The 72,089-nt window shown below is 35.5% G+C and overlaps 3 protein-coding genes and 2 non-coding genes across 5 annotated transcripts; 1 reads left to right on the top strand and 4 right to left on the bottom strand.

The window, feature by feature from the left end:
* Positions 1-9,211: 9,211 nt before the first annotated feature.
* Positions 9,212-10,314, top strand: LOC149536720 (uncharacterized). Its single transcript, XM_089804715.1, has 2 exons — positions 9,212-9,347; positions 9,576-10,314. Exon 2 carries the CDS (start codon positions 9,588-9,590, stop codon positions 9,909-9,911), a length of 324 nt encoding a protein of 107 aa, XP_089660841.1. The 5' UTR covers positions 9,212-9,347; positions 9,576-9,587; the 3' UTR covers positions 9,912-10,314.
* A 27,820-nt stretch (positions 10,315-38,134) lies between these two features.
* LOC149536717 (uncharacterized) lies at positions 38,135-47,221 on the bottom strand. Its single transcript, XM_089804337.1, has 2 exons — positions 47,020-47,221; positions 38,135-42,040 (listed from the first exon to the last, which is right to left on the bottom strand). Exon 2 carries the CDS (start codon positions 42,028-42,030, stop codon positions 41,674-41,676), a length of 357 nt encoding a protein of 118 aa, XP_089660463.1. The 5' UTR covers positions 42,031-42,040; positions 47,020-47,221; the 3' UTR covers positions 38,135-41,673.
* On the bottom strand, positions 46,541-46,621 carry LOC149536719 (small nucleolar RNA Z102/R77). The gene has a single exon (XR_016358240.1). It is a non-coding gene; the product is annotated as a small nucleolar RNA Z102/R77 (small nucleolar RNA).
* On the bottom strand, positions 46,702-46,786 carry LOC149536718 (small nucleolar RNA Z101). The gene has a single exon (XR_016358237.1). It is a non-coding gene; the product is annotated as a small nucleolar RNA Z101 (small nucleolar RNA).
* Positions 47,222-61,546: 14,325 nt separating the features above from the next.
* Positions 61,547-62,371, bottom strand: LOC149536716 (uncharacterized). The gene has a single exon (XM_089806332.1). It carries the CDS (start codon positions 62,369-62,371, stop codon positions 61,547-61,549), a length of 825 nt encoding a protein of 274 aa, XP_089662458.1.
* Between the last annotated feature and the right edge of the window lie 9,718 nt (positions 62,372-72,089).

Genomic DNA, 72,089 nt, shown 5'->3' with positions numbered 1-72,089 from the left:
GATTTAGTGTTCAAACTCCTTCAAAAATCACTCTCCAAACCTGCAAGATAACAATAGCATAATAATGGATGTCCAAAATGAGGAGAGGGCTCTCCCCTATAAAGAAAAATGTGGAGGTGGGAAGTTTCTCACAACAAATATGGGATAATAGAGTTTTATCATGTGAGACAAAATTCCACCAATAAGAAAAGAGGAGGAAAATTAAATGAGGGAAGGAAAAAGAAATTTATTTAATTTTTATTTATTTCATCTCTTTTTTCACATGGGATTTATTTAATAAAAAGAGAGCAAGTTCTTTTAATTAAATAGGAAGTATTTAACTAAATTAAAAGAGGGGTTTTTCTCTTAATTAATTAAATGTGGATGAATTTAATTAAAAGAGAGGTTTTCTTTTAATTAAATGGGGACTTATTTTATTTAATTAAAAGGGAGATTTTCTTTTAATTAAACAAGACTTAGGATAAAATGACCAACCTTAGAAAAATAAATAATCAAATTTGATCAAGGAAATTGATTTAATAAAATATTACAAACCACTGATTCAAGAAATTAATAAATTGAATAATGGGGGCTCATAGTCTAAGCGACCATTTTAGGGTGCATACACATTCTTCATAGTGACATGTTATCTTTACAAACAGGTAATCTTCATGAAGTTGGATCAACAACTTCTACATGACCTATCAAAGTGTTGACCTACTATAGCTTGATCTAGTTTTTGAAGTTTTTGGACAATCACAATTTGCTCAGACAAATCATAGTTTTTATTGAAATAGGGGGTCATCTATTTTTTTAGTAGTTTGAGCCCAAATGGACCTCACAATTGGGTTCATAGCGTCCAACAACCCGTATTTCCATACAAGACTTGGCATATTTAGACATAATTGATTGGTGAGGCAAAAAACAAATTCCCCTGGGTTGTATGGCCTAGGCATAACTCTCGAGGAGCGCCCAATTTTTAAAACAATAAAAAATCACTTTATTAAAAAATGTTGCAAAGTTTTAAAAAAATTTAAGTGCATGGATTGCACTTTTTAAAAAGTGCATGTAATTATGCAGACACTTAAGGGATAGCGAACCCCATATGATACTTCCTATGTTAGCATCATGTAAACCACAAATTGCCACAACACCAGCACCCACCTGTATCAACACAACCTAGTTAGTGACATAGACACATAAGCTAGGACCCATCTTGTGCCATCCTAATGCCACATCTTTGTTAGAAATAGGGAATACTAAGAGTGGGATTGAATCAATAGTTCACAAACTTTTTCTCAACTATGGATATCATTAACAATTTTTTAAATTACATATAAGATCAAGCTAAAAAGTAATATATAACCATAACACAATATAACTCATAACACCATTATTTGTTAACTAGGGAAACTATGGCCAAGGGAAACCATGGCCAAGGGAAAACCCTGGTGGGGATGGTGTCCATAAAATGATCCACTAATAAAAAGTATCTTGTGAAAGATATTGACCCCTTTTAGGAGTCTATTACATCTATCTAGTGCATATGTCCTTGTTAGAAGACTAGGCCTTGTTAGAAGCCTCAACCATGGTAACAGATGGTATTACAATACAAAAGTATACAAGAAGAACCTTGCTCAAACACAAAATAATATCTTTATGATGCTATTAAGAATATTGATACAAAAACCTTTTACATAGTGTTGATATCTTCAATATCTAATATGTCCTTGTAGCTCTATCTTCAAAACTGATCATGCAACTATATTGCTTTGTACTAGTGTCAAATTTGCATCAATACAAATAATAGATAGTTCACATTCAAACATTATAACCTTACATTACAATTGCACACTTTGCTAAATAAAAAGTCTTCCCTTATATAAAAATGTTTCATCCTGTCGGCCTTGTTGCTTGATACTTTGTTGAATCTCTTGAATTATATTTTTCCATGTGTACGTTAACATCTAGAATTTCATCCCAATATTGTCAAGTCATTGTTTTGGTAAACCAAAAAAATTCCTTAACCAAAATGGCTTTACTCTTCCTTTACCTCTATTATGTTTGTTTAGTCCTATGATTTGTAAAATTCTTATAAATATGTTCGTACATATCCAAAATGTAAGCGTTGTTACCCACATGTTCTTCAATATTTGTACTATTTTCATCTAAGAGCACACATGCTCAATTGCCTTTAGTGAACTGCACTGAACAAACTAAGATGATTGTGCACTATTTAATTGATATGGGGCGAGTGCACCAAGTTGTGGTGTCAAAAAGATGACATCTTTTTTCTTTTTTCAAAATATCCAACAGTGCACACATGCTATGGCCTCGGATTAGGCTTGTGCAGAGCAGGCCATAGTGTGTGTGTGTGCTATAGTGCATAGAGCTATTGGAAATCATATTTAAAAAAACCTACTCTCTCTCCCTCTCTCTCTCCCCCTCCCTCCTTCCCTCTCTCTCCCCCTCCCTCCTTATCTCTCTCTATACATCTTATCATGTACTCTTTCCCCCATCCCCTCTCTCTCCCTCTCTCTCTCTGTGGATCCCATCCAATGCACTCTTTGAACCCCCATCCCCTACTCCCTATCAATCTCTCTCTCTCTCTCTCTCTCTCTCTCTCTCTCTCTCTCTCTCGGCCATCCCCTAATTTATGTCCCTCTCTCTCTTTCTATATATCTTATCCCATGTACTCTTTGAACCCCCATCCCCTACTCCCTATCAATCTCACCCTCTCTCTTTCTCCTATACCCTTCTCTCTCATCCAGTACTCTCTCTTCCTCCCTTCCTCCCTCTCCCTTCTCTCTCTCATCCCCTACTCTCTCTATTCCTTCCTCCCCCCTCTCTCTCTCCCACACTCGTCCATCCCCTACTTTATGTCCCTCTCTCTCTCTCTTTCTATGCATCCTATCCCATGTACTCTTTGAACCCCCACTCCCTCTCTCTCTCATCCCCTTCTCTCTCTCATCCCCTACTCTCTCTTCCTCCCTCCCTCCCTCTCCCTTCTCTCTCTCTCTCTCACATCCCATACTCTCTCTCTCTCTCTCTCTCTCTCTCTCTCTCTCTCTCTCTCTCTCTCTCTCTCTTCCATCCCCTACTTTATGTCCCTCTCTTTCTTTCTATGCATCCTATCCCATGTACTCTTTGAACCCCCATCCCCTACTCCTTGTGTCTCTCTCTCTCCCTCTCTCCCCATCCCCTACTTTATGTCCCTCTCTCTCTTTCTATGCATCCTATCCCACATACTCTTTGAACCCCCATCCCCTACTCCCTATATAAATCTCTCTCTCTCTCTCTCTCTCTCTCTCTCTCTCTCTCTCTCTCTCTCTCTCTCTCTCTCTCTCTCTCTCTCGCCCATCCCTTACTTTATGTCCCTCTCTCTCTTTCTATGCATCATATCCCATGTACTCTTTGAACCCCCATCCTCTACTCCCTATTAATCTCTCCCTCTCTCTCTTATCCCCTTCTCTTTCTCTCACATCTCTCATCCCCTACTCTCTCTACTCTCTCTCTCTCTCTCTCTCTCTCTCTCTCTCTCTCTGTGCATCCCATCCCATCTACTCTTTGAACCCCCATCCCCTACTCCCTATCAATCTCACCCTCTCTCTTATATCCCCTACTCTCTCTCTCTCTCTCTCTCTCTCTCTCTCTCTCTCTCTCTCTATTCCTCTCTCCCTCTCTCCCAACCCCCCTCTCTCCCTCTCCCTCTCCCTCTCCCTCCCTCCCTTCCCCACTCCCTTGAGCTCTCTCTCACTCTCTACCCTCTCTCCCTCTCTACCTCTCTCCTTCCCTCTCTCCCTATCCAATCTCTCTTTAAAATACAAGGCTTATAAAGCGCATGCGCACTATAGCGCATATGCGATATTTAAGCCATGAATTAAAAAAAAGCTTTAAATAGCGCTTATGCACTATAACGCATACATGCTATTGCATGCACACACTATATAAAGCATTGGATACCACCAAGCCTAAGGCTTGGATTTTCCTTGGGGATCCAACCCAAAGGTTTGGAGGCTCTAAACTGGTCCGAGACGTGTTTTGCTACAAGCATTCAAAAAATGCGTGATTTTTCTTCTGTGCTCTCCTTCAAATTTCCTCGTGGTTGAGCATCAATAAAATCAGGTTACATGATATTGTAGATCTCTTTGTTAGCTATATAACCATATAATTTATTTTGAATTCATACTATTTCATGCCTTTCAACTATAATTTTTTTTGAGTGTATGTCTATTTTCTCTCAAAAACCAACATGTACTAATTGGGGTGTAGATTTTAGCTTATTCATCATATTTTGAAATTAGTTAGTTTTTTAGAAACTAGACTCCATTCTACACACTTTGAAAAAAAAAAGTTTTGATTTTGGATTAGTTTTCAATCATTTATAGGGGGAGCACATAGATATTTCACATTTTTGGGATGTGTCCCCTTACAAAATTCATTTTTAAAAAATACACTTTATAAAATTACTCAAAAAATCTGGGATAAACTACATGATTTTAGGTAACTTTTGACCAAAGCGATTAAAGAATTTCAACAAAATAATTGCAATTTTATTGGGGCCACACTTTGTAGCATGTTATGTTTTTTTTGAAAAAATAATACCACTTTCTATGGCCCCCTTTTTTGAGGGCGTAAAACTAAACCATTTGGAGAAAAAAAATTAGTAGTTTAGAAACTAGATTCAAAGAACTACTACTTTTGTTTTTGTCATATCTTAAAATTTTGAGTGTAACTATCTTCAAATTCTCGTCGAAGTTCAAAAATTGCTGATTTTAGAAAAAAAGTGGCCACTTATACATCCCTTTTGGCACCACAACTTTATGCACTTGCCCTATGTGCTTAAACAATTTTCTAAGTCTTAGTATGCAAAACTTCATATTATCTTTTTCCCTCTTTATACGAGTTATATGTTGCCATAAATGACAACCCTAACAAATCTCCTTAGCCAAATTGCCAACAATCATCACCTGGTCACCACCACATGTCAAAGTGCTTGTTTTCTTGAGGTGGCCATATAGTTGTCAAATTTAGGCTAATAAGCTTCTAACATCATCATTACATCATCACTTTATAGCTCTTCTAAGCCTTAAAGAGCACCTCTCAATTGTTTGGACGTATCTTGCTCATGTGAATTGCATTTTTCACAAACAAGATATAATTGGAAAGCTAATTCTGAGCCCATCAAAATGGTGTAGGTATTTTTGAATTTTGTTTCTATTTGGTTTCCCTTTATTAAAGTCAAATTTAGATGAATTTTTTTCACTTTGGGGGCTTATCTTGAGCAATTTTGCTCTAATTTTTGAACTCGAATGAGTGTTAGAAAGCTCTTCTTGTGCTCTTTTTAGTTCTACTACTATTTATCACATTTTTTTTAGATACACAAGATTCTATCTGAAGCTATTTAGTGTTTTTCTCAGTTTTCAATGTAGGAATCACTATTGCGGTTTGGCTTATTATTTTTGTGGGGGGAATTTTTTCTTGCTTTCTATCATTTACTTTAGACAACCAGAACTTCACACATTCAAAACACTCCAAAATGGCTGATACCACTTCTTCTCATGAACTTCTTACACCACACAATTACCACATATGGAAAACCTTCATGACTCAACTTCTTAGATCCAAGGGGTTGCGGTCTTGTTTAGATGTCTTTAAGCCAATTTTGGAGGGACCATTTGAGGTGAGACCAAATAGATGCCTAGTCAACATGTCATGCAAACACCAAGAGAAGAGACTGATTTGTTTGACATTTCAAAGAGATGAACTTGTTGTTTCATTGACATCTCACTTTGAAGTTCATTGCTCCTCCTGGATTTAGTTACACTCTCACCAAAGTTACCCACACATTAGTTGGAATAAAAGGAAGTCTCACCGATATTGGTATTATTTTAGGCCTTTTATCTGATTTTTAGCCCCCTAGATATTTTTACAATTAAATCTCTATAGTAGAAATTGACAGAGGGAAATGGTAGTAGAAAGTTGACAAATACTTTTGACAATAATGGACATGACCATGGATCTTAGATATGAAAATGAGGAGAGATAGGGTGTTTATATACATCTAACAACATTTTGAGGGTTAGAGCTCAAATAGGCCAACCACAAGACTTCATCTCCCACCAAAACCTTGACATAGATCTCTAAGCCAAACTTTGGCCTCAACATGTGGGGACAAAATGACAAAATGATTTTTACCTAAGGAATTATTCCCAAATTTAGGCTGGGTGCTGGGAAAATAAGGTAGGTGTAGTATCTTCTGATACAATGCATTTTGAGGTCAAGATAGGTCATAAACTCCACAAAAAGGATATAAGACCCATGTGATGAAATAAATGATCTAATTGGAGGAAAAATAGCTTAAAAATAAGGGGTAACCTCATTTTTTTATAAGATTAAAAGGAGGAAGGACCAATACATGAATTAAGGTATGTATTAAGTGCCATATGAGGTCCTACTATAGGGAACACACCAAGGCAAGCACAAAATAATCCTTAAATTATACACCAATTAGGTGTTAATAATTTAGGACAATATATTTAGCCCCATTTCAGCATGAGTACTAGAAAATCTCATGATCATGATAATAGAAAAAGAGAGAAATGAGGGAAAAAAGAGAGATGATCGTGGGTGGACTACAAAGAGATGAGACATCACTAAGTTCAAGGGCACAAGTTGCCAAACAAAGGATCTGAGCTCAAACACCCATATGAAAAGGTAGGAAAACAAACTAAACTAAACTAAAATCGAAGAAAATGGTTCAAAATAAAAGGAGGGTTTTAGAACTAAAAATAAAAATTCCAAATCAACTAGTAGACGAGACCTCAATAAAAAAACATCTCAACCATTAATATCATGTTCAAAAAGTTATTGCAAGAGCATAAGTGACCATAGAGAGAAGGCAAGAGCATCACCAAAGACAAGACACCACTCTATGATATGACCCACTAGCATAGCTATGGGGGTGTGGAAAGAAGAGAAAGCCCATAACATCAACAACCTAGCAAGTCGTGTTATGCTAGGTGATCCATGGGAGAAGAAGAGGAGGAGAAGAGTAGAAATGCTAGCTAGTTGTGTTATGTTGGTTCCATTCATCCCAAAGAAAAAGTGGAAGGAGAATTAATGGTCTACCAAGTTGTGTCATGCTAGTCAATTCTACCTTGATTTTTTTTGCACACAGAAGCATGTTTGAAATTTTACATTTAGGGGCAGGTTAATTTTTTCGTGCGCAAAAAGGCATCTTAAGGGATTAATCTTATGCAAAGCATTATCTTCGTATAGATCCATAAAAATGACTAGTCCTCAAGAAAACATTATCTCCAAAGGGATTAAAAACATGTTAGTCTTAGGAAAGAACTATCTCCAAAAGAATAAAAAATATGATTATTCAACAAATAGATACTAATACATTTTTTAATAGATTTCAATTACAATAGAGTATATTCTTTTGTACAATGTTTGAAATCACATTCAACAATAAGGACTACTCCCACATAATAATGTGATACTCACAAGACAAATCCTATTTTCTTAATTAAAATCTAAGGACTAATCCCCACTTCAATATTTAATCATCCTTATTATATACATTTTTCCAATTTAAAAAAAAAAAGATTTATTTATCTATCTAACTATCTATTTAATTTAAAAAATAAAAAAAAATTCAATTAAAATTAAAAATATATTTATTTTTGACAACATATTGAACAATGAATTCAAATACTTTGTATTTACGTGAAATAAAAGTCGTGGCCGCCCTAACCAAGCAACTACTCTGGACGATTAAAGCGGGGCCCACGGTAGGTTAAAATATTTTATTCAAAAGATGCATTTGCCTGACCGGAAAGAAGCCAGCAAACTACCCGTGAATACGGTCCACACACGGTGGTAAACTGGTAACCATCACCTCAATATTTTATTAGAAAAAATCACATTATTTATGTAATAAAACACCTAAATCAGGGGAGCTACGAGATTGACCTAAATTACGGTGGGAAATCCCATGTACTAGCAGCACATTTATGGAATATTTTGTAAAGACAATTAAGATGTGTGAGGATAATTTGGTCAGAAGTATTGATATTTTTTAGAGCAAATATTGAGGTATTTTGAAAAAAGATATCTCTATATTTAGATTGTCATTTTGAAAATATTGAGGTATTTTGGAAAAAGATATTTCTATATTTAGATTGTCATTTTGAAAAGATCTTTCTCATTTCTTATACTTAGACCTTCTAAATAAGTCGAGTTATGCTATTTTTTTTTGGTGTACCTCTCTAGGTAACTAACTGAAGAGCTTAAAGCGGAGGCATTTATGGATCTCTATAAAAGCTATGGTGTGGAGTGGTCCAAAAAAGTACCATTAAAAATATTCCTCCATACTGTTATGTTAACCCCCTAATAGTCACTCAATAAAGAAAATACTGTAAAATAACAATACTTTGTTTAAATATCCTAATAGTCTATTATGAATTATTGGAGTAGTAGTGCACAAATTAATCAATCATCAACCTTTTTTCTATTTTTTGGTATTGCATAGTTTTACGAGCTTCCCCCTTATCTTCTTATAATTCTTGAGAAAGGTCCAGTCTGCATATCTTACTACCCTGCACTTTCTTATCCTGATGATGGATCATGTAGTGTGATCCGAAACATTGATGAAATAAACAAACACAATCAAATCCAGAAAACTTAGTATTTTACAAATGGATTGTGGAAATCTGTTACTGTTAACTATTATGAATTATTGGAGTAGTAGTGCACAAATTAATCAATCATCAACCTTAAAAAATTGATATTAATACATGTATAATAGACTACTCCCAATAAATCTATGACAAAACTCTAATATTACCCTAATTCACATACAAACATATACCGCAAAAAAAAAATCAAAATCCGACCGATGACTTAATATTTGTAGGTGCACAAGTCCCCTAATCATTTACCGTCAGCATTGCCGTCGCCATCGTCATCGTATTCCTTTTTCCGGCTGTCACATTCAACCATTTTCTCGATAAAACAAACAAAATTACCCAGCTCCCATTCCCTCCCAAAACGCCATTAAAGTTTTCACCTACTTTGACTCGATTGATTCAAGGAAAGCAAAAGACGGCAGCCGAAGTTTCCCGCGAAGTTCCCGCCGGGACCTCAAGGGTGCCGTGAAAGTTATGCCGGCAGGGTCCGAACCCCGCCCCTGGCCTATATATTGGAAGAGGTTCTCTTGTAATGCAGTTTGCCGCTTTGGTGGTTGAATAGCAGTAAGAAGGGTTTCATTTCTCCTTCTTTGTTGCTTATTTTGGCCTTTTGGTTCGTTTGCCTTCTGAGCGTTAGTTGACCGTTGGGCTAAGCGCTTTTTTATTTGCACGGTTTGTTCTTCTTCTCCTTTTAATAGGCTCTTTAGGCTCTTAATCTGCTTTTTTTTGCCACAAATTATAGGGATTTTTTAATGTTCTGATCTGCTGTTTATTTACAAATAATGGAGTTTTTTATGTTCTGATCTGATGCCGTGAGTCTTGTTTCCTTTTGTTTATCGGTTCTTTGACGTGTTTTCAGGGGTTTTATGTGTTCTTTGGCTTGTATTTGCGTTATTGCAGGTTGCTGAGAGAATGAGCGCTTCAGATCTAATGGTTGAGGAGCTGAAGCATCATAATGGCTGTCGCCATGAGCATGGCGGCTCGCCGCCGGCTGAGGGCTGTCAGCAGAAGGATTTTGCAGCGGCGATGAGGCGCTCGACGTCCGTGGATTCGCTGACAAATATTTCCGGCGTTAAGACGTGTGTTTGCGCTCCGACTACTCACGCTGGCTCGTTTCGCTGCAGGCTTCATCGGAATCTGTCGAGCGTTTCTCACGCAGCGGCAGTGCCGCTCCCTCCCTCGGTGACCGCCGCGCCGAGATCCTCCGCTCCGAGCACGAGCATCGAAGCGCGATAATATTTTTTAAAAAAATGGTTACACGAAGTTATAGAGATTTTAACAGCCTGATATTTCCTAGTTGTATGTCTGGTCTTTCTTCCCTGTAAGCGTACAGGGTTAATTTTATTTTTTTTGTATTTAGGGTTTGTGTATTAGGCTTACGGCTTAGTAATGTCTTTTCAATACCCTGGCGGCCTGTAGATATTCCTAATATTCACATTTTATTATATTTCCTTAGGATGAGTCTATATCCATGTCTGACTTTGTTTTCTAGAATTGAGATTAGCTCTGTCGATCTAGATTCACACTGTCATTATTAAAGAGCGTTTCAAGAAAAAAAAATGTAATAGAAATTAATGAATGTTTCGATCATAATTGCAAAGACAAGTAGTTAATGTTGAAATTCCATTTTCACTCCAAATCCTCCTGTTTCGATTAAGAGAAATTAAACATTGCAAAACAAAAATAACACCTAAGAAATTTAATATTGTTGGTTAATATTGCGACTCCTCAAAATCTGACTTGGTAATCTTATCGAAAGTCTTTTGTAATCCCAAACCCGCCCTATATTTCAATAGACAGCGGGGCAAATTTCCATTGATAATTTCATTGTAAATTAAAAAATTAATCGCAATATAACCCTTTCGAAATCTGTTGTTCAGAAATGTTGTAGCTGCATATTTTAAACATTAAATTGAAAGGTTCAGAGGAAAGTTTATTATAGATATAATAGTCGCTGAATGGTAAAGTTGTCAGTCTTCCAGTTTTGGCTTTGGTGATGAAGTCAATTAATTTACAGGGAAGCGGAGGCTGTTAAAGGATTTGGTCAAATGACGGAATATGTTTGAAGTTATTTATCCTCGTTAAAAAGTTTTTATCTATACTCCTGAATTGAATCTCCCTCCACTTCCTCGTTGAAAAGTCTGGCCGAACAAATATACTGAAGTCATATGTAATTTATTAAATCCAATGCAATTTTTTTTCAATTGAAGCAAAACTTCTATAGAAGCAAAATTTTCGGTTCTCGTACTTGAAAAACGTTAATATCTTGTGAAATATTTCAGAGCATCTGTCAGAACGGTTTCTTTTCAACGTTTTCATTCTACTGACCCACCAATGGTTCAGGCAAAATCTGCACTGTTTTTTCAGGTTCCGAAGAGGCAATAATTTTGAGAGAGTTCTGGGGCACGTTTTCCAGAGAGGCTTTTTTGGGATAAAGTCGGAGTCCTCTGTTACGCGTAAATTGATAGTCATGATTGTTGACTTGGTGAGAAATGTAATGCGTTGTCGATGGAGCTTTCCGAGCAGTGGGCGGGGACCATCCATCCATCCATTGGAGAGGTGTGTATCGGGTGTTGGGGTTAACGTTGTAGAAAGCATTGTTCAGTCAGGTCATTATATTATGATAGCATGTACCGTTTCTAAAGTATATGTGTTAATAGTTTGTCTGTGGTAGAGGATAACTAGGTGACATCTTAAGTTGGAACGTGAAATGTAAAAATATTAACAAATCATATAATAAATATGACTGATTATAATAAGATAAAATTTAATATTATAAGAGAATAAATGAAATTGAAATATTATATTAAATGAAATTTAAAGGTGTAGTACGAATGATCTTATTAAAAAATTAAAAATGAATAAGAAGATTAATATTTAAACTATGAATTTTTAATTTAATATATTTTGAAATTCATACATTATAGGTAAAATTATCTCTATATCTAAAGAGAAGTACAAGTTAATTTACTATATTAAAAAATAATTACATTTCATTCTAAATCTTCTCTATCGGATGTGGGGTTAATTTTGTTGAAAGTATTATTCAGTTGAGTCATTATATTAGGGCAGTTTGTACCTTTGTTTCTGGATTCTCTATGTTAATAGTTTGTTGGATAACTAGGTAACATCTTAAGTTGGAATGTGTATTGTAAAAAATTAACAAATTGTAATACAATATGACTGATATTATAATAAAGATAAAATTTAATACTATAGGAAAATAAATGAAATTGAAATATTAGATTAAATGAAATTTAAAGGTGTAGTATGAATGATCTTTTTAATATTTTAAAATTAAATTATGAATTTTTAATTTAATATTTTAAAATTCAGATATTATAGGTAAAATTATCTTTATATTTGGAAAGAGGGGTAAAAATTTATTAAGATAGAAAGGAATAATACAACAAGGAGAATTAAACAAGGAGCTCGATTTTAAGCAACAAGATCATCAAATTTTTGCACCATTTCAAAGGACAGTTGCCTCTTATTTCTAATATTCCAACTCGGATCATGATTAGAAGCCCATTTGGTTAAACAATCAGTAGCTCTGTTTCATTCACGAGGAATATACGTGAACCTAATGAACTGAAAAAAGGTAGAGAAAAGAATAATTTGCTTAACAACAATGGTCAGATGCCAACTAACATCCTCAAGCTTTTGCGAAGAAAGCATGTTCACCACCACTTGGGAATCAGACTCGGATAATTTTACTCCATCCTTGCAAGCGACAATGTTTCACAGCATATAAAATAGCTTGAGCTTTCATGAGATTGTTTGTATAATCACCCTTATGAACTGAGAAGAAAAATTTAACATCCCCATAACTTCAACGAGCCACTTCGCCAATATTAGCAGAGCCAAGATTCCTATGGGAAGAACCATCAGTGTTAATTTTCAGAACTCCACAGGGAGGAGTCCAATGCCCATCTCGGTGAACTCGACCCTTCCTCTGATGGTGAAGTTGCTTGGACACAGAAGGAAACCTATGAGCTGCAGCCCCAACTTGAAGATGAAAATAGAGTCTATTACAGATAGCAAGATCAATTGAATCCATACCCCCATCAAGCTCACACTTCACATGAATAGTTTCTTGATGAGAATGTGATATTTTCCACCAAAGATGCAAAACACCTAGCCGAACATCTTAGAATATGCGATGATTCCTCTCCAACTAGATATGCCAAAGCATGAAAGATGGGTCAGCAATCCAAACAGCATGGAGAGAAGAAGATTTGGAGGGAGCACTACTCAAGCGGGCCTAGAACTCAAGCAAAGAGAAAGCATGCCGACAAGAGCAACCCCAAGCGCTCCACGAAATGTGCCATATTTGAGTAAAATAGGAGCAATGGAAGAACAGATGGGAGACAGACTCTTCTCCATTACCACACAAAACACAATAAGAGGGGTTTTGAAATCCACGTTTACAAAGATTATCCCAGGTAAGACAACGGTTGTGAGCCATTAGCCACATGAAAAAATTGCATTTGGGTCAAGAAACTTTATTCCAAATTTGCTTCCACCAAGGGACCTCAGCATCCCTAAATAATTGTCTAGTTATCTCTTGAAACATCGCACTTGTCTTCAAAGTATGCCAAACCATTGAGCCGCGACCTTCAAGAGGAAGTGCAGAAACAGAGCAAGGATCAGCACCATGAAAATATTTATGAGTGATAATACGAGCCCAAAGTTGATGTTGTCCAGAGCACCATCGCTAATAAAGTTTAGCAGCCAAAGCTCGACTACTCAAGAGAGCAGATTGAAGACCAAGACCACCCTCCTTTTTAGGCCTACAAACAGTTGCCCAATTAACCAAGCTCCATTTAGTACTACGCAAATTACCACTCCAAAGGAATTGTCGGGAAAGAGCATCAAACTCCTTGAGAAAGTAAATAGGTGCAGCCTGAACCATGCTTCTACAAGTAGGAAGAGCTTGGATAACAGCTTGAAGAAGAGTAACTCGGGCAGCAGTAGAAAGCCATCTATGAGTCCAATGATTTACCTTATCCTGAAGCTTGGTAATCAAATTTTGCCAAAAGAGACGTGGTTGCCTGGAAACAGCAATAGGAATGCCAAGATAAGTCAAAGGAAGTGACCCAATTTGAAACCATAGGATACCAACAATCCTGTGCTGAATAGAATCAGGAGTGTTAATTTTACAAGTACTGACAAGTTAATTTTACTACATTAACAAATAATTAAATTTCATTCTATGTCTTTTGTATTTGGTGTTAAGTCTGTACCTTTGTTTTTGGAGTTTTAGTGTAAATAGTTTAGATGTTAAAGGCAGGATAACTAGGAAACATCTTAAGTTGGAATGTGTAATGTAAACATTTAACAAATTGTAATAAATATATCTGATTATTATAAGATAAAATTTAATATTATAGGAGAATAAATGAAATTGAATTATTATATTAAACTTAATTTAAAGGTGTAGTACGAATGATCTAATTTAAAAATTAAAAATAAATTAAAAAGATCAATATTTAAAAATTAAATTATGAATTTTTAATTTGATATATTTTAAAATTCATATATTATAGTAAAATTAACTTGTACTAAAGAAAAGTACTTACAAGTTAATTTACTACATTAAAAAATAATCACATTTCATTCTATGTCTTTTTCATTTTCTAAATTATTTATATCACCAAAATTAAAATTTTTAACAAATTATATCTTTATTAAAAGGTTGATGCAAAAATTTGAACACAATCTACCTAGAAATACATTCTCAAACAAGCATTTACACTCTTGCCATTGTTGAATCTTAGTAAGTTCAATTTAATTTTAAAATGAGATCTTAAAAATTTACATGACATTAATATCACTTTTAAATGAGTCAATTTTATAGTACATAAAGAGATATTATACTTGAAAGATATAGATTTTGCTCTTAGAAATTACAAAGATTATATCTCCACCATAAATACTAAAAATTAACAATTTAACTATAAATACTTTAAAAAAAAAAGAAAGTTGCAAGCTTCTCATCTTAACAATTAGAGGTCTACAAATACTATGATTTCAAATGTTAATAAAAATAATTAAAATTTGCAAACCTTCTAATATATTAATGTTTTGAGAGAGAAAAATGATGATCAAATATAAAGTTTAAGATAATACATTTTGCAAACACATTAATTAAGCTCATTTACATTTGAACCCCTTCACATTGAAGGATATGATGCAAGTGTAAATAAGAATGATATGGTTTAAAATTGAAACTCTTGTTGTAAATAGTTTAGTTGTAAGTGTAAATGAATTTTTCCGTTGGTTCAATAAATTTTTAAAAAAAATCTGGTTGACATTTTTATTATAATGTTTGTATTGTTGTTGATATATAAATAATAAAATGCATAAAATAAAGATAGGATAGAATATATTTGTATAAGTCTTAAAATATTTGAAAGTTGAAGAGAGAATTTTTTTGGAATCCACTTTTTTTCTTTTCATCTCTTACATCTGAACCTTGCATAAAATAAATCTACAAAATCAAATCCACACAGAGTTTAATTACTACCATCACAGTATCATTAAGAGAATATTATCGGAGTAAAATATAAACTTAATCTTTCGTGTGGTAGAAGTTATAAAATAATGAAAACCAGCTGTCAATTTCCCGGACAGCGAAATTATTATTGCGAAAAGAAAGTGGACTTTATTAGAAGGCAGCACGTGCTGGAAGCTTTGTGACAGGAATAAATAGATAAAACAAACAGCCCACGAATGACAAATGAGGCGTTCTCTAAAAATAGATAAAACAGGCGTAGCTCTGAAAAGTTAACCTAGGTGAGAGCTCCATCTAGAAAACAAGCATTTAAAACAGGACGATACGAGGGACAAATTATAGCAGGGCGTGTGGCCAACTGAGTTGTGTTTAGTGGAGGGTGTGACAAGTGCAAAACAATGAGTTAGTTTTAGATGATTTATAGTAAATGTTAGTGGAGGGTGTGAAAAGGGCAAAACAATGAGTTAGTTCTAGAATGATTGATAGGGACTGCCAGCTGTGAGTGAAGGGGCCCAGTTAGGGAGAGGTTGAAATGCTCATGTCGTTGTCGTTAGGTGGGTGTGAAGAACAAGGGATGTGGCAGGGGCAGTGGGGTTCACTCAACCGCCATTTCCTTTGCCCACATACGACACCATTCATCTCATTTTAAATTGTATTTTCCCGTTTTGCCCTTTTTTATGAGGGGCATTCTGGGCTCCATATTAATAGGGTAGTTAGATATGACCGGCCCCACCTAAGGTTTATCTGGTACAGTTGTTTATTTCGTTGGAGTTGGAGTGGTCTTCATGTGGTTGTTTGATTTCAGCTTTTAATTAGGGAAAGGGGTTAAGTAAAATGAAATTTAAAAAATATTATTTAATCAAAGTATTTTAAAACTCTATAAATCAAACTATTTTGATAAATAAATTAAAATAGTTTAAATATCTAAAAAATAAATAAATTAAAATTAAAAACAGAATCATGTTATATTAGATAATATTAGTTTTGTTGTAGTTTTTTTTCCAAAGAAAATAATGGAGAAAAAAGCAAGAGGATTGGGGAAAAGAATTTTATATTTTATATATTGACACTTGAATCAATTGTGCAATTTGTTTTGGTGATTGTTATGTAGAACTTTTAGTCTCACAACTTTTTTGGTGGTTATAATCAAGGCCTTTAAATATAAGATTAGTTGTTCAATTTATTTTTTGCGGTTGTTTTGCATAGTCATTATAATTGCTATGAATTAAGTGTTATTAAATTATGATTACAATCTCTATGATTAAGTATTATTAAATTATAATTAAGTTATGAAAAAAGTCCAATCTCTTATTTTCTGAAATCTAACCTATTATTTGTGAACCTATGGGTAGATGACTAAAGGACTATTACATTCTTTTACTTACTATACAATAATTTTAACCAAGTTTAAAATTATTTAAATATTAAAAAAAGCATTGTTAATACATTTCTATAGTTTTGGATCTTGGTGAATGGGGTAGTCAAAGAAGCCTACCATGTTGTTGTCAGCAATTGAAATCTATGCATTAGATACTCAATATCAGGGAATTAAATATTTTAGTGAATTTTGTATGAAGTTTCACTATTTTTAAAATTAACATATGTTCATTACCTCTTTCAACATAAAATTTGTCAAAACATATATTTTAAATATTTTCCATTTTAACATTTTTTTGTAAGATTGTTTCATTTTGTAATTAAATATTTTTGTATTAAGCAAATTCGAATCCAAGATCTCTCACATGAGAAGCTCACAAGTTAGTCTTCTCTTATTTTTGAACTTTTTACAAACAAGCTTAAGAATAGAAAATATTACTAAGGTAGGAGTTGCATGGGAGGTGCTTGGGTTATATTTTTGATGAGCGGGTCTATGATAATTTTTTTGGGAGGTTATACCTTAAGTGTCATTTATGCTTTAAATTTAAGTAAATTTTTAATTTCAAGATAGGGAAAAATTAGTCTTTTATTATATTGGTGGAGCCACATTAGCTACAAAAAGCAAAAGTGTCTTCATAAAATAGAGATCTTAAAATAATATTAATTTTGTATATTTAAGAGTAGCAAACAACTCCACATTCCCATCTATGAAAATAAGTTATGAAGAAAAGGGGGGTTTAATTATCACAAATTTATTTCCCTCCATTTTTTTGTTTCTAAATTCTATTTTGTTTTTTTAATCACAAATTTTCTATTAATTTAAAATAGTTAGCAAGCAATATTAGAGCTCGATGGAGGCCATAAGTTTCTTAAAACACATTTTAAAATGTTGAATGTTGACTTAGAATCTATTTCTACAAAATAGGAACATCAATTTAGGAGTTTATTTTTTTTTAAATGTTTAGTTAAAATCTTTTTCTAAACTCCAATTTATAATTTTTTTTTTTCTAAAATTATGATAGTAATAAAATAATATCATAAGTGATACATAAGATCATTAGTCTATAGATATTGCTAAAAACTTTCAGCAGCGGCCCCCTCTATTTTTATCAAAACCTCACATTTATGTTTAAAAGCTATAATTATTCTTATTCTATACATTAGAACCATATACAACATAACTCCACAACAAAAGCCCCAAACCAATTTATCATTACAAAGTAAACCAACCATAACACTCAACCCCCGAATGATCCTTACAACATATAGAAGAAAACCATGCACAAATCTTTGAAGGCATCCTATCCACAATTTGGAAGGCAAAAGTTTGCTTGGTTGGCGCACCTAAACTTTTGAAATACAAGAACTGACTTTTTCAATTACCTAACGAAAAGGCAACACTTTTGGCTTCCTCCAAAAATATAAAATCCTAGACATTGAAATGTGGTCCTTTTCCTGGTTTTAGGGCTGTATTCAAATGATTATAGAGTAGAAGTACCTTTGGTCCCACCAATTCCTACGCATACCGAAACGTATAATTTAGTAAAAGAAAAATGTCCACATACATTTTGACGGACTACTGTACTTGGAAAACCTTTCATGCCCATGGTTTTTGTTATGTAAATGTTGTGGGAACACACAGTAATGCTGTGTCTTTACATATTTTTATAATAGTGGCCTCAGAGCGCTGAAGGCCCTTTATTCTTCTTCCCTGTATTAATGATGCTAATGTACTAATTTGTTTTTCTTGCTGTTTTTTCCCTTACAGATTGGACCAGGCTATTTCTTTGATAACCTAAGCTCTGACCAAAGGATAAATAAAATAAAACATGTTTCATTTATCAATACAAATATAATGATTTTTTAAAATGAAAATTTGGTTCAAGTATTTAGAAACATAAAATTAAAATAGGGGACAGTTTGATGTTCTCTTGTATTTTATTTCAGGGGAATAATTTTTTATCTTTAGTATTTTTATTTAATAGGTCTTGCACTGGTGATTAGAAGGAGATTGATTGTGTATGTGAATGGCAAAAATAGAATTTTAATTATATATATAAGTAGTATTATTAAATGTTTAAATGAAATAAAAATGAGACATTATTTTTTCACGTATGAAAGGAAATCTAAGGATTGAACTTAAAACAAATTAGCTCATAATATTTTGATTTTGTAGAACAAACATTAATGATTAAGAAGACATTGTTGATTTATATAAAATTGATTTGAAAACAAAAAAATGAAGTCATCATTTTCATCTTTGAAAGCAAATACAATGATGTAGATATTAATTGACCAATTCATGATGAGAAGATATAATTATTATATAATTTTAATTTTAAAAATATCTAATCTATATAGAAATAATGATGTAAAGCTTTGTAAATCTTAAGATGACTAAGTGGGGAAAAAAAACTCTTAACTTTTAACAATCTAGATTGGGGAAGTCTGGTGGAGGGCTTGTAAGAGCTTCTTAAAGTTTACCGAATTCTGGGGGTGGCTTAGGAAGACACTTTCATTTGGAAGGCAACCTTGTCTAGGGATTTCTCAATTGGTTATGCTAATAGGATGATTTTTGAGAAGGAATTGGAGCCTTATTGCTGGCAAAAAATCTGGTTTAGCTAACTAATTTCGAAAGTCAATATTTTCTGGTGGGTCACTATGCATGGGAAGATCCTAACTGATAACCTAAGAAAAATGGGCCTCCAATTACGTAATAGATGTTATCTTTGTAAATAGGAGGAAAAAAGTATCCCCCATCTGTTCTTGGATTGTAACTTTGCTATTAATATTTGGGGAAGGTTGCTTTAGAAGTTGGAAATGGTGTGGGTGTTCCATAAGGGGATTGATCAATTTGTTGTGAATTGGCAATGCTCGATTCTCCACCCACTTGTCATCCAAATGTGAAACGTGATCCCCCCCCCCCCCCCATGTCTGCTAGGGTATTTGGAAGGAGAGGAATAATAGGGTTTTTAGAAATGAAGAAAGAAGTGAGGAGATTGTCTCAAGTTTGATCTTCAAGCTGATAGTGGAGAATATGCATAACTGCAAGTGGTGAAAACCATTGGTCACTACTCACTATGAGCGAACAAAGGATTTGTAGGTGTTGGAATGTGGAGGAAGGATTCATGGAGGTGGACAATTCCAAATAGCCTGCAAGAAAAAGAATGAGATGGAGGCCCCCTAAGGAAAGTTGGGTTAAACTTAATTTTAATGGCCTAGTGAGAAGGGAGGGGTTGACAGGAGGGGTTATGGTTAGAGATAGCAATGGCAAAAAATTTTTGGCCTATGCTAGTAATTTAGGGAAAGCTTCAAATAATGTTGCAGAGGCTATGGATCTCCTTTGGGGCCTAAAACTGGTTATTGGTGTGGGATGGGAGAATGTAGTTATTGAAGGAGACTTGAAGATTTTTGTAGAAATGGTGAAAGGAAACATGAAAGCAGGTTGGGTGATCAAAAGGGTGATTGAAGAAATTTGAGATTTATTAACTATCCTAAAAAGATATGACTTGTAACATATTGACCGGGAGGGCAATGCGGTGGCAAACGCGATGGCAGCATTGGGTCTGAGAGTGCATGGCTTACGTTGTTGGAGAGAAATAGGGGCATTACCAAATTTGGTAATACCATTAGTGAATAAAGACAAACACCCATGATTGGGTCTACTTGGATTGGTTTTATGGTTTTTGGTGACAACTCAGTGTTGAGTCGACTGATGGGGTCGGATCACTATGGGCAGATGACAAGAAATGATGGAAAGGGTTCTTCCAATAATAAATATGTGTGGCTCAAGAGGGAAAGAAAATTGAAGTATGATTTGAGGGAATTTTTAATGATTTACTTTATCATAATTTCATACTAGACGTTGAGTAACAATTCAAATTTCAAATGGCTTTGGCTTCTTGGTGATGATGAGACAGAGTGGAATACGGGAAGTGACAGTTGGTACGTGATAACTTGTTTGAGAAGTGACATAGGTATTTATGACAATAATGACATTTATGGGTATTTTGTGCAACTTCTTTTTTCGCATAAGTGTGACTGTGATTTCAAAATTTGCCCTTGGTCTAGAGCTTTGAAAGGTGTGAGAATTATGGTGAAGGATTCTGCTATGGGGGGAGATCTGTTGCGTAGTGAGCCTTCGATGATTGAGGACATTGATCGCAAACCCCTAACCTGGTACATGTTAAAAGAGGGGGGATTGGTATCGTTCATGGAGGTGATGAATGGTTTTGATGAGAGTTGTTCACAACAATTTATGAATTCTTGGGATGACAGAAAGGTGACAGTGAATGGGATTATGTTCCAAGTGTCTGAGGAATTTATTTCTATGGCGATACGCCTTGCAATGAAGGGTATAAAATGACAAAAGGTGACTAGGGTTGTAGACAAAGCCAACCTGAATCACTTCTTTCAGGAGGATGAAGAACCCATTCACCATTGTGGAGGGTTTTTGAGAGAAAAACTTTTGGAGCCATGGAATGAGGTGTGTCTGGTGTTGATGAAGTATCTCACCCTAGAAGGGAGGTATGGATTGTGCTACTATTACCATTTTCCTCTCCTAAACCATTTTTGCCATTGTGATAGTATTTCCATTCCTTTCTTTTTGTTACATGAATTAGTAGATATTGTTTCAGATGTTAAGGAAAAAATGAAAAAGGGTGTTAACTATACAATCCTTCACCAGGGTTTTTCCTATACCAATTCCATCTGGCCTTGTTGCCTCCTAGGATTGTGGAGGTTGATATCCTGGCTCTTCATAACCCCCACCCCCATCATGTCCCTCTGCGAATTACCAACCCTGGGGCCCCTACCCCCAACTCTCTCCAAGTGGGTCCCCTAAGGAGAAAGGCAACCCCACCTGTGAAAAGGGTGAAAATGGAGAAAGGGAAGGAGAAGGATCTAGAGGAGTTGAATGAGGAGACTAGAGGTGGAAGATGAAGGTCTGGGCATCTAGCAAAAATGATTGACAAAAGGAAAATGAGGTCCATTGCCTCGTAGGAGTCGTAGGAGGAGGATTCTGATTCTGAAGAGATGACTCACCCCAAACAAAGAATAAAATAGAAGATGTCAAATTATAGAATGGGGAATGAGGAGGATAAGGAGGTGGATATTTTAGACTCCTCTATGTCAGGCTCAGGTGGTGTGGATAAGGGGAGCAAAGAGGTGAACCACGTCTCAACTTCTAGAATGATAGACCTCACTCAGAATCAATTCTCGGATATGGTGGATAGGCCCCCTCCCCCTATGAAGGTGTCCTCCTCAGCTAGGGTGATACCTAAAGAAAAAAATATTTCTAACCCCCTGGTTTTGAAGATTATAATAAAGACATGGAGAAAAGTAATTCAAGTGGCAAGCTGGAGGATATTAGGGAGACCCAAAATTTGGGGGTTAAAGAGATGAGGGAGAGAATGCAGGCCCTAGAGCAAAGGGTTAGACTTTTGTCAAAACTCACCATCAAGGTGACCCATGCAGTAACCACTACCCTGCACTTGTTGAAGGACAACTCAAAGGAGGACTTGAATTAGGAGGATTCCAAGATACTATTTGATTCCCTGGCAAATGATTGGGCGAACATCCTTCTCAAAGGGAAGGTTGACAATAAGCCTAATTAGGGCTTGCTCCTCTCTGTTTTATGTGGTTTTTTTTTTGTGGTATTTAGACTTGGTCAGTTCTAAAGCTTCATTGCCTTTGTTTAAAACACTCTTTACTTAAAAATAGTACTGTTATAGGTTATCTTAGTAGGATGTCTGGTAGATATCATTATTATGCTCTTTCGAATGATGTTTTTGATTTGATAAGAAATCTTAGAGGGTAATCTTTTGTTTGATTGGTAATTTGCTAGTTGTAGGCTAGTTTGTCTTCTATAAGGGCCAACCCCCTTGTTTTGGCTACCTTATTATTCAAAAACAATCTTATTCACTAAAAACTAAGATGAATGTATAATTTATTTGATTAAACTATTAAATTTTAAATAAAATAATAAAAAATAATAAAATTTTATCAAATACAAATTTAGGATAAATATATAACTAATGAGTTGGGATTGATAATCAAAGTGGGATAAATGGATAAAATAAAATAATGTCAATTAGTACAAAAATTGAATTATAATCAAAGTAGGATAAATGGATAAAATAAAATAATGTCAATTAGTACAAAATTTGATGAAGTTTATGTTAAGGATAATAAATTATTTGCTTAGTTTTTGAGAGTTCTTTCATGTTTATTTATTTATTTTAAATTTGTTAAATTTAATTATATTTTAGTTCATATCTATGGAAAGGATAATGAAGGGCATTGAACCCTTGCTAAGAAATAAAAGAAGAGAAATTTTGTTAATGGGAGATAATCATGAGGAGGTGAACAAAGAAATGGAGCGAGCTATTGTAAATTTTATGACCTCCAAATCAAGCCAAAAATAAGGAGTAGCAGCAACAATAGCAGCAATGTCAAAATCAACTCTGCAAATCTCTATTGTTACTAACACCATACAAGTGGACAGTACAAGGATCACTCTAGATACTTTAGGAGATCTATTCAAAGACTATGGCACTAATGTTGGCAATTTGGTGAGCTAGGCTAGCTCTTAGAATGAAGAAGGAGAAGAAGAAGAAGAAGAAGAAGAAGAAGAGGGAGGAGGAGGAGGAGGAAGAAGAAGAAAACATAAGAAAAAGAAGGAGGAAGAAAATTAGAAGTGGAAAAGAAAAAGAAAAACTTGAAGAAGATGAGAAGAAGAAAAATATTGAAGAGGACATAAAGATAAAGGAAGAAGAACACAAGAAAATGGAGGAAAAAGAGAAGAAAATTAAGGAGGAAAGGAAGAAATTAGAAAAGGAACAAAAGAAGAAGAAAGAGGAAGAAGAAAAGAAGAAAAGAAGAAAAAGGAGGAAGAAGAGGAGAAGAAAAAGGAAGAAGAAGAGAAGAAGAAAAAGGAAGAGAACAAAAAAAGGAAAATGAGGAAGAAGAAGAGAAAATGAAGGAAAGTGCACCTAGTTCTTCTAGGACACCCCTTACACTAGTAGGCCTAACAAGATCAAATGATGATGATCAAACTAAGTAGATCTCATCACTCAGTAAAATAATAGAAAAGTTAAAGAGTCTATAGAGTTCACTGATGGAAGTAATTGATAGACTTCAAGATACCATTTCAATAAAGATGACTGAACCAAATCCCAGGATAGAGAAAACCCTATAATTCAAGTTTTTGATACATAATTCACAAATTTATCAGACATTACAACAATCAAGGCACAAACTCTACATGATGTAGAGATATTCAAAAAAATTTGTGAAAAAATTAGGGGAGATCTAAAAAACCTTGATGTGAAAATTAAGGATTTAAGAATTAAGATATTGTTTGAATGAGAGAAAGATAGTTTATGGAAAGTGTGTTGGGGCACACACATTGATTAAGGATGTGATAGATGAATTGAATAGCAAGCTCAGAGAGCTTGAAACAATAATTAAAGAAGTTCAAGATCCCTCAGCCAATATAACAAATCTTGAAAACAGAACAAGCAAAATAAATGATGACATCAAGCTTTTAGAGCTACAAAAGGAGATGAAGCTGAAAATATTTTCATTGCTAAAGGGTTACCTTGCACTAAAAAATGATTTAGTACAAAGAAAACTAGAAGAATGTTTGGTAGTTAGAGCATCTTATGATAAATATGCTTACACAGACTTAGATGCAATGGAGATAGCATTATATGCTTTATACGTAGTCTTGAGTGTAGCAGATGTGTTAAAAGACAAATGGGACATAGAATTCACTATGTTAAAATAGAACTTTGATGACTACATTATACAAGTCTCCAGCCATCAGCAACTATGAAGGTAAAATAGTAAATTTTGATTTGTACATATGTTTTTGAAACCTTGGTCATTAATGTCAAAGGAGGAGAGATAAGGAAAATTGTACATAAGTATATGTGTGTAAAGGAGAATTAAGGTATATGTTAGGGGGAGTAATGTAACAACCAACACTATACTCAAAGGGGGAGATATAATGTAAGTAGGAGATATAAGGAAAGATGGTAAAAATATAATGATCCACAAGTTTTCGATTTTGAAAATTTTGATAAGGCTAATTTTGTAAAGTTTTGATGCTGAAAGTTTTTAGGACTTAGCCAATTTCCCATATGTTGCCATCAATGCCAAAGGGGGAGATTGTTGGCAATTTGGCTAAGGTAGATATTGAATGTTGTCATTTATGGAAACATATCTTTAGTACGAAGAAGGCTAAACTTGAGGATCAAGTTATGCATTCATACTTAGAAAATTGTCTCAGTATCATTTAGTTTATTTGGCAGAGATAGTTTTGGCAGGTGTATAGTTAGGTATGGAAAGGACAGAGTGTTAGAATGATGTATGTGAGTGCACAAGTAAGCACAAACAGTACAAAATAAGTTATGGATAAAATATCATTCATAGCAAAGAACAAGCGAAGCAGAGCATGATAGGAAAAAAATAATTATGAATTTAAGGAACTATTTTGTTTACAAAATAATTACTTAATAATTAGGGACGACATCCTATATGTTAACCCTAATTCAACAAGTTCTAATAATATATTTTGTAAAGTGTGTGAAAGCTTGAAGGCCAATTGGACAATATTTTGTAAATTGTAAAGGTATATAAGAAGATTGCAATATGTGAAGTTAAGTGTGTTTCAAAGGAAAACTATGTGAACTATATGTGATGTGAACTCTGATGTATGATTAGAGGAATGTAGATTTTGTGAAGAGTTGCTAGAGCTATATCAGATATTGAAGATATCAACAAGAAGCAAAGAGATTTTTGTATCTATCTTTATGTATCAAGGAACTACATTGTATATTGCATGTTTGGGCAGTGGGCTCTTCTTGCATACATTGTGTAGTTGTATATAACAACTCCTAACAAGGTTGAGGCTTCTAACAAGGCTTAAGTCCTCTAACAAGGACCAAGACACTATATGCATGTAATGGACTCCAAATAGGGTCAATATCTTTAACCAGATACTTTTGATTAGTGGATTATTTTGTGGGTACCATCCCACCCTTGGACAAGATTTCCCTAGTTAAAAAAATATGATGTTATGTGTTCTCTTATTGCATGGTTATGTTTATTGTCAGCATAATTAGTTTACTTTCATATGCAAGTTACAAGGTAATTAATAATATCCAATTTTGGGTTAAAGTGTGTAGTATACTGATTCACCCTACCCCACCCGCTCACAATATTCCCTATTTCTAACAAAAGTAACCATGTTCCATTTCAATATATGTGTTGTAAGAGTCAAATGGGTATCTGAAAAAAATGTGCACATTTTGATTGCCACGCCTGCTTGAAAAGTTATATAGAGGAATGGGCTTGATTAGAGTGGTACAAGGACTTATGATGATTTGTGATGACCCAAATGCCCTTCTAAGTTGTTGCATTAGACTTTGAAACTATCTTTCTTCTATCTGCATCAAAAAGACAAGTAATTAAAGTAATATATTTCCACTTAAAAGTGGATTTAAAAGAAGATAGATTTTCTAGAGAAAATTTTAGAAGGGAAAAACTTGCGAGAAAACATTAAAGTAGAATTACTTAATGATGCCTAAATGGTCACTATCCACTTAACAATATTTAACAACTTGAAAATTTTGTTCATTTCAAGGTTGGGTGTTGCTACTAAAAGAGATTTGAGTGTCTTGGTACTTAGTAGCAAAAATTGGTGTCACGAGTGGTTTGGTGACTACAAAAGATTTTTATTTTTATGGTCAAATTTCAATGGTAAGTTCAAGCATTTTTTTGAAGTTTTCTACAAAAACAATTTCCATAATTTTTTCGTCTCTCCCAATAGATTTTATACCAGTGTCAATGTCTCATCAATAAAATGCAACATTGAAACAAAGGATGAGAATAAGGATTAGATTACCACTATTTGCAAAGCAAGAAGAATAATAAAAAAGTCACATACAAATTTTAAACAACCAAGTGAATGGTTAATACAACGAAAACATTATAAGAGTTAGTAGACCCTTTAAAATACTATGAACTTGACAATGAAAAATATATATATGTGTGTATATGTGTGTGTCTATGTATATGCACACACACCCACACCCACATGGGTGTGGGTGTGTGTGTGTACATGTATATGTATATGTATATATATGCATGTATATGTGTGTGTGTATACACACACACACACACACGATATGTATATATACATATGTATACATACTTATACACATACACACATACACATATATATACATACATATATATACATACGTATGTATATATATACATGTATATATATACATACGTATGTATATATATACATGTATATATATACATACGTATGTATATCTATACATGTATATATGTATATATATATGTATATATATATATGTATATATGTATATGTATATATGTATATATGTATATGTATATATGTATATATGTATATGTATATATGTATATATGTATATGTATATATGTATATATGTATATGTATATATGTATATATGTATATATGTATATATGTATATGTATATATGTATATATATGTATATATGTATATGTATATATGTATATATATATATATGTATATATGTATATATGTATATATGTATATATGTATATATATATATATATATATATATGTATATATATATATATATATATGTATATATATATATATATATATATGTATATATATATATATATATATATATATATATATATAATGAATTTGAGTATTAGTTTCACTAGAAAAATAGATGATTATACAAACTCACATTGCATGTTCTCTCTCTCAATACAAGCTTACTACTATGTAGTGGACAAATGTTATTACTATCATGGTCCAAATCTTTTGTCATAGCTCCTCTAAAATGATTGATGCTTCCTTACCTTTACAGGTAGCTTTGGTGTGCCCTTTAAACTCTATTGGAAACCCCTTACCTCAACCTCATAGCTTGCTTTGCCTCTAACCTCAAATATGTTAGAACAATGATATTTGAGCCTTGCATTTACATAAGCTTACTATTTATACTAAGTTTACTTTTGAGTGCACATTGGTTTGAAATTGGCCCAAAGCTACAAATTTACTAGATAAGTGTGTCAGTAGACTTTTATTGTGAGAAGATAATATAGTTTTTATTTTTATAATTTTGAACGAGAAAAATGAACTCAAATTATGAGGCCCTTAAGGCTTTGAAATGGATCGGAAGTCTTTGTGGAGCACAAGGTTTTCATTTCTTTGAAAAAATCATCAATTGGACACGTGTTTAAAAAAATAGTTGGCTCTTCTAAAAAGAGAGTGTGTGTGTGTGTGGGCGCGCGCACGCGTGTGTGTATATATATAGTTGTAAAAGGGAATTACTTATGTTGGTGTATGTTTCGATACAACATAGGGCATCTTAAATTGGAGATGAGATGAGCACAACTTTTTAGGTGACTATAGCCTATGGTTTTATAATATTGTTTGACAATTTCATGTATTGTACATCATATTAGGTTCCTGAGAGTAAGAGTCTTATAGTTAATCAGTTGCATCTATATCTCATATATATTAGGTGTTTGAGTACAAGAGTCTTATAGCTAATGAGTTGCCTCTGCATCTTTCATTTTTCATGCTTCTATGAAAAGCTTGCTCTACACATGTTATATTCAGTTGTTTTTTTGTAAATAGTATATTGGATAGCTTATGGAGGATTTTTTCTCTCAAAACAATTTTCCTCACATAGATCATTATGTTTTATGCATACTATTAATTTTATATAATACTTGTAAAAATCAACTTTCACCTTGGTCTATTGTCCTTTCTTTAAAGGCTAATGAACCAATAAAAATATAAATCTATAAATAAGACAAAACCTATAAAAAAAATTTTGAAATGTTATAGAAGAAATTAAAATGTTCTCAATAAGTGCTCAAGCATAAGGAACCTACAATATGAGTAGATTAACAAGAGAATTTGTCAAACAACACTACCTATCAATAAGAAAAATAAAAATCGACCAAATAGATTAAATAAATATTACATAAAAAATCACAATTTAGGTTTTTAGAGGTAGTAAAACATAATGAATATACCTTTTATACTTGCATAATATTTTCCACATTACACACATGCATGCAAAATACAAACATTCATATTATTTTAATGTGCCTAGAACAAGCTATAAAAAGAATGTGTGCATGACTATGTTGTACAAAAATCATGTGTACATTAAAAGATGTATATATTTTTGTATTGTAAATAAAATGCATGCATGCATAAAAACAATGGATGCATTTAATGTCATGCATACATAAAAACAATGTGTGCATTTAATGTGAAAAAAATCCATGCATACATAAAAGCAATGTGTATGTACATAGGCGGAGATTACGTGTTTTGTAAAATATTTCTCTCAGGATTTATTTTACTTTTAAGTTATTTAAAGAACATTTCTTTTTTTCCCAAATGGTTGTTAATATTTTTGTTGAGTGATTTATTACTTTTGGCATTCATATATTCAATAATTTTTAGATCAATAAATTTGTGATGTTAATATTCAAAATAACCTTTGGGAGATTTTTTAGTCTTGGTTGCTTCTTTTTTCAAAAGCTTTATTTGTAGGAATTTGGATATATACTCCAGCCTTGGTTATTTGGGCTATTTGGTGGGAGAGGAACAAGAGGATATTCAGAAATGAGTTTGCAGAGATAGAAATAGTGTTACAAGGTATTGAAAAGTTTATATTAGAAGTCACTAATGTATGTCTTTTCAGATGCAAAATCAATCCTACAATCTTAGTTTGGGATAGTTTCATCATTCGAGAGTGGAAATATCTTCTTATTCCATGGGGGAGTGGAATTAGCAACAATCAACATTCCAAGATAGCTAGAGCAGTTGTGCAATGGCTACCTCCTAAGTCGGTAATAGTGAGACTTAATTTTGATGGCATTTCAAGAGGAAATTTGGGTAAATCAAGTCTCGGGGCATGTGCCAGAGATAGCAAAGGTATAGTTTTGGCAATTACATCCTCCCCGCTACCAAATGGAACTAATGATTCAGCAGAAACACAAGCTCTCTTGGCAGGGCTAGTACTAGTTAAAACAAGTAATTTTCACAGAGTCCATATTGAAGGTGATTCCCAAATGGTTATTAATAGTTGCATCAAACAACAATCCTATTCGTGGCATTTGGAATATATCTTCAAGCAAATTTGGCACCTAATTGATCAATTTTCAGAAGTTACCATATCACATACCTTGCGAGAAGGAAATAAAGTGCCAGATTTCATATCTAACCTCGAGTGCGATGGTGTCATTGTTAATACACATCAACCCAACAACAATTCGAACCATTACATTCATTGATTGCATCTGAAAGTTGTTTATCATGCTCATAAAGTACATTTCATAAAGGCAGTTTTTGTTCATTATATACATTCAACACCAATCCTTTATAATCGTCATCGACCCTATTATAATATGATTGGTAATAGTACAATATAATCATTAATCAGTCAATTGGTGTGTTTCAAAATGTGTGGACTAATTATTATGTGCTAAGTGGCATACGACAAGTTTTTGGCACATGTCAAATCCTATATGTATTGCAGTTCGCACAAGGCAGAGATGTTTGCATTTAGAACTATCATTTTGGTTTCTGCATTCGACTGGTATTCTTCAATATGTCAAGAATGGTGGACATTGGTTTCAAATGCGATACCTGTAATCAATTTCACAAGTCAATAATGTCAAAGAATTACCGTATTAGAATTGAGCCGAGTTTGCGTGAAGAAGTCTTGCCTTGCATATCGAAGATGCTACCTTGGAGGTAATGTTTTGCATAAATTCACCCTCAATCCACAGGGCAATTACTTATGGTGTTAGTGTTGGTGTCAATTCTCAGGTGGTAAGCCTGAGATTGGGTCTTCGAGTGTGATTGGGGTATTGCAAAGTCAAAACACTAGTAATGTTGATGCAAATTTGATGGTTCCTATTCAGCCACATCAAGAAGAGGGTCCAAGTTCTAGTTGGGATGTCCGTGAGCCTTTGTCACAACCTTCCAGTTGGGGTCCTGAATTTGCAAATGTTCCTGGTACTATTGAAGATGATTGTGCTGATATGGAGGAGTGATTACTATAGGTTGAATGTAAATATTTTTGGTTTGATTCAATTACCTCTAATGTTGTAATATTTTGAGGTTTTTGAAGTGGTTCATATGGGTAGAATTTAGAAAATGGTATAGTTTTATGAGCTTCGATTTTGTCGATATAATATCTATTGTAAGTATCGACAAATATCTTTTTGTAAATTTGTATATAAGCGAAGATTTCAAGTTTTCTTTTTGGTTCTTTCCTGGTTGAGCTTTTTGAACCAGTTTTGTTAATAAATATATTCAGTGGCTAGCCCACTTTTGCCAAAAATAAATAAATAAATAAGTAAATTTGCAATGTGTTTTTCTAGAAACTTCTCATCAAGATTGGAGATTGAAAACCTTTCGAAGGTTGGGCTTGTTGCTTGTGCTTAGCATTATTGACCAACAACTGTATTGAAGATTTGAATTTGGGACAATCAAGATTCAGTAATATCTATCTTGGTCCCTTTTTCATTAGAATTTGATAAGACTAATGGAGCACAGAGTTGTCTATTCATTACCATTAGAATTTCCCTTTCTTTATTTGGGTGGATGGTTTTGTTTTGTTTTTGCATTAGTGAGCTCTGCTTGCATCGATTGTGAACGATTATACGAATTACTAGCAATTTGTACAAATGGAGGGGTTTCGGACCTTGTCAATTTGTGTCGGTCTACATGTACAAAGTTGTAGGTGTTTGGTGTTCGAATCCTATTGAATTTGTGGACAATGAAAGAAATTAGTGTTGTAATTATAGAAAAGGAAACTCTTGTTTTGGTCAATTTGTTGAGTTCAGGGGCACTGCCTAGATAAAATCCACGGTGAGATGCATAATTTGGATGGCTTCTAATGATGATAAAGTAAGGCAATTAATTGAGTGAAGGTAGATTTGAATCGGTGTTTTGGTTATTGGAAATAACGACGAGTGTTTAGACCAGAGAGATTTCATTTAGGGAAATTCACAACTCCTCCATATCACTCTTGGATGAAAGAGGTGTGATGCATTCAGCTAAGTCTCTCAAGCTGCTACTACAAACTCTTGATAGTAGTTGTCTTGCACTTCATAATTTGGTAGCCTTAGTTATCTACAATTTAATTAGATTGCATGAAAGGAAGAAAGTGTTGGGCAAAGTAGGATGTATTCCTCTTATTATGAGGATGATTGATGGCAATCCTGGTTCTTCTTAGGAAACTATTTTTTAGACACTTTTCAATCCTTTTTTTGATCAAAAGAAATATAAAAGAATTCATCAAAGATGAGGTGAGAGTCTCATGTCTAGTTGGGCTACTCGATATTGAAAATAACACCATGGTCAAGCAACTCCCTCTTTTGGCAATAGAATCCCTCTTGAATAACACTAAGAAAAGAATGAAATTGTCCATAAAAGAATACTTCATGGGAAATGGTGAGATTGAATCACAAGTAATACATCAAAATTAAGTGTACATATATTTTTCAATCATTTTGCATTGCCTTTTCTTGTACTTGATTTGAAGATAATAGTTCAATCTTGATTCTTGATATTGTGTTCAACCAAAGAAATACTATAACAAAATTTTAACCTTATTTAGATATCAACTTCCTCATTTTTTGTTTTTAAAGTTATTTTTGAAAGAATGATTGTTATTACAAATTATTTTCAAAGGAAACTCACTTTGTCAAGAATGCTCTAATTATTTTGTTAAATTTTATATTTATGATACTTAGTTTCTGGATTAGATTGTGTAGAGATTTTTGCCATCAACGTTTCAAATCACACTACATGATTCATCATCAAGATGAGAGAGCAAGAGATGTAACATAATCTAAGTTGTAAATCTAGCATAGACTCAGCAAATAAAGGAGACCAAGAGAAAGGGATTGCACACGTCCCATTTGTTTTTTTTAAAATTATTTTTCTAGCCTTGGGGCATGTGTAATCCCTTTCTCTTGGTCTCCTTTATTTGGTGAGTCTATGTTAAATCTGCAACTTACATTATGTTACATCTCTTGCTCTCTCATCCTGATGATGAATCGCGTAGTGTGATTCAAAACGTTGATGGCAAAAATCTCTACACAATCTAAACCAGAAACTAAGTATCATAACTATTATGGATTGTGGAAATCTGATTGCATTAATAAATTTTATATTGTCATGATCATTCATTGCTTATTTCCCCTAATCATAATTGGGGTTTACACATACAAACTAGAAGAAAATCCATCCAAGTTAGTCTTCCCCGAATTAACTAAAGCATCAAACAAACTACTAGTGAAACATGGGTTAATGAGTTTGACTCCAAAAACTACACAATTGAATCCTGATAGCAATATCACAATTTGACTTGTGCAAAATATCTACTAATCAATTGTTGAGCTTAAAGTTTTGAATTAATGGTTCATAAGGCACAACCCTTGGTGAAGATTTTGCAATTGGGGTTGCAAGCAAAGTGGGTTTAGTCATGGAGGAAAATCTGTAATTAAGCAGTTGAGTTGAACTAGTACTAGTATGAGGTGACCTTAGGGAGTCTCAGTGCTTTGCCTCTATGAGCATCACATAGATCCAATTAGTGTTATGTGTTTCATTCATTCTCATGAGAGAAGGGTTTGTGTGAGCCACTACTCATGAAACATAAATCAATGAGTTACTCCAATTTTGAAACCAAAAACACCAATAATTGAATCTATAGAAAACATTGTCATTTCTTCTATAGCCCAATTATCTTAGATATTTCCTTTAGACACAACAAAATCAAATAAATGAGTATTTAGTTCAATATCTAAACCAAATTAACATTTTGTGTTCTTTTAAATTGTTAGTCTAAACCAATGAGTGTTATGTGTTTCATTCATTATGATGAGAGAAGGGTTTGTGCGAGCCACTACTCACGAAACATAAGTCAATGAGTTAGTCCAATTTTGAAACCAAAAAACACCAATAAATGAAGCTATAGAAAACATTGTCATTTCTTCTATATGTGCTCTTTTAAATTGTTAGTCTCAAGTGTGGATCAATGATAATAATGAGGTTGCAATTAGGGTTGGGTTTACAATTAATCCATTTACCCCATGCTAAACTATGATTTTAATTCAAATTTGTTTGTCATTTTCTCCTTCAATTTTTTTATAGTTGAAATTAATATCTAATGTATAATCATTATCCATTTTATTTCAAATAGAGGGTGATGAGTCTCATTTTCTTATGTTTTGAAGACTTTTTGAAAGCTATAGATCATAGATCCGAGCAGTAAAGATTATGTTTTGCAAACTTTTCGAAAGCTATATATCATAGATCAGAACGGTAAAGAGTTCTATCTTATTAAAACTACCAGAGATCTCCAAATAATCTTCAAATCCTTGAGAAGAAAAATGTACACAATGTTCAAAAGTACAATGAATGATACTTAAATATTACCAAAATACATACATTGATGTGTGTATCATTAACTGTTAACATTTTCTCCTCTCAATATTATACTTATGAAATGTTGAAACATATAATGAAAAATCAAAAGGTACCCAAATATTACTAAAACATATACATTGATGTGTGTAACATTTACTGCTAATATTCTCTCCACTCAATATTATACTGATTTTTTCTTTCATAAAACAAAACTCTAGTTCTATTTCTGATATTGCTGTTCTTTTTTCTTTTCTCGTTTTTCTCATTTAGTAGAGTTCTATTTCTGATATTGATGTTTGTTTCTTTTTTCATTTTTCTCATTTAGCTTTGAGTCTTTATTATTTCCTTGATTACAGGCCCTTTTACCTACTTTAATTTCACTTTAAGGGTAGGTCCCCATGCGGCTGCTAGGTTTATTTTGGCTAGCAGCCACTGCTCAACATTTCTAGCAGCAATTTAGGGAGCGAGTAGCCCCATGCTTATTGATTTTTTGTTGCTGCTTATTTATTGACAATTATAAATAGAATGTATTAATAAAATTCTTATAATAAATATTGTAGAAAAATGTATTGAGAAATAAGAGGAGAAATAAATGAGAGGGAAAATATTTTGTGGAGCCATCTTTCATTTTCTTCAATAAGCAGCGGCTGCTTATTCCAGCCCCGTCTTTTTTTCAATTCTTTATTTTTAATTTTTAAGCCGTGGCTGCTCCACAAAAGTAGGGATAGATTCCAAATTATCCTTTTCCTATAATCCAAAAATGCCGTAGGAACACTCTAGCTACTTAAATTTAAGCACAAAGCACACTTAAGCAGCTGCATGGGAACATGGGATAGGTCTTGGTGATATATGTCTTCATTAGCTTCTTTTTTAATGTGCATACGGATATTCGGCCCTCGCACCCTAGCTATTAAATTTGTTCTGTTCTCTTCATTCCGCTGCAGCGCTTTGGCAACTATTTAATGCATTCTTGGCTACTCTGTCTCTTTTTGGAGGGATCTACTCATTTTAGCTTTTCTTTCCGCCACGTTCGTTTCATCCTATTCCTCAGACATCCTGTTCGTTGTGGGTGTTTTTAGTTCCTGCCAAGGCAGGAATACTTATGCATTCATGTCAATGCAAATATGACATTAAAACTAACCAATCAAATCAAAGAATTTAAAAGATTATATGAGATTTCAAATGTTTATATCTTTTTCTAATTTTTCATTATTTTAGAAATTGCATTTTTCATCCATTCTATTGGTCCATACTATTTTTGGTAGGGGAGAAAATTAATTTTCTTCAACAAAAAATACAAATATTTTTTAACAACTTTATCTTGCATTAATGTGTATTAATTACAACTTTATCTTTTTCACATTTGTGACAAGTTGATAAGATTTTATTTTTTCAATCATTTTATCTTCCACCTCACACATGTCTAATCAATATTATCACAATCTATTAAATATTTTTAATTTTTAATTTTAAATATATTTATTATTAGTTTTACATTGATGTTTATTTTTTACTATTTGATATAACTTTTTCTTAAAATTTCATGCAATGCATAAATTAAAATTATATATATATATATATATATATATATATATATATATATATATATATATATATATATATATATATATATGTCTTTTTTAATATAATTTCAATATGTTATATCTTTGTATTCGAATTTCTCATTTTTTTATTTTTTTTTATTTTTTAATAAGAGTAGTTAAATTATTACTATTATTTTACTTTTATAAAAATAAATTAAACAATATTATTTTTTAATTATATTTTATAATAGTGTTTGTAATATATATAATTAATAAGTGTTACAATTTATAAATTATATAATTTATTATTATTATTTTTTTATTTAAACAATTTATTATTTAGTTTAAATACATTTAAAACTTAAATATATATTTTAATATTAAATTAATAATAATATTTCATATAAAAAAAATACTAAATAAATAACCACAAAAAAGAAATAATAAAAATTTGGAAATACAAAACATTAAATAGTAAACATTCTCTAATTGTGTAAAATTAAACAATTAGTTTTACTTATAAAATATTTTTATATTTCAATACATTTCATTTTTTCTTATAGAAATGTGAGTTTTAATATAAAAATTAAATTCTTAGTTTTATTAATTAAAATATAATATATTTTAATTTTTTATTATAACCATGATTTTATTTTGATTATTTGTTTTATTAAAAATATCTCTCTCTCTCTCTCTCTCTCTCTCTCTCTCTGTCTCTCTCTCTCTATTTTTATCTATCTTCCTCTTCCTCCTCTATATTATCTATCTTTTTTTTCTCTTCTACATTTATGTTTATGTTGTTATTGTTGCATACTGCTATTTATCTCTATCCTAGTTTTTGTCTAGTGCTAATGATTAGAACTAGTGCTAATGATTAGAAAAAGTATGAGTTCCATTGATAATCAAGATGAGAATTATAATAGTTGGGGTAGTTATTCTAACTACTTATGGTTCTTTAGTAGCATACATGGTATGCTTAAACATATAATGTGATACTCTAAATGCTTCATCACTTCTTCAAGTTCTATGATTCAAATATTGGTATGAATATATTTCCTTATTGCACATAATTCAAGTTGTCAATGTAGAAGGTGCAAATTTCTCTAAAGCATATGTAGTGATCGTAGTATGATATTAAGTACTTAGTGCCATATTGGGGACTTTGGCCTCTTATTCTTGGGCTTAAATGCCCAAAGATATAATAATATAGCATGAGAACTTAATAACAAAATATGAGTCATCATATCAAATCACAAGTGCATTTCTAGCGCGAGAATTTAACAGCAAAATATGAGTGATCCTATCAAATCACAAGTGCATTTCTAAGCAAAAATTAATGCATTCACAATGTTAATTTATGATATTGCTATCAGGATTTAATTGTGTGATTTTTGAGTCAAACTCATTGACCCATGTTTCATGAGTAGTGATTCAACATGAATCCATCTCTCATGAGAATAAATGGAACACTTAGCACTCATTGGATCTAGGTGATGCTCATAGGGGTGAAGCACAGGGACTTCCTGGGAGGTCACCCATCCCAGTACTACTCTAGCCTGAGCATGCTTAACTACGGAGTTTCCTTCATGGTTAAACCCAAAGCTTGCAACCCCATTTATCAAATCAAGTTCAAATCCCACTGGGGGGTAGGGTATGTACGCCTTGTTTGTAGCGCCAAGCGCCTCTCGAAAAAGAGTACGAGGTAGTCCCATATCATTGTCACCATATGTAAACCCAAAAACTATGGCATAGTGTCGTGGACTATAAAACCACCTTTCCTTTCCTTTTTTTTTTCAAATGTTAATTTAGATTCTCACTCATATACACTTCTACAACCATTATGCATTAGGCAGGAACTATGACGCATTGCGTCTCTTGTTTAACAAGAGTTTCTTTGAGGGTTTTTGTGCTTTTCTTTTGATTTACTAATTTCAGCTCTTCTTTTCGCCACGTTTATTTTCTGATGTTCACGAGGCATCCTACTATTTGAGGATAGTGTTCTACCACTATTTCTTTGTGGGTATTGTGCTATCTGGGACGTTGACTATTTGCTTGTTTATATTATGTTGTTTTAGTGCTTCCTACTTCCTGATACTTAGCGCTGCTCTCTAATTGATGTTATTCTAGAAAGACTAGAAACACCATAGCCGTAAAAATTCGCTTCCAAGTGACTACCAACGTATAAAACAAGAGATAACTATTCACGCTTCACGTCCTTCACCCGAACTCAACTCAAATTATAATACAATAGAAAATGCTGCCAATTTCCTACCAGTATCAAAAGAATCAAAAATTATTTCTAACTCGTTAATTCAGAACCAAATAAATAAAATTCCCAGTTAAAAATAATATAGTTGTCCAAGCAAATATATTCTCTATCCCCGGCTTTTCAATGCAATGCATAGAAGCACGCACAATCCTGTTCCAATGAAGGCAACTTGCACCATAAATTTGGAAAACCAAGTGGCGATGAATGTTATCCTAATCAATTTTGATAAAAATTAAATGAAAATGCTCAAGATGGTTAACTAATATATTAAATAGCTTTTAATTCTGGCACATCAGCCATTCACGATCTGACAATAATCAAACATAATCATACATGTTACAGCTGTCATGTAGAAAGACTGGATTCCACTGCATGAATCCATCCATTAACTCTTTGCTCAGTCCCAAATTGAACAGCACCACGCAAGAACCTCGTTGACTTCCATTGATTTCGTCTCCGATGGTACCTCATATTTGTAGATGTTACAATTGTCAGTGTAGAATGGTTGAATTACATGGCATGAATCCCATCCGTTAACTATTTGCTCAGTCCCTAACTGAACAACATACCACAAGAACCTCCTTGACTTCTACAGAGTTGTCCCTCTCTGATGGTACCTCTGAGAACCTTATCCCTGATACTTGCATCTTAACTCAGACGCTCTTAACACCCCAAGTGATCTCAAATTCACATTCAGCTTTGGCTCTTCTTTGTTGTGTTATCATTTTTGCTTGTTAACTGACCTCCTGCCCTGCACTCATTTCCTGTCCCCAACAACTCAACCCAAAATGACCAAAAACATCTCTACTTCCAAAATCATGTCACTCGCTCATCCTTCGTCACTGCACTTCCACCTTCCTAGGTGTACCCTTGCAAACCCACTCATCTAAGTCCGCCTTAGTGCACTTTCCTTAGGACACTCTGCATTTCATCATTCACATTCAGTTAGCCAACCTCAATCCATTGTGCTTGTGTGGCACACCCTTTGCCCACTTTCTACCTGCAACACTGCAACTCAAACAACCAAGCTCTTAGCAAACCAACTCCCAGTGCCTGATGCCTTATAGCTAATTTGCCTGCCTAGTGGCCTGCCCTATGCCCACTTCCTGCCTACAACACTGCAACACAAAGAAACCACCAACCCCTCTCAGCAATCCAACTTCCCTTGCCAAATGCCTTTGCATAGCACCTTTTATCCTTGGATCATGACCCTTGGCACAATCCTATGCCACACTGTTCCTAACAGCTCCAAATTTCTCGCCTCTGATCTGTTCCTGACAAGAACACTCACCACACTGCCCTGCAGCTCCAAAAGTTATCCTTGGGTCATGACCCTTGGCACAATCCTATGACACACTGTTCCCTAACAGCTCCTAATTTCTCACCTCTGATCTGTTCCTGACAAGACCACTCACCACACTGCCCTACAGCTCAAAAAGTTTCACCTCAGATCCAGTACCTAACAAGACCCTACACCACACTGCTCCATGCAGCTCCAAAACTTTACACCTTGGATCAAGCCCCCAACAAGACCCTACACCGCACTGCCCCACACACCACCAAACTTTACACCTTGGATCATGTCCCCGACAAGACCCTACACCACACTGCTCCAGGCAGCTCCAACTTTACACCTCGGATCATCTCCCAGACAAGACCCTACACCACACTGCTCCAAGCAGCTTCAAATTTTACACCTGGATCAAGCCCCCAATTGACCCTACACCACACTGCCCCACGCAGCTCCACAACTTTACACCTCAGATCAAGCCCCCAACAAGACCCTACACCACACTGCTCCATGCAGCTTCAAACTTTACACCTCGGATCATGTCCCCGACACGACCCTACACCACACTGCTCCATGCAGCTCCAAACTTTACACCTCAGATCATGTCCCCAACAAGATCCTACACCAAACTGCTCCAGGCAGCTCCAACTTTACACCTCGGTTCATGTCCCCGACAAGACCCTACACCACACTGCTCCAGGCAGCTCCAACTTTACACCTCAGGTCATGTCCTCAACAAGACCCTACACCACACTGCTCCAGGCAGCTCCAACTTTACACCTTGGATCATGTCCCCAACAAGACCCTACACCACACTGCTCCACACAGCTCCAACTTTACACCTCGGATCATGTCCCGGACAAGACCCTACACCACACTGCTCCAGGTAGCTCCAAACCATACACCTCGGACCATGTCCCCGACAAGACCCTACACCACACTGCTCCACGCAGCTCCAAACTTTACACCTCGGACCATGTTCCCAACTAGACCCTACACCACACTGCTCCATGCAGCTCCAAACTTCACACCTCGGATCATGTCCCCCACAAGACCCTACACCACACTGCTCCATGCAGCTCCATACTTTACACCTTGGATCATGTCCCCGACAAGACCCTACACCACACTGCTCCACACAGCTCCAAACTTTACACCTTGGACCATGTCCCCAACTAGACCCTACACCACACTGCTCCACGCAGCTCCAAGCTTTACACCTCAGATCATGTCCCCGACAAGACCCTACACCACACTGCTCCCGGCAGCTCCAACTTTACACCTCGGATCATGTTGCTAACAAGACCCTACACCACACTGCTCCAAGCAGCTCCAAACTTTGAATCCCAGATCCAGTCCCTTGCAAGACTCTACACTGCACTGCTCCATGCAGCTCTAAACTTTACACCTCGGATCATGTACCCAACAAGACCCTACACCACACTGCTACAGGCAGCTCCAATTTTACACCTCAGATCATGTCCCTGACAAGACCCTACACCACACTGCTCCAAGCAGTTTCGAATTTTACACCTCGGATCCAATCCCTCACAAGACCCTACACCACACTGCTCCACACAGCTCCACAACTTTACACCTCGGATCAAGCCCCCAACCAGAACCCTACACCACACTGCTCCATGCAGCTTCAACCTTTACACCTCGGATCATGTCCCTGACAAGACCCTGCACCACACTGCTCCAGGCAGATTCAAACTCTACACCTCGGATCCAGTCCTTAACAAGAATCTAGACCACACAGCTCCACACAGCTCCAAACATTACACTTCAAGTCCCTGACAAAACCCTACACCACACTGCTCCAAGCAGCTCCAAACTTTACACCTTATATAAGTCCCCAACAAAACCCTACACCACACAACTCCAAGCAGCTCCAAACTTTACATTTGGATCAAGTCCCAACAAGACCCTACACCACACTGCTCCAAGCAGCTCTATACTTCACACCTCAGATCAAGTCCCCGGCAAGACCCTACACTGCACTGCTCCACGCAGCTCCAAACTGGACACTTCGGATCAAGTCCTGGACAAGACCCTACACTGCACTGTTCCAAGCAGCTCCTTTGTTACTCCTCAGGCCCACCCATACTCTGGACCCTACTCCTCACTGTGAATGACCCAGCCACTCCACAGCCCTTTTCAAACTGGTCTTACATGACACTTCAACTGCCTGTTCTCTTTGGTTATGAAATATTTTACTTTGAATCCACGTCTGCAACTTCACAACTGATGCATTAACTTAAAGACAAAAAATAATAACCTTGATTAGTGTCGGGTTATAATTTAGCTATCTATTAAAAAATAGTGCAGAGAGCTCTATCCGTTTTAAAGATCTGCAATTCACTTTTAACAGTTCAAATCCTGCCATGGTAATATGTAAGCATCAAATAGGTTTTGCAGCACTATGGGACTTTAATAGAATCAATTGAAAACAGAAAAAGAAGCACATGCTTCAGATCCTTTTAGAGAATCATTGATATTAATTTGATACAAAAACCTTTTTCACCTCAGATTCATCACTAAAAGGACCCTTCACCATTTTGCCCTGAAGCTCTAAGCTTTGCACCCTATATAACGTTCCTGACCCTACATCACACTGCCCCGCAGCTCCAAACTTCACACCCTCAATCATGTCCCTGACAACACTGCTCCAAGCAGCTCCTTCGTTACTCCTCAAGGCCATCCCATACTTCAGACCCTTCTGTTCACCATGAATAACCAAGTCACTCCATAGCCCCTTCATACCAATCCTACACGTTCCTTTGACTGACTGTTCTCTTTGGTTATGAAATAATTTATTTTGAATCCACATCTGCTGCTTCACGACTGATGCCATTACCTTCGAGCTAAAAGATAAGAATAAATATGACTAGCGTATAGGATACAGTTACAATTCTTGCTATCTACTAGAAAATAATTCAGACAGTCCTCTCTGTTTTATAGTTTTGCATTTCAATTTTTAAGAGTTCAAATCCTAGCATGGGAATATAAGTCTCAAATAGGTTTTGCCGCAAAATATGAAGCAATCAATAGAATCAACTAGAAAACAGCAAAAGAAGCACGTGCTTCAGCTCCTAGAAGAGTCGTCCATCCAAAAACAAGGAACATATTCCTCAAACTGCCATCATAAATGAATATGTGATAAAATGACCTCAGCACACACTGTCTCAAATCGCCTGATAATATAGAGCTAAAATACGTTCAGCACCAAATATGGAGCAAATCAGTTTGAAAACAGAAAACAGAAACGCATGCTTCAGGTCCTAAAAGAGTCAATGCACTGTAAGCAAGAAGCGTACACCTATATAATAAGAAGACCTCAACGCACACTTTAGACGCACGGCATGCCAATCTCAAATGGCTCCCAATCAACAAAAGAAAGTAACCTCAATACACTACTTAATATTTCACATCCTTGCTGGTTAGAATATAAAGCTCAACAGGTTTTAGAGAACATATGTGCAGCAAATAAAGTGCAAGCTTCGGATCCAGACAGTCAATGATACATAAACAGATGGAATATTATTCACGCTGCAATCAAAAACAGGGAGGTAACAATATAAACTCAAAAACACCCTAGGTAAAGACTCCACCATTTCAAACAGTTGGCCAATAAAATGAACAACTGAATATGAAGGTAAACACAACGAACAGAGCACAGTAATTAAACATGTGAACGCACTTGTTTCCCCAATGTTGTTGCACTCCATCTCAAGAGAGTACATACTATACATTACACTATCAGAATGGTTGTTTACAGATCTTTTTGGTGCCTCGGTAGCATCGATGAACTCCAAAAACGATCTGGGCTCACCAGCTGTACTGCAATGCCACTCATAACAACATCCCTAAAAAGAGCCATCAAAAAATGACAAGCCAATCAGTAAAATAGACATCAAACTACACAGACTCTTCATATTCCATTTCTGTCCACATAATGGTGCATTTGCCAGATGTGCCAGTACTAAATTACCCCTGCATTTGCAAATTCTTCAGGACAATTGCAAGGTCGTCTAACTATTTGGAACATTGTCGTAGTATTCTATGTTTACCACAGTACTGTAACATCTGCTGCAGGTGGCAAGTATTTGCCACAGAAGAGATTTTCACCACAGACGGCAAATTTGTTACCGTAACAGCCAGCAAAGTCATACAAAGAAGTTTTCTAAAGACCTCTGACGATGTCCCATACCATCAATCTTCATCATCCACCACTTAAATCCTACTTGCATAATACATCTAAGAAGTGACAAAACTCCATCCCATAGCGCTACTAGCCAACATTCCATAAAAACATTAAAACACCAAAAACTTAATGCACTTAGGCTGGGGTTCTATGGAGGGGGCTTCCTTATAAATAGAGTGGGTGGCTGTTTGATATTTTCAAATTTGTTTCAGCTTTAAAATTTTAACTCTTAGATTTAAGGAAGCTAATGATACTATGAATTTGGCTTAAAGAATTTAAATTTATAATGTCATTAATCAGCTCAAATTGAGAGGGCTAAAAAGTCAGGGCTCTTATTTTGTAAGAAAAGATTCCAATTAAACCTTGAGGCCCCCCTTCAAAATTATCATGTAGAAACCGGCTCCACAAAAATAGAGCCCAAGCCCCTCTCCCATGGGACCCCTACCTTACTAGACTTCAACCCACACACATTTTCTGATTATTTGAACCCTTACCTGCTTAGACATTTGAGATGGTTTGCAGTTGCACTAAGAAGAGGAGGTATACCACACTACTAATTGATGCAAAAAAAAAAAAAAAAAATTACAGAAAAAGTCGGCTGAGTTTCTTTTCAAAATCTCACCAGCACATGTCTCCTCAATGTTTTCTGATTGCAGTGAGTTGGCTTGAGATTAGATGAGGAAAGTGAGCTTACATGGGACCCCTACCTTAGTAGACTTCAACCCACACATTTTCTGATTATTTAAACCCTTACCTGCTCTCATTTATTAGACATTTGAGATGGTTTGCAGCTGCACTAAGGAGAGGAGGTATACCACACTACCAATTGATGGGAAAAAAAAATTATAGAAAAAGTCAGCGAGTTTCTTTTCAAAAACTTGCCAGCGCATGTTTCCTCAATGTTTTCTGATTGCAGTGATTTGGCTTGAGATTAGATGAGGAAAGTGGGCTCACATGGCTTCCAAGCCCTTGCTAGCTGATTGCTATCAGTTAACAGTAGAATGTTGACTCACCATGTCTAATAGAAAATTTCCTCAATGCTTTCTGATTGCAGTGATTTGGCTTGAGATTAGATGATGAAAGTGGGCTTTACATGGCTTCCAAGCCCTTGCTAACTGATTGCTATCAGTTAGCAGTGGAATGTTGACTGACCATGTCCAATAGAAAAACTCAGCCGCTGTTGTGCATAACAGTATAAAGCAAAATAAACTACAGAAACTGTGTCAAAAAAAGTGGGGAAAAATTAGCATCTGATTAGGGCATATAACAACACAGACACACCCGGTGCAAGCTTCTCGGACTAGTCCCTCTAGTTGTGCCTTTCCCTTGTTACTGGAGTTAAGAAGAGGAAGATGTTGTAGTTGTAAATTTGTAATGATATATTTACTTTTAGTTTTACAAAAAACTCCTCAGTATTTTGCTTCAGGCCATTAGCATTCCTCATATAAATGAAGTTTTGTGCCCCACATTAATTGACTCATTGAATGCATTTTCTCATTTTTTTTTAAAAACATTTCTAATTGATTTTAAGCAATCTTTTCTATTTTCAGTTCCACACTTTTCTTTGCCTGCACAGCAATGTCCAAGTTTTCCAACTATTATTGAAACAATATTAAAAAAGGCTTTGATATTACCCCAAATTAATATTAAAACTTAAAAAATTAAATTCCATTTTTTTAAAATTTAATCAAAGCTTTAGAAAAGAACAAAAAGAGGATCTCGGTAGCATCATCTAGCTTTTTCTCTCATTTTGGAATTTTCAATCTGAACATTGACATTTGAGTTTTGGTTGTCTTGTTTGAAGATTGCGGGGAAGACATCTTTTTGAACTCTACATGTGGGATCAGGATGAAAACCCTTCTTGCCGATTTTAAGTGATTACATCTAGTGATAACAAATGTATTGTTTCGTTGAGGATTTCAAAACATTTTTAGGGTTCACGTGTAACTTCTACAGTGTCAGTGCGGCCCGTTGTTGAAGATTTCATTATTCGGTACATCATAAGTTGCTGTTAAAGCTTACCCTTTGCATTTTAAAGTTTTTTACATTGGTCTTGAGGGATTTTGGAGAGCTATTATAAATCAATATATAGTAGATCTGAAAACATAGGCTGAACACTAGTTTCAGATTTAAATCCATTAATCTCAACCTTGAGGACACTTAGTTTTACTGCTAGCGATTTAAATCATTTCCAGCCAGCAACAACAATCCTCAGTACCACACTAGTTACACAAGGAGGTGTTCTGTCATTTTGGAAGGTTATATTAGTTACATAGGTTGCAATGCGAGTCAATATAAAGTGCTAGTCGAATTTTGAGAAGTTGTATCACCAATTAAGGTGCAGTCCCGGATAACATAAGGTTCTATCATACATTAATAGATCGTTATTGTTAGCGTTGTAACTAGCTTTGAGAATATAAGGATATTGTTTAGAATTCCATAACGAAGGTAATATCCGTCATTGTTCAGTTGTATTGAGGCAAAAAGTGAAGTGTTCTGGATCATACCTTATGTTATTTGAAATGATCACATACTCATTTGGTTCCGAGTAATTCAGAAAAGTGAAAGTCTAACAGGTCATTTCACCTGCATGTCAGCAGTGTAGGGGTTTTAAGTTTCCAAAAGAATCAATATACATCAATAATTTTGGTAGTGGAACATTTTAAAAATCAGTACTTATGAACTGCTTGGTGATCCTTCAATGACTTCTCAAATGTAAAATTTGCTGTCACGCTCAGAAAAGATTATTAACGATATGCCTACTTTTCATGAAAGGCTCTTTAAGGATCTTCGACGAATGTCAAATGCAAGAAATACTATACCTGGTTCCTCATGCAAAGAAGTCTCTTAATCTAGCCTAAAATTTGAATTTTAGGCGCATTACCTTGAAATATTAAGAGGCCTTACTTCTAAGAGCCCTTACCCTAACACGCCATCCCATCATTTTCACTAAAACCGGTTCACAGAACATCCTATTTAAATAAAGCTCGCTCATTAACAAGCGAGCGATAACTGAAAAAGGCATCAAAACATGTTAAAATGAAACGCTATTCTTAAAAATAAAAGTAGTCTCGCGAAAACTTGAAAAGATTCTTGAACATGAAGAGACTATAAACTTTCGAGAAACAATGATACAGAATGAAAAGCAAGGATGCGAAGAGAGTGATCAGATAGAGCTAATACAGATTGCCATCATTCCGGCAGTCAAACCAATAGGGAATACTTCATCCTCATTTCACTCCTTACATACCGCAAATCCTCATACTGACATCAACGACAATCATTATTTCGTTCAAATCAAAATAAAAGCTAAAAAAATAGACGAGGCATCAGTTCTCCAAGGTGTTGGCATCACAGATTTCAGCCGCAAATTACCCATTTTATTAATTTTCATCAGCTGCCTCTACAAATTTTCTCAGACAACAGAAAAATAATTCATTCAAACTCCATAGGAGCATTCTATGAAATTTCACCAGCGGACTCTCAAAGCTCAATTACAACGTGCTATTACTCAATCAAATAGTTTCAAAAATCAATCAGAATCAACCTGAAGCATACAACTCATCAAGAAAAAAGGAAAGCAAATGCAAGATGATTTAAGACACGAATACTTAAGAGCAAGGCATAATTTATATGTACCGCGCATTATCGCTTTGAAAGAGAAACTTAACAACTCAGAGGTCTAAATCTAACTAAGCTGCCCCTCTATTCGCGAAACAATCTTATTGAGCGAGATTGCACTCTGCACATTTATCACATATTTACGTTATTGACTGTTAAACTGGAGAGGATTTGTAGGGTTTGTTCATTTAGGGTTAGGGTTCCAGGAACATTAAAGGATTAGGGGTGATCGCGACCGTCGGTGCGCAGATTCAAAAAATTTATATGATAAAGAAACGTCAATTTTAGGAATAGAATGTTTGTAACGAAAAATAGCTAGCCTAATTCTTAGGCAAGGGTCCTATTGAGGGGGCTTGGGCTCTATATTTAAGGAGGTGAAGGTCACATGATTACTTTCTAGGGGCTAAAGCTTAATTTTGAATCTTTTCCTATTAACTAGAAGTCCCTATTTTTTAGTTGAGCTGATGAAAATCGGGTAAGGCTGGAAATAGCCCCACCAACTTAGGAAAGAATTTGCCACTTGACAACAACCTATCCTTCGTTTTCCCTCCAAAGTGAAATAATTCGGCAAAAAAATGTAAAAAGAACAATCTATATTATCATAAATTTAAAAGTTTAAGCTGATTTCATTTTCAAATTCATGGGACCACCCGCTTCTTTGAAATTAGGAGCTAATTTTTTAAAATTCATAGGACCGCTCCCCTTTAAGCAAGCAGGGGCCCATGGGACCCAACCTTAGTAATTATAATTATGATTATCTTTATTTAAAAATAATATTATTTATTATTAGTCTAGGCCTATTAATAGTAGGCAGGAACTAATGTTTTCACTAGACCCCCTAAGATCCCAAAAAATCACGTTTTAAAGTTTAACAAAGTTTTTATTTTTAAAATAATTTATGTTCACTTATTTCTAGGGTTTATATTTATTTTCAAGTTCAAAAAATAAAGAAAAATATCAACTACAATCATGAATTACATTTAATGACTATCATTCACACAGAAATGTGCTCCAAGGGCTATCATCACCATTAACAACGAAGTTTGATTGAAAAAATAAATTTTAAATGTTTATGAATTACTAATGCCAACTATTTTTCTAAGAAAAAAATGGTAGTGATAGGTAGTTGTGTCAGTTTAAAGATGCTTGGTACTCGGTAGGTTTTTTAATTTTATTCCATTTAGTGCGTTGTATAATACAGGGGTGCCATTGCTTAAGAGCTTGCACCCCTTCATTCCTATGTGGGCCCCATGCATCCAAGTGGAGATAATTAAATTATTGTTTTCTAGTTGGAACCGTGAAGAGTATTATTATATTTAATATAGGACATAAAATTGCATATATTCTTCTTTATAAGTTTTTAGCTAATTTTTTGTGATATGCTGGTATTGAAATTTTGATAACTAACTCAGTAATTTTTGTAAAAATGAAATCTTTAGGTGACCAAAATAAACCTAATATCCAAAACTATCTTTTTCCGATTTTTAAATTGCACAAGGTAGGGACTCATGCTCTCCTAGAGCTCTTGTTTTATAAACAATTACGATATACCCATTAAAACTAGAAATTTTAGTGTGCAATAGCTACCAAAATATATGTTATGAAAGATAATAGAAAAAATATTTTACTTTGTATTAAAGTGTTCTTTTATATGTGTGTGTGTGTGTACACACACTTATATATATACATACATACATGTATACACATCTAGATGTATGTATGTATGTGTGTGTGTATATATGTGTTTTAAAAAAAAAGTATATTAAATCTTCATCAATATAGTATTCGACTATTAAGAATTTAATGATAATGTCTACTAAAAAAGTATTAAATATAAATTACTTTACCTTTTTTAATATTATTTGACTATTAAGAATTTAATGATAATGTCTACTAAAAAAAGTATTAAATATAAATTAATTTACCTTTTTTATATAATAGAAGAGAAAAATTTAAGTCCTAAGTATTATGTAGTGTTTAGTGGGAACGAAAATAAACTTCAATGTATTAATATAGGTAGGCTTTGAAAGTTATTAAACTTAGTAGTGTAAATATTTTACTAGCTTATATATATTCTAAGAGATATCCTTCTGAGGCGCCTATTGTGAGTGAGATTATGAAAATAGGCGCCTCAAGAAGGATATCTCTCGGCTTATTTTATATATATAAAATATATATAAGCTAGTAGCACTCGACGCAAAATGAAGACGTTATTATAGTTAATATACAAAAGTAAAATATAATTACTAAAATTGTATATATTTTATATGTTCACCTAAAAAATATGTATAATACAAAAGTTTCCCTTTGAAAATAAAAAACTTGTGTGACCTAATAATAAATGTGATCTTAAAAATATAATTTTTAAGGAAGTAATTATAATTAAATTTAGTATTGAAATTAGAGTTTTGATTTTCATTAGCATTAGCATAAGTTTGATGCTGAATAAAGTAGATTATAATTTGAAATAGAGAAAATGATGTATTGGGACTCATTTATTCTATAATATATAGGGAAGTCATATTGGAGACTCTCTCTCTCTCTCTCCCCCCAAATTATCCTCTTTCTATATTAACCTCTCTCTCTCCCCACTCCCCCTTCTATTTTTCTTCCATCTCCCTACCCCTCTAGCAATTGCTTCCCCCTAAATACCTTATATATCTTTACATCATGTCTCTTACTCTCTCTCACACATCTCTCTTTCCCAAACATATAATACATATAACTTTCCCCATAATTACTCTCTTTCCCTCTCTCCCCACCCTTCTCTCAAAAAATCTTCTCCTATTTAACCCCCCCACCCCCCTCCACCCACTTATCACTATTATCCTCTCTTCCTTCCTTCATTACCATGTCCATTTATAGATCATATTTCATAATTATTATATTTACCCCATCTCTCCCCTATTCTCTCTCTTATTCCCTCTTTCTCTTATATCCCTCCCCCTCTCACCATTTTATTCTTCTTGATTACCATATAGCCCTAGCCCATGTCCCTCAACACCTCTCTCTCTCTCTCTCTCTCTCTCTCTCTCTCTCTCACCCCCCCCCCCCACCTCTCTCCCTCTTCTCATCGTGTCTTCATCTCTTTTGGACCCTAATTGTCATTCATTCCCTAATTACCACATCTCTCTCCCTCTCCCTCTCTCTCCTTCCCAAATTCCTCACCTCATCACCATTTCCATCCATTCAATGCACTAATTATTTTCTTTCTCTCTGCCTAATCTCTCTCCCCTTCGACATTATCTCTTTCTATCTCATATCTTCCTACATTTGTCCCTTTGTCCTATTTCCACCCCTAGTTACCATATCCTCTCCTTTATTACCATATATCTTTACATCATCTCTCTGCTTCCCTACCTCCTTAATCTCTTTAAGTCTCCTCTCCCTCCTCTCGCAATCTCTTCCCTCTTTTACCCTCTATATCTACCCCATATCTCTCACTCATGTATCTTTATCTCTCACAATCTCTCTTGCACATATCTCTCACAATATTTCCTCTTAGCTCACTCTCATGTCCCCTCCTCATATATCTTTATCTCTCAAATTCTCTCAATATATATACCTTGTGTCTCTCATGCCCCCCACAACCTGTGTCATGTCCCCTACTACCTTCCCTCTTTGTGTCATGTATCTTTATCTCTCACTCTCTCTCATAGTGTTTGCTTCATGCCTCACTGTCATCCCCTTCTCACACTCTCTCTCACATGTCCCTTTCTATAATTTGCTCACCCTTCCTTGTCTACACACTCCACCCCCTCCTCACAATGTAGACCCTCCCCACTCTCCTATTCCCCCCCCCCCCCCCCCCCGCTCTCTCTCTCACACACACAAACCCACACCCACAAATCCCTTTTGAAATTCAACTATATTTATATATTTTGAATTAATTTATAAAGCTTGATTTTATTTGTAAACTTAAACTTTCTTTTAAAGATAACTTTATAACACTTTCTCATAACAAATTTAGCGTTACTTTAGAACATTCTTTTAATTTTAACTTCATTAATTTAATATTTTCCCAAATTTATAAATTTCAACCTTATTTCAAAATTTGATATAATATCTAATATTTTGTTCTAATTTTCATCCATCCCCTAATTACCAAATCCCTCTCTCTCTCTCTCTCTCTCCCTCCCTCTCTCTCCCTCCCAAATTCCTCCCCCCATCACCATTTTTATCCATTTGATGCCCTAATTATTCTCTTTCTTTGTACCTAATCTCTCTGCCCTTCGACATTGTCTCTTTCTACCTCATACCTTCCTACATTTCTCCCTTTGTCCTATTTCCACCCCTAGTTACCATATCGTCTCCTTTATTACCATTTATCTCTACACCATCTCTCTACCTCCCTACCTCCTTAATCTCTTTAAATCTCTCCTTTTCCTCCTCTCTTAATCTCTTCCCCCTATTTACCCTTTATATCTACCCCATATCTCATACTCATGTATCTTTGTCTCTCACAATCTCTCTTGCACATGTCTCTCACCATATTTCCTCTTATCTCACTCTTATGTCCCCTCCTCATATCTCTTTATCTCACAAATTCTTTCTACATGTCTACCTTGTGTTTCTCATGCCACCCCATAGCCTCTATCATGTCCCCTACTACCTACTCTCTTTGTCTCATGTATCTTTATCTCTCACTCTCTCTCATAGTGTTTACTTCATGCCTCACCCTCATCCCCTTGTCACACTCTCTCATACATGTCCCCTTCTATAATTTACCCACATGTCCTTCTCTAGACACTCTCTCCCCCTCCACCCCCTCCTCATAATGTAGACCATGTAGACCCTCCCCACTCCCCCTCTCCCTCCCTCCCCCCCCAACACCCACACCCACACCCACACACACGCGCACACCTACACCCATACCCATACTTCCCTTTTGAGATTCGACTATATGCATATATTTTGAATTAATTTATAAAGCTAGATTTTATTTGTAAACTTAAACTTTATTTAAAAGCTAACTTTATAATACTTTCTTGTAACAAATTTAACATTACTTTAGAACATTCTTTTAATTTTAGTTTTATATGTTTAACTTCATTAATTTAATATTTTCCTAAATTTATAAATTTCAACCTTATATTAAAATTTGATATAATCTCTAACATTTTGTTCTAATTTTCATCATCTTCATCATCTCTCTCTCTCTCTCTCCCACCCCCCACCCCACCGCCCCCACCCCCCCCCCCCCGCCCCCCCCCCCCCCCTGCCTCCCTCTCCCTCCCTCCCTCCCTCTCTCCCTCTCTCTCTCACCCCCCAAATTTCTCCCCCCATCACCATTTCCATCCATTCAATGCCCTGATTATTATCTTTCTCTCTGCCTAATCTCTCTCCCCTTCAACATTGTCTCATTCTACCTCACACCTTCCTACATTTCTCCCTTTGTCCTATTTTCACCCCTACTTACCATATCCTCTCCTTTATTACCATTTATCTCTACATCATGTCTCTCCCTCCCTGTCTCCTTAATCTCTTTAAGTCTCCTCTCCCTCCTCTCACAATCTCTTCCCCCTATTTACCCTCTATATCTACCTCATATCTCTTGCTCATGTATCTTTATCTCTCACAATCTCTCTTGCATGTCTCTCACCATATTTTCTCTTATCTCACTCTCATGTCCCCTCCTCATATCTCTTTATCTCTAGATGTCTCGTGCCGCGCCCCCCCCCCCCCCCCCCCCCCCCCCCCCCACCAGTCCCTTATTACCTGCTCTCTTTGTCGCATGTATCTTTATCTCTCACTCTTTCTCAAAGTGTTTATTTCATGCCTCACCCTCATCCCCTTGTCACACTCTCTCTTACATGTCCCCTTCTATAATATACCCGTCCTTCCTTCTTTACACTCTCTCTCCCCGTCCACCCCACTCCTCATAATGTAGACCCTGCCTACTCCCCCTCTCCCCACTTTCTCTCCCTCACACCCACACCCACACCCACACCCACACATCCCTTTTGAAATTTGACTATATACATATATTTTGAATTAATTTATAAAGCTTGATCTTATTTGTAAATTTAAAATATAGCTACTTTATAACACTTTAGAACATTCTTTTAATTTTAATTTTATATTTTTAACTTCATCAATTTAATATTTTCCCAAGTTTATAAACTTCAGCATTTCAAAATTTGATATAATATCTAACATTTTGTTCTAATTTTTAAAATCTATTGTAATTTCATTATTTATTATAGTCTTAACATAATTATTTAATTACTTTATTCAAATTTTGTCCAACATTTTAGATTATATAATCACAATATCTAATACTAGTCAGTGCAAAATTTATATTACATTTTGCTTGTGTTTATTTAAAATGAATATTTTTAAAATGTTGAGGTCGAGGTATTCCAAATTTTAACAATAAGAACAAATGAAGCCATGATCGGATAATGGAATAAGAACAAACTTAAAAAGAGAGCAAGAAAGTAAATCGATTTACTCAAACTTTAGGCTGGTGCCACTATGGGATTCAATCAGTTTATTTTTGGCAATAATTGGATTCAAATGTGTCAATATGGCGAGGCTTGGGAGATGTGAACAGAAGGAAAGAGGGGACAAGTGAATCCAACTAAGGTCGAGGTACTCCAAATGTTGCAGTTGGAATAGAGCAGGGAATACTCGACTACTTGAATTCCTCACCATTGCTAACAAGGGAGAATCTGAGGGGCTAAGATCTAGACAAGCCATGTAGCCTGAGCCCCTGTGGCAGGTGATTTGCAACCAGGAGTAGCAATCTATATTTATAACGAAAAAACATCATAACAAGTGGATTTCCCAAAGTCTAATTATAAATCATTGTTTCTCTTGCCGAAATTAATGAACCTTCTTTGTACGCATCATCAGGCCATTACATGTGTAAATGCCTGCATCTTGGAGCTTCTTCATGTCTCTAGTGTTAATCCCTTGCGATGTGACTGTAAACTACAAAATTAGTACTATTACTGGCAAATATTGAGATTGATATCAAATTCCCCAAACGATTATGCCGCTACCAATAAAGTTCACTGCAATAAATCAAAAGAAATTGCTTAAAGCATTTGTTAAAATTCGTTTCTCAATAGACTCAAAAGAGTCATCTTCCTCCTCGATTTCTTGCTCAGGATCGATCAACTGAAGCTGTTGATCTTTTGGTCTGCAGTTTACAAAAGAATTATTTTGTCAATAAATTATCCCTTGTAGCTTATCATCCACGAGGATGAAAACTCACTTGAATTCTATGTCGACTTCTATTCGAGACCCTCTCAAATCTCAATAACAATATTGAGATGAATTTTTTTGCAAATGAAGATTATACACCATCATCCTTTCTATTACTTGCATTCATTGGTATTGCACGTAACCGTCAAATGAAGTGATTTCTTTATTTTTGTGAACAAACAATTTTTGTGGAGTTAGATTTGTAACTATAGAGATATATAATATTTTTTTTAACAATAATGTTAATTTGAACAACCAACTGCACCTCAATTTTTTTCAAAGGTTGCAAAAGTTTACATTGATGAATGCTCCCACTATATAAAGCCTCTCGACTTAATAAACTATAATGTGGAGAAGAAAAAATAATCAAATTAAAATTAGGCAAAATGTGGCAATTTTTTTATACCTAAGTTATCCATTGGTAGCATAAAATGTTTGGCCTTATGGTTTAATACATTGAGACATTAGAGTAAGCTAGCTTTATTTTTTTATCAAAGTTGGCCTTCTACATCTCTTATATTATTGTTTATATTATTATTTGTATTTTTTAAAATAATTTTTAAATAAACAAATTATCTAATTTAAAAATCAAATGATTCAACAATTAAAATTTAATATTTTTTATACAAAAATATAATGTATCATATTATTTTGTAAATGCAATGTACTTTGATGACATGGCCTATCTTGAATTATATATTTTATTGATAGTATTCAAATGATTAATTTATGTAAGAAATTAAATTTTATTTTTTCATTATAATTATTTTCAAAGAAATGATTAACTTTTCTTGCCCTTACAATATGCTTCCATAGAATCCTACTCGTGGAAAGACTTTGAATCTCTAAACTCAATATATATATTTTCTAAGGGGAAAAGGACTTGACTCAATGGAACTTTAGAGTAATTTCATGTTTGGCTTAATGCCAATGGAACTCTTTGTTGTGATGTTCATTCACTTCAAATTTCAAGCTTGAACATTTCCTCTAAGTTAAATTAAATATTTGATAAATTTCATGTTTGAAGATATATTACAACCTAATGTTTACGACTCCCCCAAACTAATAATTAATCATAAACTAATCTAAATGTTCAATATGCCACAAAGAGTTGGAGCGTTAAAAAGCATAAAAGATTGCAGAGAGAAAGTAGATGCGAAAAAGCCTTTGTTAAATTTGGAGTACTATAAAGAAACTCTCACATTTCTTGTTAGAGATTTCAACGTATTTAAGTACTACCCATAAAACCACCATCTAAGTTGTTTCTCATGCCTAGACAACATTAGAAAAAGGGAAATATTGTAGGTGAAAGAAACAACCAATCCATTTTAAAATGCAAAATGTTGATCCATTTACGATGACTTATACAGTGAAGAAAGAGAAATAAGAGACGCAAAGCATCGTAGTTCCTGCCATATGTGTCATGGTTATAGTATTGTAGAGTGTGGCAATAAAGGGTTGAGATGGAGGAATAAACATTTTAATTTGAAGGAATGCAAAATGTATTAGAACAACATTTTTTATATCCTTTGATCTTTTAGAGGTTGAACCATATTTAAACCATATTAAAATTAATTGTAATTGTACATAGAACTTAAGAACTAGAGACAGTGGAGAAAAATAGACAATTACATTTCGCATTAATCTTTGTAGTTGAATGTGAGTAGATAAGTTATAGCTCTTACCAAGTGCAAAATTACTTCTCTGTGTCATTAGAATTTTAACATCAATGCCTTACAAAAAAAGTTATAACAAGCTCTAAATTGGAAAATTCAAAAGTGTAAAAGAATTTTAGAACAAAATGGAATTCTTTAACTTCAAGAGTTTTGAGATTGGAAAATGTCTTCATAAGCCCTCAAGAAATGTTGTTCAATTTTGCTAAAAAAATCACGCATACATTATGAGGCAACACATTTTTTGCATTATTGGTTTTTCCATGAGAAGTCTTGAGATAATAAATAAAATTTCTACAACATTAGTTTGAATGTAATTATAAAGTTGTCATAAATGTCTTGTAATTTGTTGTGAACAAATGGATCATTGAGATCTTGTGCAAGGTTAAACAATACCAACCAAAACCCTAACAAAAGCATGGACATGTTATAACTAAATTCTAGAAAAAAATCTACAATTTAAATTGCTTATTCTTTGTGTCTTGGTGTCTGTAGTACAATAAAATTTATTTTATTTTTAGCATGTTTGCAATGTAAGAAATCAAAAACCAATTGTTTATCCTGAAAGAAAGAATTATATGATTAAAAAACTAGAGAAATTAAAAATTACCAAACAAAAATATTTTTTTTACAAATATTTTTGAAAAAAGAGGGGTAAAAACTTTATTGCAGAAAAGAACAAAGCAGTACAAAACAGCCCAGGGCCTAAACCCCAGGAAACACTAGAAACCACAGAAAAACAGAAGAGGCAAAATCAACTTTCCCTGATTCCACTTACATCCTCTGTCAACGTTCTCTCCAAGTCTTGACGTAACTCACCTGTTAGCTGTTCCCACTCATCAATCCGCCAACCATCTTCATTTCCAGATGCCCACTTTGCCAAACTATCAGCTGCCCTATTCCATTCCCTTGGAATATGGATATAAGATACTGAATCCATCATAGAACTAACCTGTAAAATCTGTTGCACTATCAAAGACAACTCCCAACTAACATCCGAATACTTCCTCTCAAGAAGAAGATTCACAAGAACCTGAGAGTCAGATTCACAAATCACCTTGCGCCACCCCAGAGCATGTGCCCTTTGCAGAGCATAAAGAATAGCCATTCCTTCCATTTGATTAACAGTTTGCATCCCTTTATTGACGGAGAATATAAAAACCACCCTACCAGTAGAGTCCCTACCAATCCCACCTATACCAACCAGCCCTGGATTACCCCTAGAGGAACCATCAGTATTAACTTTTAAAGTGCCAGCCGGAGGGGACTTCCACTTCCCTATCCTCTGGACTTTATGTTTCGCCCTTCTGCCTCTCCTAACACAGGCAGAATCTGGAGAAATTCCTTGAATTCCAAACCTGTCAACCAATACAACATCATTCCTCTCAAGAGGCATCACCACCTCACTTTTAGCTAAGACTGTGTCCTGGATCATACCCAAAATTCTATTCCAAACCTGCTGAATCCCCAAAGCTTCCCCCCGAAATATTCTCCGATTTCGTTCCAGCCAGACTTGCCATAGTAAGAAGGTAGGTCCAGAATACCAAACATCCTGTAAGAAGAGAGCCAGGGACGGGAGCCTCCCCAGTCTCAACCAAAAATCTGTCAGAGAGGAGGCATGAAAGCACGAGCATTTCCAAACCTCCCACCAGAAATTCCATAACTGTAGAGTGAAAGAGCATTGGAAGAATAAATGCACAGAGTCTTCTTCCTCACTATTACAAAGGATACATCTCGACGGACCAGAAAAACCCCTCTTTTGAATATTGTCCCAAGTCAGACACCTATTCCAAGCCAAGGTCCAAATAAAGCAGTTACATTTTGGCCAAGAAAACTGACTCCAAACTTTCTTCCACCATTGAACCTCCCCTCCTACCAGCTGCTGGGAGAGCAACTCCTGATAACTAGAGGAAACGGTATAAACGCCCTTGGGATTAGGGGACCAGGCCAGCACATCTTCACCCCTAAGGGCATTATAGTCCCGCCCCGAAAGAATGAGTTGGAGCTCAGCTCGCTTCGCTTTTGAACCAAAAGTAGGCCACTCCCCCAAAGTCTTCCACCTTGCCTCCACCAGCTGACCCTGAGGGGAAAAGGATTTAAAGTCGCACACTCTTGACCATCCAACATTATAGAAACTCTGAGCCAACCTGTGCAAATGAGGATACTGAACAACCAAGGGAGGATACCCATCCCAAGCGTCATGCCAGAACTGAGCCTCTGAGCCACTTTTGCAAATCCAATGTAAGCCACCCTTAATGAGCGTCGCTCCTTTCTTGAGAGTACTCCAAATCACAGAGCCTTTCCCACACAAACCATATCGAGGAATATCAATATGAGGGATCCCTGGAAGGTACTTCAGAGACAAAATTCTAGCCCAAGCCTGTTCCTTTTCCACACACCAACGCCAATACAATTTAGCAGCTAGAGCATTACCAGTTAGCACTGATTGCCGTAAACCAAGACCACCAAACCGTTTTGGGCTACAGATAACCTCCCATTTGACAAGACTCCACTTGGTTGCAGATAGATTACCAACCCATAAAAATTGTCTTGCTAGGGAATCCAGTTCCCTAACAAAGCTCAACGGCGCCACCTGAACCATACTCCTATAGAGAGGAAGAGCTTGAACCACAGATTGAATCAGTTGGACCCGCCCAGCAAAGGATAGCCAGCGATGGGTCCAATGAGTAACTTTGGCCCGAAACTTATCAAGAATGCCCTGCCATGACGCCTTAGAATGCCTACCACCAGAGATAGGAATGCCGAGGTAGGACATCGGAAGACTTCCAATTTGGAATCTGAGTATCTGAACGATTCTCCTCTGAATAGAAATGGGAGTATTAAAGAAATAAATGGAAGATTTGTCCTCGTTAATCATCTGACCTGAAGCAGCAAGATAAACATCCAACACTTTGCGTATATTAGAAGCCTCTTGAATGGTAGCCATACCCATCATGGCAGTATCATCCACAAACTGAAGGTGAGATTGCACAAGAAGCCCTCCTCCCCATTGCCAGCCCTGAATAAAGCCCCCTTCAACATTCTTTTTTATCAACCGCCCCAGACCTTCTGCCAAAAGAAGAAACAAATAAGGAGATAGGGGATCGCCCTGCCGTAATCCCCGAGAAGCACCAAAGAGGTTAGAGTGTTCCCAATTAATCAAGACTGAGAAAGAAGTCGAATTCACACAACTCATAACCCACCGAATCCATTCCTCCTCAAAACCAAAAGCACCCAACACCCTTTGGAGAAAATACCAACGGACTCTATCATATGCCTTAGCCATGTCCAACTTAATGAACATAGCCTTGTCTTTGGAATTGGCCATAGAATGAATAGTCTCAGTCGCCACAACCACCCCATCCAGGATCTGGTGCCCCATCACAAAGCCACTCTATTCTTCAGAAATTAACATTGGAAGCCACTTTTTTAACCTGTTAGCTATCAGCTTAGATATAATTTTATAAATAACATTGTAAAGAGAGATAGGGCGGAATTGACTAATCCGATCAGCCCCTTCCCCCTTGGGGATGAGAGCAAGGAAAGTAGAATTCAGAGCCCAGAGCATTTGCTTGTTCCTCTGGGATCTTGAACAACTGCCAGTAAATCTATCTTGATAATATCCCAAAATTCCTGGAAGAACTCAATCGGAAAGTCGTCTGGACCTGGAGCTTTTCCTTTTTTCATCTGGAAAACAGTCCCTTCTAATTCCTCCAAAGAGATGGCGCTCATAAGATGCTCTTTCATTTCCAAAGAGACTAAAGAAGGAATACAAGAAAGGACTTGGGCCTCTTCAATCGAGTCCCCCTGTGAAGCCTCCCTAAATAAAGACTCAAAATAATGCACAGCTTCGCTGAAAATATCCTGAGAGGAAGAGAGCATCTCTCCCCTATCATTCACCAAGGTAGATATGGAGTTACCATGTTGTTTGGCCTTAACTGAATTAAAGAAGAAAGCAGTATTCTTATCACCTTCTTGAAGCCATTCAACACGAGCTTTTTGTTTCCAATAGATTTCCTCTCTCAGTTCCCACTCCTCCAAAGTTTTCAGAGCCCTAGCTTCCTCCCTCAACAAATAATCTGACACCCCTTCTTCCCTTAACATCCTGGTAATATCATTCAACTCAGCCTGGGCTGCATATTTCTCTTGGAGAATATTACCAAAGCAATACCTGTTCCATCTTTTAAGCTGATATTTAACATATTGTAGGAGTTTAGCGAAGATATACATTGCTGTCCCAAAGGTAGGTCTACCATCCTTCCACCACTCAGCTACATAGCCATATAGATCTGGGTCCCTTAACCACATAAGCTGGAATTTAAAAGGAGGCTTCTGAGGCAACCGATTGGAGGAGATAACTAACTTAATGGGCCAGTGATCCGACCCTCTCCAATCTAATATCTCAGACTTGGATGACCATAACCCACCCACCCAAAACCAGGATATCATGAAACGATCTAGTCGCTCCGCAATGCAGTGATCTCTTATTCTTCTATTATTCCAGGTGAACTGGCCATTACTAGGCTTGATATCTACGAGATTGAGTGCCAAAATGTTATCCCGAAGAAGCACAGAGGAGGGCTCAAGTCTTGCCATACCCCCCCATTTTTCAGAGAGGTCAAGAATAGCATTAAAATCTCCAGCAATAATCCATGGCAAATAAGGGAAAAGCCCACGAACAAAATGAATATTATTCCATGTAAGGATCTTACCTTGGAGCTCAACAGGGGCATAGACGTTGGAGAGAAGAACAGACTCTCCAAACTCGTAGCACAGAGAGACCAGGGATACCGATGATCTAAAAGATATCCACCACATAGGCTGAATCTTACGAGGGTTCCAGAGGCAAGCTACCCCCCCTGAAGATCCCTGAGCACCAATGCACTGACATTGACCATTCTTCCACAATTTAGGAGCTATACTCATCATACTCTCAACAGAAACTTTGGTCTCCTACAGAAAAAGAACATCAGGAGAATGAATTCTAACCAATTCTCGAACAACTTTTTGTCTAGGGCCGCTGTTCAAGCCCCTTGCATTCCATGAAATAATGATCATTTCTGGGGTGCCGAGAAATGAGAATCCAAGGTCTTGACAGCTCCTGACTCCACCAGATTCTCCCCAATCATTTTAATCTTCTCCATGTCCTTCTTACGGCCACTTTTACCACTTTTCTCAGAAACCCCCTTCTTGCCATCCTTCTGAAGAATACCCAAGAGAGGAGAAGACTTGCCATGCTTATCCGTATCCGAAACTACCCTCCTTGCAGGAAGGGCCGCATCCCTTGCATCTTGACCTCGATCAACATTTAACCCCGAAGGGACCTGAGCCCCTGGCTGCCCATCAGTGACCATAGGCATAGCAGGTTCAACCTGTGGAGCGGGAGGAGGGTCGGAAGAGACAATCACATGATCAAGCTCCACAACCAATTGAGCCAAGCTACTAGAACCCGGAATAACTTCTTGCTGCCCCAGTTCATCTAGGACTTCAAATCTATTAAAGGTATCCTCCTCCTGTCTCTCCATCATAGTCCTCTTATGACCTCTATTACGATTGCGAGCCTTAACCTGTACAAAGCCCTCAACATCCTTTTCCTCGCCAGAATTTGGCTTCTTCCCTTTATCGGCCCCAAAATTATGACGAGGAGGGGGCGGAGGCTACTAATCGACCGACTTGGCCTTCGGGAACCTACGCAGCAGGTGACCATATTCATGACAAAGTCGGCACCGGAAGGGAAGGGTCTCATAATCAAGTTGCTGCACCCAAGAATGTGGCCCTGCACACATTTCAACTTCATCTGGCAGTGGTCTACTCAAATCAAGCTCCACACAGATTCGAGCAAAAGTCATGACCCTCTTCCCAAGGGTTTGGGTTGAGGACCCTACCGGTTTCCCCAACATCAAAGCAAGCATATGGAAAACATCCTCTCGACAACACTCTATTGGAAATCTAGGTAGCCGAACCCACACTAGGACCCGATTCGGAAGCTCCTCAGAAGGGTTAAATCCTGCATGCCATGGCTTGACAAATAGCCCAACCTGGTTGTAAAAATATGGCCCTCCTTCAAATACCCTATTACGATCTGACATGCAAGTGAATGTAACCATGAAAAAGTTGTTTGCAAGCAACGTGACATCCATTTCACCCTCCGGCTCCCAGATTCTCTGAGCCCAGTTTTCTAGAAATTGAAGGGATACTCTTAAACCCAGAAATTTACAGTACAACGAATGCTTTGAATAGTATTCCACATCCTCAGCAATCATCTCGTAAGGGATTACCAATTTAGGTCTTTCTTTACATCTCTCCAGGCACCCGTTAATCTTTGTGATCCGGGAACTGTTGGATGTATTCGGTGCTGTAACCCCAAAATTTTGAGCAAAAAGGGCATTAGCAAACACCCTCGCCCCTTGATTTGGCGGATGCATGTCCTCTGCATCATGCAAAATGATGTCCGGTGAGACCCCAGACGGCTCACCCCTCGACATTCTTCCACCAACCTAGAGTAAACACCGTGGGGGACCACGAACTAGGCGCCGCACAACCCCCAGTCCCCTCTGCCCGCAGAACAACCCAAAAGCAAAAAACACCCGGCCAAAATGGCGTTACAGGCCAAACACCAGCCCTCCCGCCGACTGAAACACTTCCCCCCGCAGGCGCACGCACAGAAAACTTGGAGCAAAGCTAGGGCACGGCTGCCCTAGCTCGTCGACCTCTCACAGACGCCCATCCGCCAAGCCGCACAACCCAAATCTCATCCCTACCTCGGCCTCATAGTCTTTTTTACAAATATTTAACATCAAATAATTCTTTATTTTAAAAAAAACTACAATCAATTGTCATCTTTATACACTATTAAATATTTAATCAACAACTTGGCACCCAAAAATGATATAAGATATTTTAAATTTTAAATACATAAACAATAAACATAATTGATGTACAACAACTACCATTTTAAAATTCTTTGTAATATTATTTAGTATTTAGTTTTTAAAATTCTTTGTTACATTATTTAGTTTTTATTACTTTTAATTCTTTTTAAAGATAATGCTTTAAGGACAAAATGAATCAAAATTTTATGAGTTAGTACATTCTATTATTATTAATTTGACTAATGGCAAGGTAAAGTGTGGTATAACATATCTTTTATAATAATTATATTAATTGCACAATTAATACAAAAAGTTAGAATGTAAAATTTTTATTGATTTTTGGTTTTAAAAATTAAATTTCTCCAGTAAGACCCAATAAGATTTCAATTAAATATTATTCTTGTTTTTCAAAAAATAAAATAAAAATGTTCAAACTTTATAAAGAATTTAAATCCTCAAATTTTTGAAATAATAAAGTAAATGTAGTGCCACATCATCTTTTATGATATTTTCAATCATATTAATTGCACAATTAATGCTAAAAGTTTTTCTTGATTTTTTGGTTTGCAAAATTAATTTTCTCCCTTACCATTATTAGTGAGAGCCAATAAGATTTTAGATAAATAGCTTTTTTCCATTTCAAAAAATAATAAAAATGTTCAAACTTTATAAAAAACTTAGAACCTAAAAAATACTTGAATCTTATTGGTTAAACTAATATATTTTATAGTTTTTAATTGCATCTAATGGATGCAATAGTACTAATAATTGAGTACAAGAAACTATTGCAAATTCATGAAAGAAGAACTTGTAGAAGGGTAATTGTTGATAAACTTCAAAACCCAGTGAACATATCGAGATCGTCATATCCTTCAAAATGACATGAAAATTGTAGGAGGTATCCAAGTTGTGATCTTCTATAAGTTTTGATTTTTTCCAGGCCGATTTGTGACAATATCTCTAGAATATACCCCTTTGTTTGGCATTTCATTGGCTGGAACTACCATCGGTAACCACAAAGAAAAGCAACGGTTAATTGTGTTGTTTTGGTGTGTAAAATAGTCATTATGCTTGATGACTTAACTTATCAATTCACTCACTGAGGAAGAGTTTTACGAATTTCTTTGATGTATTTAGGGTCTCATTTTCATTGTTTGTTAGACCATTGTTGAAAAGAATGAAAGGTCAAGATGAAATTTTGTAACATAGAAGAAATGGATGAAGTTAATGCAAATGTCAAGGCCTTCTCCACTATTCACTAAAAAATGGTTTTAATTTGACATATGTCAATCACATTCTATGTCATTGAAAAAGTGGAAAAATTTGTTAAAATGATCCAACACTTGTGGAGAGTGCAATCGTCTTGCACTCCATATCATCATGTCGACATTTGATTTTAAAAAATAGCCCCCTCCATTTCACATATGAAACACCTTCAACATAAACATGGCTTTGCTCTTGATAGAGAACTTTGAGGACTTTACAAATGTAATGTTTCTAACTTCAAAAACATTATGATGTCAAAGCAGTCCAAACGACAGAAACAAGGGGTTTTAATCTTTGGTGGCTATCAATAATAATGGAAATAAGTATCTCTCAATCAGTATTTGGTTTGGCCTTTTGGAGAATTTGTGGGAAGAAACAATTTATAATCTAGTTTTGGACACTTCTTCAAGGGGTCGTTTGGTTTGTGGAATTTGATAGGAATTGGAATTTGTCAATATTGGATTTGTCAAATTTGGCATTTGTGTCTAAAATGGAAAAATGAAATAAGAATTTTGGAATTCTAATTTTACCTCAAATTCAAGTTACTACTCTTTTGTTGAGATACTTGGAACTTGAAAAGGACTTGCAATTCCACTTTTTGAGGATTTTGAATTAAATTACAATCTATTCATTTTTTCAAGTTTGTGACAACATTACATTTCTAACCTTTTTTTTTTACCATTCTACCTTTTGAACTTGCTCTATTTTTTTTACCATTGTACCATTCTACTAGGTTTGCACATTTAGATAGGTTCTTAGGGTATTTTTGTGATAGAAGCAGGTAATTGTCTCTTCGTTAACAACTGCCTATCAATGAGATGTTCACCCTAGTTGCTTTTCTTAATAACCTTACTCCATGGAACTGCCTTGACTATTTGTATTTGAATATATGGCTAGGCTCATCATGTACAACAATGGAAGGAGTTTGTTGTTAAACTAAATAAATTTTCTCCGTTTGGTTTGAATTTTTTGGCTTGGGAATTATTTTGAAGATCTTATAGATCATCTTAAAGACCAAATTGGGTTAGATGAATCTGAAGAGGCCATAAAAAATCTCATGGTTAAAAATGAGAAGCTAGCCAAATTGATTGTGTTGTTGAGAAAAAGGAACAAGAGGAAGTAGCAATAAGATTGGGTCAAGCATTAGATGAGAGAGGAACTTCCATTCTCAACATATGGGTAGGTTCGGGTAATTAGGGCGATAGGCATACCTAACTATCAAACCACCTTGCTGAGTAAACAAAATAGAAGCAAAACATAGAGAACAATACCGGGGGGGGGGGGGGGAGAGAGAGAGAGAGAGAGTATCTTATTGATTCATCAAATGATCTACCAACATGTTTGGTTGTAAGGCCTTTTGAGTTGCAACCAACAAAATGGTTTACAAGTTACAAATTGAGATCCATGATCTCATATCGATTCAGACTCTATATGCTACTACTCCTCCAATTCTACCTAACTTGAGCCTAGACACCATTATTTACACTTTCCAAAATAGTCTATAAAATATTGTAGATCCCCACATTAGAGAAGATTGATTAAATAATAGTATACACATCCCAATGAACGATCCTTACATTAAATGTACAACTTAAAATAAATGAACAAGTTGGGTCACAAAATAACCAACACATAGAGAAACTCAGCCAAAGAAGGACTTAGACACGACCAAGCATCAGGCATAATAACCACCAAATAGGCTTGACCAATATTGCACTCAATGAATGCTGGTGCTCAAGACACACACAAACTCAACCAACACAGGAACTCCAACTTGGTCAAAACTGCAACTCAACCAACACTGAAACTTGAACTCAGCCGACACTGGAACTTGGTAAAAAAAACAAAGACAAGAAGGATATCAAAGCAACCTAGGATGCTCTTGCATCAAAAAGATGAAGCAAATGAAGCACTTAAAAAAGCCCTAGAAACTAAGCTAATAACTAAGAAAGTTGTAAGGACAAGAGATGCATAGATGGTTCGAATAGAAGAATAAGACTACCATATATAAGACAAGAGAATAATCTCTTGCAAAAGTATGAACACAATCATGAGGAATTGATAACACTGCTAACTAAAGAAAATAAGCAATTGGGAGAAAACACCAACTAACTGATGAGAGAAAGCGTGCAAATGAAAGTAATAAAAAATTAAAGAAGTTAAATGAAAGTACTGAAAAGATAGGTGAGCAACTCAAAACCTAGAGGAGGAATAAGAGCATAACCAGTCTGGGATATGTAGGAGAGAGAAAGACATAAAAGGGTGCATCTTTAAGAGAAAAAGCCTTGGATGACAACGAGAAATTGAGATTGTCACCAAAAGGTATGAAACCCAAAAAACCTTAGTTATTGCTATGGTAAAGTAGGTCACACTACAAATGTATGTTGGCACAAATAGGCCACCCCTAGAATCCCATATGCTTTTAATGGGTATTGTCATAATTGTTATCAGTATGGTCACATTGCATGTGACTATAAGTCTCATTCAATAAAAAGAATTGATGGGTATTGTTACCATTGTAACAAGTATGAGCAGAAAGCTAAGGATTCTAAATCTAAGACACAATCTAATCGATCTTCTCTGAAATTGGTAAGTCCCATCAAAAGGGATAGGTTTTCGACACAAATTTACTCAACATGTGGAAACCGTGGTCATCTTGTTGCATATTGTTGTTAGCTAACTAAGAGGAGAGGGATGAATCAGTTATCCTTGGGTCCTTTATAAATTTTCAACAACTTAACACTTTATATTTTCAATACATAAGCTTGGTAAGAATATCAAACTCCTCAATAACATCCAACTTAATCATTATTAATAAACGGTTAATTTCATCTACCAAGTATCAAATCAATCAACTATGCATATACCAAGTTGCAACGATGGACAATGAAACATGAAATAACATGCAAAAAATTCATTCACATATTTTGACACAACGATTTTAACGTGGAAACCCTGTCAAGGGAAAAAAACCACTTGGGAACCATCAACCCAAAAAGTTTACTCTTTTGAAGTGAGCTCTGTCAGGAGCCAACCTTGTTGAAGATTACATACACATTGTTAGATGTGACAATGTTAGAGGATTTAGACCAAAGATCATCTAGACCTTACCACTCCTCATTTGAGTGGCCTACTTTAAAAGACTTACAAACATCCAATGGAATGTTACCTTAAAAATGATTTACAAATAAGACTATTAAGTCCATTTGGTTAACATATTTTCTACTACAATTGTTAAAGAGTAACAATGAGATGATTTGATAAGTTATGTAACTACCTTTTTAATTTCCTATCTCCATTTCACTCATCTTTCCTCTTTTTTCTTCCTTATGTCTCATTCACTCACATACATGTCAACTTCGCACTTTAGTTGCTTATTTTCACAATTCAACTTTGCTTCATTACACCTTTTATCTTCTTCCTCGCTAACAACTTGATTAGGAATGGTGAACAACTTGTTCATCCCTTAAATAGACATATTACTTTTGCTTCATCTACCTTAGAATCATTAAATCTAGACACTCAAGTATCACACTTTCTCCTTGAACTCCAAGCTTCATTTCAAATCATTAAATCTCCATCATCAGATATTCTTTGAATTTTGCCAATTGTAGATCTCATAAAAAACTTTATCCTTATCTTAGAAACTTCTTGTGTAATCCATATTTTCATCAAATGGTGGCCTCAAATTGATTCTTCTAGAAACTATTCATCTTTTGCTTGCTTGGTTAACACTACACTCGCTCAGTCAATACAATGCTCGGTTACCACTGTTCTAGCTCGATTAATGTTGTTCATCCTTCACTTGCTTATCTTATGCTCAATGACTACTTTGGAGAGATTGAAAATCAAATGAGGAAACCAAAAGTAGTGGAAAACTGGGAGAAACAAAGGATTGAGGACCAAAACATGGTAAGATGCATAGTGGAAAGGGTAGTTTTAGAACAAGGCCCCATGAAGGAGAAGAGGGGTTTTTTGGAAAGTAATGTTTTCTTTCTAAAATGGGGAGGACCTTGGTCTGCAATAAGAAAGCTAAAAAAAACTAGTGTGATGAAAAGTGGGGAAGGTTAAAGACTATAAAATACTGGACAATGGGTTTTGCATGGTTACGGTGGATCTAGCACAAGCTAGGGATTGAATTTTGAATGGGGGGTCATATTTCCTAGAAGGTTTTGGTTTTTATATGAAAGCATGGGTTCCAAACTTTGACCCCACAAAGGAAATAATAAAACAATTCCCTATCTGGGTAGGCTTGAGAAACCTCCCTCAAGAATACTAGAATGATCATTGTTATAGGATGATAGGCAATAAATTGGGTACCTTTATAAAAGTTGTGGAAATGGTTTTTAAGGAAACTTTACAACTATTCCTGAGAATCTATATAATTTGGAATGATTGTCATCCCATACCATAAGTGATTGAGGATTTTTTAGAAGGGGGAGTCTAGAGACAATCTCTGTCAATAGAAGAAGGATTGGTGGTGTGTGAACAATGTCTTTGTAAGGAACATGAGTTAGAGAAGTGTAATCAGGAGGGGTGACAGAAGGGTAAAGAGGATGAAAGGTTGCTAAATAGGGCATTAGTGCTAGCTGAAGTAAGAGTAGAGTTGAAGGAAAGGAAGTAAGAAAACTCAAGAGTAATTGCTGCAAAAACTAAAGACATTATGAGTTTGGCAAGCTAGAGAGAACAACATAAGAGATAGTGAGAAGGAAGCGGAAAAATAAATGGCGAATGAGCAGGCAATGTGTTTAAGAAAAAAACTATCTTTAAAGGTGCAGAAGGAAAGTCGAGAAGAGAAGGGTGTAGAAGTTGAAGTTCAAACTAAAGATTTGGAGGGAAGAGTGAGTAGTAAAGAGGGACAATAGATAGTTGGGGAAAGGGTGCAAGGAGAAGTTTTAGGGATGATAGAAGATCCTCTGGATTTAGTTAGTAGAGAGGAAACCCAAAATATTAGAAGGAAGGTCTATAATGAAGAAGTTGGGGTTTGGAATGAAGAAGTGGTGCATAGGGGCATTGAGGAAGAGAAAGAATATAGGTTCACCATAGGAGGGGAAGAAGAAGGATATGAGGTTGAAGTCTTTAAAGACATAGAAATATCCCTACTTAGAAACTTGAAAGGATGTTCTAGAGCCTCTAGCTCTGATGAGAGATCTAATAAGGAAACAATGGATAGGGAGGATTTGTTGGAGTATGATTACCTTGTTCTGGAGGATATGATGGCCCTAAAAGAAAAAAGGACCCTAGCGAAATAAAAAAGAAAGAGTCACAAAGTTCAAGTGGGAGAATGTCAAAAGAGAGGAAGGAGAACACTCAATGCCTTAATTCAGATAGTAGGAAGCAGGGATTTTTTTAGTGGCTATTATTCGCCAATTGGCTAATATGTCCTGATTGGGCTAAAGAAATTGGCTTAAAAAAACACTGTATACTAGTTGACCGGTTCACCCAAATTTTATAAAATACTCATATAGTGGTCGAAACCTTCGCCACTATTATTACGTAATTTTAGTTTGGTAGTCGGGTTCTTCGCCCACATTTCTCTTTAATGTTTACTCTTATTCGCCACAGAATTAATTGAGTGTCTCTTTTGACGATCATCATTGGCCAAATTCCCCTTTTCCTATGTGAATTTTTTTTTTTATGAGTGACACTGTACTCCATAGACAACTTACCTTGATACATGTCAACATTTCAGTGACTACCTAAACAATTCTTCTTCCTTCAAGAAATGTTGGCCGAAATTAAAACTCAGCCATTGATCTTGGATCATCAGATGGTCTGAGTTCTCAAATAATACATTTAACATAATTACATTTCAAAACATAATTCGCCATCAATATTAATAATTTTATTAAAAACAAAAATTATAATTGCCATTATTTTATAAAAATTGTCTAAACTATTAAAAAATTTGCCACCAAATATCCATCGATTGACACATAATTCGCCAACACTATTAATTTTTTCACCCAAATGACATGTGATTCGGCCACAATTTTATAAATTTTGGGAGGGGGGGGTTCCTTAAAGTTATCCTTGGTAGGAAGTGTGAGAGAAAAAAGTAAGCTAAATATGGGAAGGGGGAAAAGCCCCTCGTAAAAGGGATAAAGATCCTTTCTTAGAATGTCAAGGGTTGTAATTCTCCTGACAAGCTTTGCTTGATCAAGAGAGGCCTTAATCAAGTGAGACCGAATATAGTTCTAATTCAGGAAATAAAGACAAAAGTGGAGGATGTAGCAGGAGCTAAAAGGAAATTTGGGAATTGGAGTAGTGAGTGGTAGCAATGGAAGGAGCTTTTGGTGGTGTACATGTGTTATGGAAGAAAGATTCGATGACTATAGTGGTGATGTAGAAGGAAGGTAATTGGCAATGGCTCAAGATAAGATCAAAGCAACTTGGGATAGAATTTAATGTAATCAATGTGTATGGGCCAGTTAGAGTAGGGAAAAAAAATGTTGTGGAAATCTTTATCAGAGGTAATAGAGGTCCTACAAGATGAGATTACGATTTTGGGTGGTGATTACAATGCCATTCTCTATTTGGGGGGGAAAAGGGGGGGAAGAGGATGGAGATCAGTTAATTAGGAAGACTTCTCAGCCTTTGTGACAAATAATGGGCTCGTGAATATCCTTTTTAAGAAAGGTGAATTCACATGGAATAATAGAAGACTAGGGTTTGTTAATATTTCAGAAAGGTTAGATAAATTTATCCTAGGGGGGATTGGACACTGGTTGATTGGATGGTGGAAGCTGAAATCTTACATATCCATGGATTGGATCATTTTCCTATTAGTTTTAGAATTCAGGAAGACTGTTCTCTAGATAGGTGCCCTAAAAAATTTGAAGCAATGTGGTTAAGGGCAGATGGCTTTAAGGATTTGGTAGAACAGTGGTGGAAAAAGCCCCAAATTTTGATGGGAATAAAGCCTTTTTTGTGCTTAAAAAGTTACAATATATCAAAGGGAAGCTGAAGGTTTGGAATAAAGAATCCTTCCAAAACATTTTTAAAAGGAAAGAGGAGCTTGAACTCTCTTTAAAAGAATTAAGTGAAAGAATAATCTGTCAGGGAATGAGGGAAGAGGACTTATGAGAAGAATAGAAATTGAAAAAGGCTTATGAGAAGATCTTATCTAGAGAGGAAGTGTTTTGGCGACATAAATCTACAGAGATATGGCTGAAGGAAGGAGATAGAAACACCAAATTTTTCCATAACTCAGTCAAAGTAAGAAGAGACCATAATAAGATTTTTTTAGCAGTTAATTCTAAAGCGGTAATGGTAAATGACCTAGAGGAGATTAAGAGGGAGGCTATATCTTTTTTTCAAGATAGAGGAAGATTAGGGGTTGAAGGAGGGGAGATAGAGGATGAAGTCTTGAATTGTATTCCTCACTGTGTTTCAGATATGCATAATAGAATGTTGTGTATAGAAGTGACAAAAGAAGAGGTTAAGACTGCTCTGTGGGGTCTAGGCAAGGATAAAAGCTGTTGGGCCCATTTACCGTTGCACCAAAAGCCATGACTGTTAGTGAACATGGAACACTACATAATTAACCACCTGTGGGCAGGGAAGCGCATTGCATCACCCAACAATCTCCCCCTCGACGCGCATACCAGGTGCTTACGCGGGTCGGGAAGGCACCGGGGAGATTTGAACCCATGACCAAGCCAAAACCAGGCTCTGATACCAATTGTTGGGCCCATTTACCGTTGCACCAAAAGCCATGACTGTTAGTGAACATGGAACACTACATAATTAACCACCTGTGGGCAGGGGAGCGCGTCGCATCACCCAACAAAAGCCCAAAACCAGATGGGTTTACAAGGAATTTTTTTTCAGATTCTTCTAGGAATTCTTGGGTGAAGAAGTGTGGGAGGTGTTTGAGGAATCTAGATAGGGGGGTTTTGTTTTAAGAGACCTAAATAACACCTTCATAGCTTTAGTGCCAAAGAAGGAAGCATATAGGACCTGTTAACCAATTTTGCCTCCGTTCCAAAATTTGAATATCCAGGTTGGTGGCCATGTCTACATTTTTTTACTATTCAAATTTATTTTCTATGCAAGTCTAATG

Source organism: Cupressus sempervirens, chromosome 10 (genome assembly GCF_028749045.1).
Source record: "Cupressus sempervirens isolate cs-2001-9-10 chromosome 10, ASM2874904v1, whole genome shotgun sequence".
Lineage (NCBI taxonomy): Eukaryota > Viridiplantae > Streptophyta > Pinopsida > Cupressales > Cupressaceae > Cupressus > Cupressus sempervirens.
This window is presented reverse-complemented; position numbering and strand designations above follow the sequence as displayed.

What these genes read in the sequence shown, in the direction of transcription:
- LOC149536716 (XM_089806332.1), bottom strand. Translation starts at nt 62,371, where the DNA reads ATGTCGAGGGGTGAGCCGTCTGGGGTCTCACCGGACATCATTTTGCAT.
- LOC149536717 (XM_089804337.1), bottom strand. Translation starts at nt 42,030, where the DNA reads ATGGCATCAGTCGTGAAGCAGCAGATGTGGATTCAAAATAAATTATTT.
- LOC149536720 (XM_089804715.1), top strand. Translation starts at nt 9,588, where the DNA reads ATGAGCGCTTCAGATCTAATGGTTGAGGAGCTGAAGCATCATAATGGC.